This window comes from Balaenoptera physalus, assembly GCF_965194825.1.
Source record: "Balaenoptera physalus genome assembly, chromosome: 14".
Classification (NCBI taxonomy): domain Eukaryota; kingdom Metazoa; phylum Chordata; class Mammalia; order Artiodactyla; family Balaenopteridae; genus Balaenoptera; species Balaenoptera physalus.
The window spans coordinates 16,839,693-16,909,243 of record NC_138893.1 but is presented as its reverse complement, the minus strand read 5'-3'; positions in this window follow the sequence as shown (position 1 = coordinate 16,909,243).

Here is a 69,551-nt window from a genome sequence, read left to right as displayed (position 1 = left end):
CGTCAGCCGGGCCTACGGTGCAGTCTGGGTGTAGGCCAGCCACCCCGGGAGCGGCTGGTTTATGGTTATCTACCAGGGCCGCCTTCTGGCCGCATGTCCAACCAGACCGACGGGGTGCGCCCCCTCCAGAGCACGCTGTGTTGGGAGGGGCCTGAGGAGGTGAGGCCTGCAGCGGTGCCAGGCGGAGGTGATGGCGGCCTCGGCCGTGGGCGACTAAAGGAGAATTTATAGAGGGAGGCAAAAATGCATACAGAACCCGGTATTCCAATGTGGTCTCCCATCCAAGTACTAACCAGGCCCGACCCTGCTTAGCTTCCAGGATCAGACGAGATGGGGCGCGTTCAGGGTGGTATGGCCGTAGAAGGCAGTGGGAGCCACGGGGCACCTCTTGAGGCTCAGCTTCGCTGGTGCTGCCGACATACCGCCAGCCCGGCAGCCAACCATCTCCAGCACGGCCCTGCCGTCTGCCAAGGCAGGCGACAGGAGGCCTCGGGGACCCTGGGTTGGCGGACACATGGGTGACCTCCCAGCTCAGGTGAGGCGGGACCCTCCAGGCCCGTAGGCGCTTGGCCCTCCACCCCAGATCCCTCTTGACGCTCACAAGGACGTGGCCTTGGAGGCTTAAGGGCACGTGGCCCGCGGTTCCTTGGGCATTCACCACTCTGTCTGCCCACACAGCTCTAGGCAAAGGCCAGCCGCCGCCTGGCCGGCCCTACTGCCTGACGGCAGTTGGCCCGAAGCCACTGGGAGACACCATTGAGTCGGCACGACCCCTTAGACCCAGCAAGGCCACCCTTGCCCCCACGCCAACTGCCGAAGAAAGTTCCCTGTGCCTGGTGACCGGCTGGGCCAGAGGACCGGTCCCGGCCCAAGAACCCACTCCCGCCCACGGCCGTGGCGAAACGGCGGAGGGTGGGCTTTTTCCGGAGGGAGCTGTGGAGAGACACACAGGCAGACAGGTGGCGGCAGCGCGGATGGGCGCTGGTGCTGTCGGCCAGGTGCAGGTCGAAGGCCTTGCGGGCCTCCCGATCATCAGCTGGGCCTGCGGCAGAGTCTGGGTCAGAGCCAGCCACCCCGGGTGCGGCTGGGGTGCGGCTGCCTCCCAGGGCCGCCTTCTGGCGGCAGGTCCAGCAGGACCGGCGGGAAGCGCCCCCTCCGGCGCACGCTGTGTTGGGAGAGGCTTGAGGAGATGAGGCCTGCAGCAGTGCCCGGATGGGGCAGAGGAATCCTCGGGCACCGGCGACTAAAGGAAAAGGCGGATTGGGAGGACAAAAATACTACAGCACCCGGTTTTCCCAGGTGGTCTCCCATCCAGGTACTAAACAGACCCGACCCTGCTTAGCTTCAGGGATCAGACGAGATGGGGTGCGTTTAGGGTGGTATGGCTGCAGAAGGCAATGGGCGCCACGGGGTGCCTCTTGAGCCTCAGCTTAGCTGGTGCTGGCGAATTACCGCCAGTCTGGTGACCAGCCCTCGGCAGCACGGCCCTGCCGCCCACCCAGGCAGGCGACAGCAGGCCTCGGGGTCCAGGGGGTGGTGGATTCTTGGGCGACCTCGCAACTCCGTTCAGGCGGCAACATCCAGGCTTGTAGGTGTTTGACGCTCTGCCCCAGATCCCACTTGACGCTCACAAGGTCTGGGACTCAGAGGCTTAAGGGCCAGTGGCCTGCTGTCCCTTGGGCATTTCCCACCGTGTCCACCCACGCAGTGCTTGGCGCAGCCCAGCCATGGCCGCGCCGGCCCTCCTGCCCGACGGCGGTTGGCCCAAAGCCACTGGGAGCCACCATTGGGCCGGCACGGCCCCTTAGCCCCAGCAAAGCCACCCTTGTACCCACGCCACCCAAAAAGCACAGTTCTCGGCTTTGGAGGTCAGGCGACCTGGAGAACCGGTCATGGCCCACGACCCCACTCCTGCCTCCAGCTGTGGCGAAACAGCAGAGGGTGGGCTTTTTCCGGAGGTAGCTGTATAGAGACACACGGGCAGATAGGTGGCTGGGGCGTGCATGTGCGCAGGTGGGGGCGGCCAGGTGTAGGTCGAAGGCCTCGTGGGCCTATCGGCCGTCAGCCAGGCCTACGGTGCAGTCTGGGTGTAGGCCAGCCACCCCGGGAGCGGCTGGTTTATGGTTATCTACCAGGGCCGCCTTCTGGCCGCATGTCCAACCAGGCCGGCAGGGTGCGCCCCCTCCAGAGCACGCTGTGTTGGGAGGGGCCTGAGGAGGTGAGGCCTGCAGCGGTGCCAGGCGGAGGTGATGGCGGCCTCGGCCGTGGGCGACTAAAGGAGAATTTATAGTGGGAGGCAAAAATGCATACAGAACCCGGTATTCCAATGTGGTCTCCCATCCAAGTACTAACCAGGCCCGACCCTGCTTAGCTTCCAGGATCAGACGAGATGGGGCGCGTTCAGGGTGGTATGGCCGTAGAAGGCAGTGGGAGCCACGGGGCACCTCTTGAGGCTCAGCTTCGCTGGTGCTGCCGACATACCGCCAGCCCGGCAGCCAACCATCTCCAGCACGGCCCTGCCGTCTGCCAAGGCAGGCGACAGGAGGCCTCGGGGACCCTGGGTTGGCGGACACATGGGTGACCTCCCAGCTCAGGTCAGGCGGGACCCTCCAGGCCCGTAGGCGCTTGGCCCTCCACCCCAGATCCCTCTTGACGCTCACAAGGACGTGGCCTTGGAGGCTTAAGGGCACGTGGCCCGCGGTTCCTTGGGCATTCACCACTCTGTCTGCCCACACAGCTCTAGGCAAAGGCCAGCCGCCGCCTGGCCGGCCCTACTGCCTGACGGCAGTTGGCCCGAAGCCACTGGGAGACACCATTGAGTCGGCATGACCCCTTAGACCCAGCAAGGCCACCCTTGCCCCAACGCCAACTGCCGAAGAAAGTTCCCTGTGCCTGGTGACCGGCTGGGCCAGAGGACCGGTCCCGGCCCAAGAACCCACTCCCGCCCACGGCCGTGGCGAAACGGCGGAGGGTGGGCTTTTTCCGGAGGGAGCTGTGGAGAGACACACAGGCAGACAGGTGGCGGCAGCGCGGATGGGCGCTGGTGCTGTCGGCCAGGTGCAGGTCGAAGGCCTTGCGGGCCTCCCGATCATCAGCCGGGCCTGCGGCAGAGTCTGGGTCAGAGCCAGCCACCCCGGGAGCGGCTGGGGTGCGGCTGCCTCCCAGGGCCGCCTTCTGGCGGCATGTCCAGCAGGACCGGCGGGAAGCGCCCCCTCCGGCGCACGCTGTGTTGGGAGAGGCTTGAGGAGATGAGGCCTGCAGCAGTGCCCGGATGGGGCAGAGGAATCCTCGGGCACAGGCGACTAAAGGAAAAGGCGGATTGGGAGGACAAAAATACTACAGCACCCGGTTTTCCCAGGTGGTCTCCCATCCAGGTACTAAACAGACCCGACCCTGCTTAGCTTCAGGGATCAGACGAGATGGGGTGCGTTTAGGGTGGTATGGCTGCAGAAGGCAATGGGCGCCACGGGGTGCCTCTTGAGCCTCAGCTTAGCTGGTGCTGGCGAATTACCGCCAGTCTGGTGACCAGCCCTCGGCAGCACGGCCCTGCCGCCCACCCAGGCAGGCGACAGCAGGCCTCGGGGTCCAGGGGGTGGTGGATTCTTGGGCGACCTCGCAACTCCGTTCAGGCGGCAACATCCAGGCTTGTAGGTGTTTGACGCTCTGCCCCAGATCCCACTTGACGCTCACAAGGTCTGGGACTCAGAGGCTTAAGGGCCAGTGGCCTGCTGTCCCTTGGGCATTTCCCACCGTGTCCACCCACGCAGTGCTTGGCGCAGCCCAGCCATGGCCGCGCCGGCCCTCCTGCCCGACGGCGGTTGGCCCAAAGCCACTGGGAGCCACCATTGGGCCGGCACGGCCCCTTAGCCCCAGCAAAGCCACCCTTGTACCCACGCCACCCAAAAAGCACAGTTCTCGGCTTTGGAGGTCAGGCGACCTGGAGAACCGGTCATGGCCCACGACCCCACTCCTGCCTCCAGCTGTGGCGAAACAGCAGAGGGTGGGCTTTTTCCGGAGGTAGCAGTATAGAGACACGCGGGCAGATAAGTGGCTGGGGCGTGCATGTGCGCTGGTGGGGGCGGCCAGGTGTAGGTCGAAGGCCTCGTGGGCTTATCGGCCGTCAGCCGGGCCTACGGTGCAGTCTGGGTGTAGGCCAGCCACCCCGGGAGCGGCTGGTTTATGGTTATCTACCAGGGCCGCCTTCTGGCCGCATGTCCAACCAGACCGACGGGGTGCGCCCCCTCCAGAGCACGCTGTGTTGGGAGGGGCCTGAGGAGGTGAGGCCTGCAGCGGTGCCAGGCGGAGGTGATGGCGGCCTCGGCCGTGGGCGACTAAAGGAGAATTTATAGAGGGAGGCAAAAATGCATACAGAACCCGGTATTCCAATGTGGTCTCCCATCCAAGTACTAACCAGGCCCGACCCTGCTTAGCTTCCAGGATCAGACGAGATGGGGCGCGTTCAGGGTGGTATGGCCGTAGAAGGCAGTGGGAGCCACGGGGCACCTCTTGAGGCTCAGCTTCGCTGGTGCTGCCGACATACCGCCAGCCCGGCAGCCAACCATCTCCAGCACGGCCCTGCCGTCTGCCAAGGCAGGCGACAGGAGGCCTCGGGGACCCTGGGTTGGCGGACACATGGGTGACCTCCCAGCTCAGGTGAGGCGGGACCCTCCAGGCCCGTAGGCGCTTGGCCCTCCACCCCAGATCCCTCTTGACGCTCACAAGGACGTGGCCTTGGAGGCTTAAGGGCACGTGGCCCGCGGTTCCTTGGGCATTCACCACTCTGTCTGCCCACACAGCTCTAGGCAAAGGCCAGCCGCCGCCTGGCCGGCCCTACTGCCTGACGGCAGTTGGCCCGAAGCCACTGGGAGACACCATTGAGTCGGCACGACCCCTTAGACCCAGCAAGGCCACCCTTGCCCCCACGCCAACTGCCGAAGAAAGTTCCCTGTGCCTGGTGACCGGCTGGGCCAGAGGACCGGTCCCGGCCCAAGAACCCACTCCCGCCCACGGCCGTGGCGAAACGGCGGAGAGTGGGCTTTTTCCGGAGGGAGCTGTGGAGAGACACACAGGCAGACAGGTGGCGGCAGCGCGGATGGGCGCTGGTGCTGTCGGCCAGGTGCAGGTCGAAGGCCTTGCGGGCCTCCCGATCATCAGCTGGGCCTGCGGCAGAGTCTGGGTCAGAGCCAGCCACCCCGGGTGCGGCTGGGGTGCGGCTGCCTCCCAGGGCCGCCTTCTGGCGGCAGGTCCAGCAGGACCGGCGGGAAGCGCCCCCTCCGGCGCACGCTGTGTTGGGAGAGGCTTGAGGAGATGAGGCCTGCAGCAGTGCCCGGATGGGGCAGAGGAATCCTCGGGCACCGGCGACTAAAGGAAAAGGCGGATTGGGAGGACAAAAATACTACAGCACCCGGTTTTCCCAGGTGGTCTCCCATCCAGGTACTAAACAGACCCGACCCTGCTTAGCTTCAGGGATCAGACGAGATGGGGTGCGTTTAGGGTGGTATGGCTGCAGAAGGCAATGGGCGCCACGGGGTGCCTCTTGAGCCTCAGCTTAGCTGGTGCTGGCGAATTACCGCCAGTCTGGTGACCAGCCCTCGGCAGCACGGCCCTGCCGCCCACCCAGGCAGGCGACAGCAGGCCTCGGGGTCCAGGGGGTGGTGGATTCTTGGGCGACCTCGCAACTCCGTTCAGGCGGCAACATCCAGGCTTGTAGGTGTTTGACGCTCTGCCCCAGATCCCACTTGACGCTCACAAGGTCTGGGACTCAGAGGCTTAAGGGCCAGTGGCCTGCTGTCCCTTGGGCATTTCCCACCGTGTCCACCCACGCAGTGCTTGGCGCAGCCCAGCCATGGCCGCGCCGGCCCTCCTGCCCGACGGCGGTTGGCCCAAAGCCACTGGGAGCCACCATTGGGCCGGCACGGCCCCTTAGCCCCAGCAAAGCCACCCTTGTACCCACGCCACCCAAAAAGCACAGTTCTCGGCTTTGGAGGTCAGGCGACCTGGAGAACCGGTCATGGCCCACGACCCCACTCCTGCCTCCAGCTGTGGCGAAACAGCAGAGGGTGGGCTTTTTCCGGAGGTAGCTGTATAGAGACACACGGGCAGATAGGTGGCTGGGGCGAGCATGTGCGCTGGTGGGGGCGGCCAGGTGTAGGTCGAAGGCCTCGTGGGCTTATCGGCCGTCAGCCGGGCCTACGGTGCAGTCTGGGTGTAGGCCAGCCACCCCGGGAGCGGCTGGTTTATGGTTATCTACCAGGGCCGCCTTCTGGCCGCATGTCCAACCAGACCGGCGGGGTGCGCCCCCTCCAGAGCACGCTGTGTTGGGAGGGGCCTGAGGAGGTGAGGCCTGCAGCGGTGCCAGGCGGAGGTGATGGCGGCCTCGGCCGTGGGCGACTAAAGGAGAATTTATAGTGGGAGGCAAAAATGCATACAGAACCCTGTATTCCAATGTGGTCTCCCATCCAAGTACTAACCAGGCCCGACCCTGCTTAGCTTCCAGGATCAGACGAGATGGGGCGCGTTCAGGGTGGTATGGCCGTAGAAGGCAGTGGGAGCCACGGGGCACCTCTTGAGGCTCAGCTTCGCTGGTGCTGCCGACATACCGCCAGCCCGGCAGCCAACCATCTCCAGCACGGCCCTGCCGTCTGCCAAGGCAGGCGACAGGAGGCCTCGGGGACCCTGGGTTGGCGGACACATGGGTGACCTCCCAGCTCAGGTGAGGCGGGACCCTCCAGGCCCGTAGGCGCTTGGCCCTCCACCCCAGATCCCTCTTGATGCTCACAAGGACGTGGCCTTGGAGGCTTAAGGGCACGTGGCCCGCGGTTCCTTGGGCATTCACCACTCTGTCTGCCCACACAGCTCTAGGCAAAGGCCAGCCGCCGCCTGGCCGGCCCTACTGCCTGACGGCAGTTGGCCCGAAGCCACTGGGAGACACCATTGAGTCGGCACGACCCCTTAGACCCAGCAAGGCCACCCTTGCCCCCACGCCAACTGCCGAAGAAAGTTCCCTGTGCCTGGTGACCGGCCGGGCCAGAGGACCGGTCCCGGCCCAAGAACCCACTCCCGCCCACGACCGTGGCGAAACGGCGGAGGGTGGGCTTTTTCCGGAGGGAGCTGTGGAGAGACACACAGGCAGACAGGTGGCGGCAGCGCGGATGGGCGCTGGTGCTGTCTGCCAGGTGCAGGTCGAAGGCCTTGCGGGCCTCCCGATCATCAGCCGGGCCTGCGGCAGAGTCTGGGTCAGAGCCAGCCACCCCGGGAGCGGCTGGGGTGCGGCTGCCTCCCTTCCGCCTTCTGGCGGCATGTCCAGCAGGACCGGCGGGAAGCGCCCCCTCCGGCGCACGCTGTGTTGGGAGAGGCTTGAGGAGATGAGGCCTGCAGCAGTGCCCGGATGGGGCAGAGGAATCCTCGGGCACCGGCGACTAAAGGAAAAGGCGGATTGGGAGGCCAAAAATACTACAGCACCCGGTTTTCCCAGGTGGTCTCCCATCCAGGTACTAAACAGACCCGACCCTGCTTAGCTTCAGGGATCAGACGAGATGGGGTGCGTTTAGGGTGGTATGGCTGCAGAAGGCAACGGGCGCCACGGGGTGCCTCTTGAGCCTCAGCTTAGCTGGTGCTGGCGAATTACCGCCAGTCTGGTGACCAGCCCTCGGCAGCACGGCCCTGCCGCCCACCCAGGCAGGCGACAGCAGGCCACGGGGTCCAGGGGGTGGTGGATTCTTGGGCGACCTCGCAACTCCGTTCAGGCGGCAACATCCAGGCTTGTAGGTGTTTGACGCTCTGCCCCAGATCCCACTTGACGCTCACAAGGTCTGGGACTCAGAGGCTTAAGGGCCAGTGGCCTGCTGTCCCTTGGGCATTTCCCACCGTGTCCACCCACGCAGTGCTTGGCGCAGCCCAGCCATGGCCGCGCCGGCCCTCCTGCTCGACGGCGGTTGGCCCAAAGCCACTGGGAGCCACCATTGGGCCGGCACAGCCCCTTAGCCCCAGCAAAGCCACCCTTGTACCCACGCCACCCAAAAAGCACAGTTCTCGGCTTTGGAGGTCAGGCGACCTGGAGAACCGGTCATGGCCCACGACCCCACTCCTGCCTCCAGCTGTGGCGAAACAGCAGAGGGTGGGCTTTTTCCGGAGGTAGCTGTATAGAGACACACGGGCAGATAGGTGGCTGGGGCGTGCATGTGCGCTGGTGGGGGCGGCCAGGTGTAGCTCGAAGGCCTCGTGGGCCTATCGGCCGTCAGCCGGGCCTACGGTGCAGTCTGGGTGTAGGCCAGCCACCCCGGGAGCGGCTGGTTTATGGTTATCTACCAGGGCCGCCTTCTGGCCGCATGTCCAACCAGACCGGCGGGGTGCGCCCCCTCCAGAGCACGCTGTGTTGGGAGGGGCCTGAGGAGGTGAGGCCTGCAGCGGTGCCAGGCGGAGGTGATGGCGGCCTCGGCCGTGGGCGACTAAAGGAGAATTTATAGTGGGAGGCAAAAATGCATACAGAACCCGGTATTCCAATGTGGTCTCCCATCCAAGTACTAACCAGGCCCGACCCTGCTTAGCTTCCAGGATCAGACGAGATGGGGCGCGTTCAGGGTGGTATGGCCGTAGAAGGCAGTGGGAGCCACGGGGCACCTCTTGAGGCTCAGCTTCGCTGGTGCTGCCGACATACCGCCAGCCCGGCAGCCAACCATCTCCAGCACGGCCCTGCCGTCTGCCAAGGCAGGCGACAGGAGGCCTCGGGGACCCTGGGTTGGCGGACACATGGGTGACCTCCCAGCTCAGGTGAGGCGGGACCCTCCAGGCCCGTAGGCGCTTGGCCCTCCACCCCAGATCCCTCTTGACGCTCACAAGGACGTGGCCTTGGAGGCTTAAGGGCACGTGGCCCGCGGTTCCTTGGGCATTCACCACTCTGTCTGCCCACACAGCTCTAGGCAAAGGCCAGCCGCCGCCTGGCCGGCCCTACTGCCTGACGGCAGTTGGCCCGAAGCCACTGGGAGACACCATTGAGTCGGCACGACCCCTTAGACCCAGCAAGGCCACCCTTGCCCCCACGCCAACTGCCGAAGAAAGTTCCCTGTGCCTGGTGACCGGCTGGGCCAGAGGACCGGTCCCGGCCCAAGAACCCACTCCCGCCCACGGCCGTGGCGAAACGGCGGAGGGTGGGCTTTTTCCGGAGGGAGCTGTGGAGAGACACACAGGCAGACAGGTGGCGGCAGCGCGGATGGGCGCTGGTGCTGTCGGCCAGGTGCAGGTCGAAGGCCTTGCGGGCCTCCCGATCATCAGCCGGGCCTGCGGCAGAGTCTGGGTCAGAGCCAGCCACCCCGGGAGCGGCTGGGGTGCGGCTGCCTCCCAGGGCCGCCTTCTGGCGGCATGTCCAGCAGGACCGGCGGGAAGCGCCCCCTCCGGCGCACGCTGTGTTGGGAGAGGCTTGAGGAGATGAGGCCTGCAGCAGTGCCCGGATGGGGCAGAGGAATCCTCGGGCACCGGCGACTAAAGGAAAAGGCGGATTGGGAGGCCAAAAATACTACAGCACCCGGTTTTCCCAGGTGGTCTCCCATCCAGGTACTAAAGAGACCCGACCCTGCTTAGCTTCAGGGATCAGACGAGATGGGGTGCGTTTAGGGTGGTATGGCTGCAGAAGGCAATGGGCGCCACGGGGTGCCTCTTGAGCCTCAGCTTAGCTGGTGCTGGCGAATTACCGCCAGTCTGGTGACCAGCCCTCGGCAGCACGGCCCTGCCGCCCACCCAGGCAGGCGACAGCAGGCCTCGGGGTCCAGGGGGTGGTGGATTCTTGGGCGACCTCGCAACTCCGTTCAGGCGGCAACATCCAGGCTTGTAGGTGTTTGACGCTCTGCCCCAGATCCCACTTGACGCTCACAAGGTCTGGGACTCAGAGGCTTAAGGGCCAGTGGCCTGCTGTCCCTTGGGCATTTCCCACCGTGTCCACCCACGCAGTGCTTGGCGCAGCCCAGCCATGGCCGCGCCGGCCCTCCTGCCCGACGGCGGTTGGCCCAAAGCCACTGGGAGCCACCATTGGGCCGGCACGGCCCCTTAGCCCCAGCAAAGCCACCCTTGTACCCACGCCACCCAAAAAGCACAGTTCTCGGCTTTGGAGTTCAGGCGACCTGGAGAACCGGTCATGGCCCACGACCCCACTCCTGCCTCCAGCTGTGGCGAAACAGCAGAGGGTGGGCTTTTTCCGGAGGTAGCAGTATAGAGACACGCGGGCAGATAAGTGGCTGGGGCGTGCATGTGCGCTGGTGGGGGCGGCCAGGTGTAGGTCGAAGGCCTCGTGGGCTTATCGGCCGTCAGCCGGGCCTACGGTGCAGTCTGGGTGTAGGCCAGCCACCCCGGGAGCGGCTGGTTTATGGTTATCTACCAGGGCCGCCTTCTGGCCGCATGTCCAACCAGACCGACGGGGTGCGCCCCCTCCAGAGCACGCTGTGTTGGGAGGGGCCTGAGGAGGTGAGGCCTGCAGCGGTGCCAGGCGGAGGTGATGGCGGCCTCGGCCGTGGGCGACTAAAGGAGAATTTATAGAGGGAGGCAAAAATGCATACAGAACCCGGTATTCCAATGTGGTCTCCCATCCAAGTACTAACCAGGCCCGACCCTGCTTAGCTTCCAGGATCAGACGAGATGGGGCGCGTTCAGGGTGGTATGGCCGTAGAAGGCAGTGGGAGCCACGGGGCACCTCTTGAGGCTCAGCTTCGCTGGTGCTGCCGACATACCGCCAGCCCGGCAGCCAACCATCTCCAGCACGGCCCTGCCGTCTGCCAAGGCAGGCGACAGGAGGCCTCGGGGACCCTGGGTTGGCGGACACATGGGTGACCTCCCAGCTCAGGTGAGGCGGGACCCTCCAGGCCCGTAGGCGCTTGGCCCTCCACCCCAGATCCCTCTTGACGCTCACAAGGACGTGGCCTTGGAGGCTTAAGGGCACGTGGCCCGCGGTTCCTTGGGCATTCACCACTCTGTCTGCCCACACAGCTCTAGGCAAAGGCCAGCCGCCGCCTGGCCGGCCCTACTGCCTGACGGCAGTTGGCCCGAAGCCACTGGGAGACACCATTGAGTCGGCACGACCCCTTAGACCCAGCAAGGCCACCCTTGCCCCCACGCCAACTGCCGAAGAAAGTTCCCTGTGCCTGGTGACCGGCTGGGCCAGAGGACCGGTCCCGGCCCAAGAACCCACTCCCGCCCACGGCCGTGGCGAAACGGCGGAGGGTGGGCTTTTTCCGGAGGGAGCTGTGGAGAGACACACAGGCAGACAGGTGGCGGCAGCGCGGATGGGCGCTGGTGCTGTCGGCCAGGTGCAGGTCGAAGGCCTTGCGGGCCTCCCGATCATCAGCTGGGCCTGCGGCAGAGTCTGGGTCAGAGCCAGCCACCCCGGGTGCGGCTGGGGTGCGGCTGCCTCCCAGGGCCGCCTTCTGGCGGCAGGTCCAGCAGGACCGGCGGGAAGCGCCCCCTCCGGCGCACGCTGTGTTGGGAGAGGCTTGAGGAGATGAGGCCTGCAGCAGTGCCCGGATGGGGCAGAGGAATCCTCGGGCACCGGCGACTAAAGGAAAAGGCGGATTGGGAGGACAAAAATACTACAGCACCCGGTTTTCCCAGGTGGTCTCCCATCCAGGTACTAAACAGACCCGACCCTGCTTAGCTTCAGGGATCAGACGAGATGGGGTGCGTTTAGGGTGGTATGGCTGCAGAAGGCAATGGGCGCCACGGGGTGCCTCTTGAGCCTCAGCTTAGCTGGTGCTGGCGAATTACCGCCAGTCTGGTGACCAGCCCTCGGCAGCACGGCCCTGCCGCCCACCCAGGCAGGCGACAGCAGGCCTCGGGGTCCAGGGGGTGGTGGATTCTTGGGCGACCTCGCAACTCCGTTCAGGCGGCAACATCCAGGCTTGTAGGTGTTTGACGCTCTGCCCCAGATCCCACTTGACGCTCACAAGGTCTGGGACTCAGAGGCTTAAGGGCCAGTGGCCTGCTGTCCCTTGGGCATTTCCCACCGTGTCCACCCACGCAGTGCTTGGCGCAGCCCAGCCATGGCCGCGCCGGCCCTCCTGCCCGACGGCGGTTGGCCCAAAGCCACTGGGAGCCACCATTGGGCCGGCACGGCCCCTTAGCCCCAGCAAAGCCACCCTTGTACCCACGCCACCCAAAAAGCACAGTTCTCGGCTTTGGAGGTCAGGCGACCTGGAGAACCGGTCATGGCCCACGACCCCACTCCTGCCTCCAGCTGTGGCGAAACAGCAGAGGGTGGGCTTTTTCCGGAGGTAGCTGTATAGAGACACACGGGCAGATAGGTGGCTGGGGCGAGCATGTGCGCTGGTGGGGGCGGCCAGGTGTAGGTCGAAGGCCTCGTGGGCCTATCGGCCGTCAGCCGGGCCTACTGTGCAGTCTGGGTGTAGGCCAGCCACCCCGGGAGCGGCTGGTTTATGGTTATCTACCAGGGCCGCCTTCTGGCCGCATGTCCAACCAGACCGGCGGGGTGCGCCCCCTCCAGAGCACGCTGTGTTGGGAGGGGCCTGAGGAGGTGAGGCCTGCAGCGGTGCCAGGCGGAGGTGATGGCGGCCTCGGCCGTGGGCGACTAAAGGAGAATTTATAGTGGGAGGCAAAAATGCATACAGAACCCTGTATTCCAATGTGGTCTCCCATCCAAGTACTAACCAGGCCCGACCCTGCTTAGCTTCCAGGATCAGACGAGATGGGGCGCGTTCAGGGTGGTATGGCCGTAGAAGGCAGTGGGAGCCACGGGGCACCTCTTGAGGCTCAGCTTCGCTGGTGCTGCCGACATACCGCCAGCCCGGCAGCCAACCATCTCCAGCACGGCCCTGCCGTCTGCCAAGGCAGGCGACAGGAGGCCTCGGGGACCCTGGGTTGGCGGACACATGGGTGACCTCCCAGCTCAGGTGAGGCGGGACCCTCCAGGCCCGTAGGCGCTTGGCCCTCCACCCCAGATCCCTCTTGATGCTCACAAGGACGTGGCCTTGGAGGCTTAAGGGCACGTGGCCCGCGGTTCCTTGGGCATTCACCACTCTGTCTGCCCACACAGCTCTAGGCAAAGGCCAGCCGCCGCCTGGCCGGCCCTACTGCCTGACGGCAGTTGGCCCGAAGCCACTGGGAGACACCATTGAGTCGGCACGACCCCTTAGACCCAGCAAGGCCACCCTTGCCCCCACGCCAACTGCCGAAGAAAGTTCCCTGTGCCTGGTGACCGGCTGGGCCAGAGGACCGGTCCCGGCCCAAGAACCCACTCCCGCCCACGACCGTGGCGAAACGGCGGAGGGTGGGCTTTTTCCGGAGGGAGCTGTGGAGAGACACACAGGCAGACAGGTGGCGGCAGCGCGGATGGGCGCTGGTGCTGTCTGCCAGGTGCAGGTCGAAGGCCTTGCGGGCCTCCCGATCATCAGCCGGGCCTGCGGCAGAGTCTGGGTCAGAGCCAGCCACCCCGGGAGCGGCTGGGGTGCGGCTGCCTCCCTTCCGCCTTCTGGCGGCATGTCCAGCAGGACCGGCGGGAAGCGCCCCCTCCGGCGCACGCTGTATTGGGAGAGGCTTGAGGAGATGAGGCCTGCAGCAGTGCCCGGATGGGGCAGAGGAATCCTCGGGCACCGGCGACTAAAGGAAAAGGCGGATTGGGAGGCCAAAAATACTACAGCACCCGGTTTTCCCAGGTGGTCTCCCATCCAGGTACTAAACAGACCCGACCCTGCTTAGCTTCAGGGATCAGACGAGATGGGGTGCGTTTAGGGTGGTATGGCTGCAGAAGGCAACGGGCGCCACGGGGTGCCTCTTGAGCCTCAGCTTAGCTGGTGCTGGCGAATTACCGCCAGTCTGGTGACCAGCCCTCGGCAGCACGGCCCTGCCGCCCACCCAGGCAGGCGACAGCAGGCCACGGGGTCCAGGGGGTGGTGGATTCTTGGGCGACCTCGCAACTCCGTTCAGGCGGCAACATCCAGGCTTGTAGGTGTTTGACGCTCTGCCCCAGATCCCACTTGACGCTCACAAGGTCTGGGACTCAGAGGCTTAAGGGCCAGTGGCCTGCTGTCCCTTGGGCATTTCCCACCGTGTCCACCCACGCAGTGCTTGGCGCAGCCCAGCCATGGCCGCGCCGGCCCTCCTGCCCGACGGCGGTTGGCCCAAAGCCACTGGGAGCCACCATTGGGCCGGCACGGCCCCTTAGCCCCAGCAAAGCCACCCTTGTACCCACGCCACCCAAAAAGCACAGTTCTCGGCTTTGGAGGTCAGGCGACCTGGAGAACCGGTCATGGCCCACGACCCCACTCCTGCCTCCAGCTGTGGCGAAACAGCAGAGGGTGGGCTTTTTCCGGAGGTAGCTGTATAGAGACACACGGGCAGATAGGTGGCTGGGGCGAGCATGTGCGCTGGTGGGGGCGGCCAGGTGTAGGTCGAAGGCCTCGTGGGCCTATCGGCCGTCAGCCGGGCCTACGGTGCAGTCTGGGTGTAGGCCAGCCACCCCGGGAGCGGCTGGTTTATGGTTATCTACCAGGGCCGCCTTCTGGCCGCATGTCCAACCAGACCGGCGGGGTGCGCCCCCTCCAGAGCACGCTGTGTTGGGAGGGGCCTGAGGAGGTGAGGCCTGCAGCGGTGCCAGGCGGAGGTGATGGCGGCCTCGGCCGTGGGCGACTAAAGGAGAATTTATAGTGGGAGGCAAAAATGCATACAGAACCCTGTATTCCAATGTGGTCTCCCATCCAAGTACTAACCAGGCCCGACCCTGCTTAGCTTCCAGGATCAGACGAGATGGGGCGCGTTCAGGGTGGTATGGCCGTAGAAGGCAGTGGGAGCCACGGGGCACCTCTTGAGGCTCAGCTTCGCTGGTGCTGCCGACATACCGCCAGCCCGGCAGCCAACCATCTCCAGCACGGCCCTGCCGTCTGCCAAGGCAGGCGACAGGAGGCCTCGGGGACCCTGGGTTGGCGGACACATGGGTGACCTCCCAGCTCAGGTGAGGCGGGACCCTCCAGGCCCGTAGGCGCTTGGCCCTCCACCCCAGATCCCTCTTGATGCTCACAAGGACGTGGCCTTGGAGGCTTAAGGGCACGTGGCCCGCGGTTCCTTGGGCATTCACCACTCTGTCTGCCCACACAGCTCTAGGCAAAGGCCAGCCGCCGCCTGGCCGGCCCTACTGCCTGACGGCAGTTGGCCCGAAGCCACTGGGAGACACCATTGAGTCGGCACGACCCCTTAGACCCAGCAAGGCCACCCTTGCCCCCACGCCAACTGCCGAAGAAAGTTCCCTGTGCCTGGTGACCGGCTGGGCCAGAGGACCGGTCCCGGCCCAAGAACCCACTCCCGCCCACGACCGTGGCGAAACGGCGGAGGGTGGGCTTTTTCCGGAGGGAGCTGTGGAGAGACACACAGGCAGACAGGTGGCGGCAGCGCGGATGGGCGCTGGTGCTGTCTGCCAGGTGCAGGTCGAAGGCCTTGCGGGCCTCCCGATCATCAGCCGGGCCTGCGGCAGAGTCTGGGTCAGAGCCAGCCACCCCGGGAGCGGCTGGGGTGCGGCTGCCTCCCTTCCGCCTTCTGGCGGCATGTCCAGCAGGACCGGCGGGAAGCGCCCCCTCCGGCGCACGCTGTATTGGGAGAGGCTTGAGGAGATGAGGCCTGCAGCAGTGCCCGGATGGGGCAGAGGAATCCTCGGGCACCGGCGACTAAAGGAAAAGGCGGATTGGGAGGCCAAAAATACTACAGCACCCGGTTTTCCCAGGTGGTCTCCCATCCAGGTACTAAACAGACCCGACCCTGCTTAGCTTCAGGGATCAGACGAGATGGGGTGCGTTTAGGGTGGTATGGCTGCAGAAGGCAACGGGCGCCACGGGGTGCCTCTTGAGCCTCAGCTTAGCTGGTGCTGGCGAATTACCGCCAGTCTGGTGACCAGCCCTCGGCAGCACGGCCCTGCCGCCCACCCAGGCAGGCGACAGCAGGCCACGGGGTCCAGGGGGTGGTGGATTCTTGGGCGACCTCGCAACTCCGTTCAGGCGGCAACATCCAGGCTTGTAGGTGTTTGACGCTCTGCCCCAGATCCCACTTGACGCTCACAAGGTCTGGGACTCAGAGGCTTAAGGGCCAGTGGCCTGCTGTCCCTTGGGCATTTCCCACCGTGTCCACCCACGCAGTGCTTGGCGCAGCCCAGCCATGGCCGCGCCGGCCCTCCTGCCCGACGGCGGTTGGCCCAAAGCCACTGGGAGCCACCATTGGGCCGGCACGGCCCCTTAGCCCCAGCAAAGCCACCCTTGTACCCACGCCACCCAAAAAGCACAGTTCTCGGCTTTGGAGGTCAGGCGACCTGGAGAACCGGTCATGGCCCACGACCCCACTCCTGCCTCCAGCTGTGGCGAAACAGCAGAGGGTGGGCTTTTTCCGGAGGTAGCAGTATAGAGACACTCGGGCAGATAAGTGGCTGGGGCGTGCATGTGCGCTGGTGGGGGCGGCCAGGTGTAGGTCGAAGGCCTCGTGGGCTTATCGGCCGTCAGCCGGGCCTACGGTGCAGTCTGGGTGTAGGCCAGCCACCCCGGGAGCGGCTGGTTTATGGTTATCTACCAGGGCCGCCTTCTGACCGCATGTCCAACCAGGCCGGCGGGGTGCGCCCCCTCCAGAGCACGCTGTGTTGGGAGGGGCCTGAGGAGGTGAGGCCTGCAGCGGTGCCAGGCGGAGGTGATGGCGGCCTCGGCCGTGGGCGACTAAAGGAGAATTTATAGTGGGAGGCAAAAATGCATACAGAACCCGGTATTCCAATGTGGTCTCCCATCCAAGTACTAACCAGGCCCGACCCTGCTTAGCTTCCAGGATCAGACGAGATGGGGCGCGTTCAGGGTGGTATGGCCGTAGAAGGCAGTGGGAGCCACGGGGCACCTCTTGAGGCTCAGCTTCGCTGGTGCTGCCGACATACCGCCAGCCCGGCAGCCAACCATCTCCAGCACGGCCCTGCCGTCTGCCAAGGCAGGCGACAGGAGGCCTCGGGGACCCTGGGTTGGTGGACACATGGGTGACCTCCCAGCTCAGGTGAGGCGGGACCATCCAGGCCCGTAGGCGCTTGGCCCTCCACCCCAGATCCCTCTTGACGCTCACAAGGACGTGGCCTTGGAGGCTTAAGGGCACGTGGCCCGCGGTTCCTTGGGCATTCACCACTCTGTCTGCCCACACAGCTCTAGGCAAAGGCCAGCCGCCGCCTGGCCGGCCCTACTGCCTGACGGCAGTTGGCCCGAAGCCACTGGGAGACACCATTGAGTCGGCATGACCCCTTAGACCCAGCAAGGCCACCCTTGCCCCCACGCCAACTGCCGAAGAAAGTTCCCTGTGCCTGGTGACCGGCTGGGCCAGAGGACCGGTCCCGGCCCAAGAACCCACTCCCGCCCACGGCCGTGGCGAAACGGCGGAGGGTGGGCTTTTTCCGGAGGGAGCTGTGGAGAGACACACAGGCAGACAGGTGGCGGCAGCGCGGATGGGCGCTGGTGCTGTCTGCCAGGTGCAGGTCGAAGGCCTTGCGGGCCTCCCGATCATCAGCCGGGCCTGCGGCAGAGTCTGGGTCAGAGCCAGCCACCCCGGGAGCGGCTGGGGTGCGGCTGCCTCCCTTCCGCCTTCTGGCGGCATGTCCAGCAGGACCGGCGGGAAGCGCCCCCTCCGGCGCACGCTGTATTGGGAGAGGCTTGAGGAGATGAGGCCTGCAGCAGTGCCCGGATGGGGCAGAGGAATCCTCGGGCACCGGCGACTAAAGGAAAAGGCGGATTGGGAGGCCAAAAATACTACAGCACCCGGTTTTCCCAGGTGGTCTCCCATCCAGGTACTAAACAGACCCGACCCTGCTTAGCTTCAGGGATCAGACGAGATGGGGTGCGTTTAGGGTGGTATGGCTGCAGAAGGCAACGGGCGCCACGGGGTGCCTCTTGAGCCTCAGCTTAGCTGGTGCTGGCGAATTACCGCCAGTCTGGTGACCAGCCCTCGGCAGCACGGCCCTGCCGCCCACCCAGGCAGGCGACAGCAGGCCTCGGGGTCCAGGGGGTGGTGGATTCTTGGGCGACCTCGCAACTCCGTTCAGGCGGCAACATCCAGGCTTGTAGGTGTTTGACGCTCTGCCCCAGATCCCACTTGACGCTCACAAGGTCTGGGACTCAGAGGCTTAAGGGCCAGTGGCCTGCTGTCCCTTGGGCATTTCCCACCGTGTCCACCCACGCAGTGCTTGGCGCAGCCCAGCCATGGCCGCGCCGGCCCTCCTGCCCGACGGCGGTTGGCCCAAAGCCACTGGGAGCCACCATTGGGCCGGCACGGCCCCTTAGCCCCAGCAAAGCCACCCTTGTACCCACGCCACCCAAAAAGCACAGTTCTCGGCTTTGGAGGTCAGGCGACCTGGAGAACCGGTCATGGCCCACGACCCCACTCCTGCCTCCAGCTGTGGCGAAACAGCAGAGGGTGGGCTTTTTCCGGAGGTAGCTGTATAGAGACACACGGGCAGATAGGTGGCTGGGGCGAGCATGTGCGCTGGTGGGGGCGGCCAGGTGTAGGTCGAAGGCCTCGTGGGCCTATCGGCCGTCAGCCGGGCCTACGGTGCAGTCTGGGTGTAGGCCAGCCACCCCGGGAGCGGCTGGTTTATGGTTATCTACCAGGGCCGCCTTCTGGCCGCATGTCCAACCAGACCGGCGGGGTGCGCCCCCTCCAGAGCACGCTGTGTTGGGAGGGGCCTGAGGAGGTGAGGCCTGCAGCGGTGCCAGGCAGAGGTGATGGCGGCCTCGGCCGTGGGCGACTAAAGGAGAATTTATAGTGGGAGGCAAAAATGCATACAGAACCCGGTATTCCAATGTGGTCTCCCATCCAAGTACTAACCAGGCCCGACCCTGCTTAGCTTCCAGGATCAGACGAGATGGGGCGCGTTCAGGGTGGTATGGCCGTAGAAGGCAGTGGGAGCCACGGGGCACCTCTTGAGGCTCAGCTTCGCTGGTGCTGCCGACATACCGCCAGCCCGGCAGCCAACCATCTCCAGCACGGCCCTGCCGTCTGCCAAGGCAGGCGACAGGAGGCCTCGGGGACCCTGGGTTGGCGGACACATGGGTGACCTCCCAGCTCAGGTGAGGCGGGACCCTCCAGGCCCGTAGGCGCTTGGCCCTCCACCCCAGATCCCTCTTGACGCTCACAAGGACGTGGCCTTGGAGGCTTAAGGGCACGTGGCCCGCGGTTCCTTGGGCATTCACCACTCTGTCTGCCCACACAGCTCTAGGCAAAGGCCAGCCGCCGCCTGGCCGGCCCTACTGCCTGACGGCAGTTGGCCCGAAGCCACTGGGAGACACCATTGAGTCGGCACGACCCCTTAGACCCAGCAAGGCCACCCTTGCCCCCACGCCAACTGCCGAAGAAAGTTCCCTGTGCCTGGTGACCGGCTGGGCCAGAGGACCGGTCCCGGCCCAAGAACCCACTCCCGCCCACGGCCGTGGCGAAACGGCGGAGGGTGGGCTTTTTCCGGAGGGAGCTGTGGAGAGACACACAGGCAGACAGGTGGCGGCAGCGCGGATGGGCGCTGGTGCTGTCGGCCAGGTGCAGGTCGAAGGCCTTGCGGGCCTCCCGATCATCAGCCGGGCCTGCGGCAGAGTCTGGGTCAGAGCCAGCCACCCCGGGAGCGGCTGGGGTGCGGCTGCCTCCCAGGGCCGCCTTCTGGCGGCATGTCCAGCAGGACCGGCGGGAAGCGCCCCCTCCGGCGCACGCTGTGTTGGGAGAGGCTTGAGGAGATGAGGCCTGCAGCAGTGCCCGGATGGGGCAGAGGAATCCTCGGGCACCGGCGACTAAAGGAAAAGGCGGATTGGGAGGACAAAAATACTACAGCACCCGGTTTTCCCAGGTGGTCTCCCATCCAGGTACTAAAGAGACCCGACCCTGCTTAGCTTCAGGGATCAGACGAGATGGGGTGCGTTTAGGGTGGTATGGCTGCAGAAGGCAATGGGCGCCACGGGGTGCCTCTTGAGCCTCAGCTTAGCTGGTGCTGGCGAATTACCGCCAGTCTGGTGACCAGCCCTCGGCAGCACGGCCCTGCCGCCCACCCAGGCAGGCGACAGCAGGCCTCGGGGTCCAGGGGGTGGTGGATTCTTGGGCGACCTCGCAACTCCGTTCAGGCGGCAACATCCAGGCTTGTAGGTGTTTGACGCTCTGCCCCAGATCCCACTTGACGCTCACAAGGTCTGGGACTCAGAGGCTTAAGGGCCAGTGGCCTGCTGTCCCTTGGGCATTTCCCACCGTGTCCACCCACGCAGTGCTTGGCGCAGCCCAGCCATGGCCGCGCCGGCCCTCCTGCCCGACGGCGGTTGGCCCAAAGCCACTGGGAGCCACCATTGGGCCGGCACGGCCCCTTACCCCAGCAAAGCCACCCTTGTACCCACGCCACCCAAAAAGCACAGTTCTCGGCTTTGGAGGTCAGGCGACCTGGAGAACCGGTCATGGCCCACGACCCCACTCCTGCCTCCAGCTGTGGCGAAACAGCAGAGGGTGGGCTTTTTCCGGAGGTAGCAGTATAGAGACACTCGGGCAGATAAGTGGCTGGGGCGTGCATGTGCGCTGGTGGGGGCGGCCAGGTGTAGGTCGAAGGCCTCGTGGGCTTATCGGCCGTCAGCCGGGCCTACGGTGCAGTCTGGGTGTAGGCCAGCCACCCCGGGAGCGGCTGGTTTATGGTTATCTACCAGGGCCGCCTTCTGGCCGCATGTCCAACCAGACCGACGGGGTGCGCCCCCTCCAGAGCACGCTGTGTTGGGAGGGGCCTGAGGAGGTGAGGCCTGCAGCGGTGCCAGGCGGAGGTGATGGCGGCCTCGGCCGTTGGCGACTAAAGGAGAATTTATAGAGGGAGGCAAAAATGCATACAGAACCCGGTATTCCAATGTGGTCTCCCATCCAAGTACTAACCAGGCCCGACCCTGCTTAGCTTCCAGGATCAGACGAGATGGGGCGCGTTCAGGGTGGTATGGCCGTAGAAGGCAGTGGGAGCCACGGGGCACCTCTTGAGGCTCAGCTTCGCTGGTGCTGCCGACATACCGCCAGCCCGGCAGCCAACCATCTCCAGCACGGCCCTGCCGTCTGTCAAGGCAGGCGACAGGAGGCCTCGGGGACCCTGGGTTGGCGGACACATGGGTGACCTCCCAGCTCAGGTGAGGCGGGACCCTCCAGGCCCGTAGGCGCTTGGCCCTCCACCCCAGATCCCTCTTGACGCTCACAAGGACGTGGCCTTGGAGGCTTAAGGGCACGTGGCCCGCGGTTCCTTGGGCATTCACCACTCTGTCTGCCCACACAGCTCTAGGCAAAGGCCAGCCGCCGCCTGGCCGGCCCTACTGCCTGACGGCAGTTGGCCCGAAGCCACTGGGAGACACCATTGAGTCGGCACGACCCCTTAGACCCAGCAAGGCCACCCTTGCCCCCACGCCAACTGCCGAAGAAAGTTCCCTGTGCCTGGTGACCGGCTGGGCCAGAGGACCGGTCCCGGCCCAAGAACCCACTCCCGCCCACGGCCGTGGCGAAACGGCGGAGGGTGGGCTTTTTCCGGAGGGAGCTGTGGAGAGACACACAGGCAGACAGGTGGCGGCAGCGCGGATGGGCGCTGGTGCTGTCGGCCAGGTGCAGGTCGAAGGCCTTGCGGGCCTCCCGATCATCAGCCGGGCCTGCGGCAGAGTCTGGGTCAGAGCCAGCCACCCCGGGAGCGGCTGGGGTGCGGCTGCCTCACAGGGCCGCCTTCTGGCGGCATGTCCAGCAGGACCGGCGGGAAGCGCCCCCTCCGGCGCACGCTGTGTTGGGAGAGGCTTGAGGAGATGAGGCCTGCAGCAGTGCCCGGATGGGGCAGAGGAATCCTCGGGCACCGGCGACTAAAGGAAAAGGCGGATTGGGAGGACAAAAATACTACAGCACCCGGTTTTCCCAGGTGGTCTCCCATCCAGGTACTAAAGAGACCCGACCCTGCTTAGCTTCAGGGATCAGACGAGATGGGGTGCGTTTAGGGTGGTATGGCTGCAGAAGGCAATGGGCGCCACGGGGTGCCTCTTGAGCCTCAGCTTAGCTGGTGCTGGCGAATTACCGCCAGTCTGGTGACCAGCCCTCGGCAGCACGGCCCTGCCGCCCACCCAGGCAGGCGACAGCAGGCCTCGGGGTCCAGGGGGTGGTGGATTCTTGGGCGACCTCGCAACTCCGTTCAGGCGGCAACATCCAGGCTTGTAGGTGTTTGACGCTCTGCCCCAGATCCCACTTGACGCTCACAAGGTCTGGGACTCAGAGGCTTAAGGGCCAGTGGCCTGCTGTCCCTTGGGCATTTCCCACCGTGTCCACCCACGCAGTGCTTGGCGCAGCCCAGCCATGGCCGCGCCGGCCCTCCTGCCCGACGGCGGTTGGCCCAAAGCCACTGGGAGCCACCATTGGGCCGGCACGGCCCCTTACCCCAGCAAAGCCACCCTTGTACCCACGCCACCCAAAAAGCACAGTTCTCGGCTTTGGAGGTCAGGCGACCTGGAGAACCGGTCATGGCCCACGACCCCACTCCTGCCTCCAGCTGTGGCGAAACAGCAGAGGGTGGGCTTTTTCCGGAGGTAGCAGTATAGAGACACTCGGGCAGATAAGTGGCTGGGGCGTGCATGTGCGCTGGTGGGGGCGGCCAGGTGTAGGTCGAAGGCCTCGTGGGCTTATCGGCCGTCAGCCGGGCCTACGGTGCAGTCTGGGTGTAGGCCAGCCACCCCGGGAGCGGCTGGTTTATGGTTATCTACCAGGGCCGCCTTCTGGCCGCATGTCCAACCAGACCGACGGGGTGCGCCCCCTCCAGAGCACGCTGTGTTGGGAGGGGCCTGAGGAGGTGAGGCCTGCAGCGGTGCCAGGCGGAGGTGATGGCGGCCTCGGCCGTTGGCGACTAAAGGAGAATTTATAGAGGGAGGCAAAAATGCATACAGAACCCGGTATTCCAATGTGGTCTCCCATCCAAGTACTAACCAGGCCCGACCCTGCTTAGCTTCCAGGATCAGACGAGATGGGGCGCGTTCAGGGTGGTATGGCCGTAGAAGGCAGTGGGAGCCACGGGGCACCTCTTGAGGCTCAGCTTCGCTGGTGCTGCCGACATACCGCCAGCCCGGCAGCCAACCATCTCCAGCACGGCCCTGCCGTCTGTCAAGGCAGGCGACAGGAGGCCTCGGGGACCCTGGGTTGGCGGACACATGGGTGACCTCCCAGCTCAGGTGAGGCGGGACCCTCCAGGCCCGTAGGCGCTTGGCCCTCCACCCCAGATCCCTCTTGACGCTCACAAGGACGTGGCCTTGGAGGCTTAAGGGCACGTGGCCCGCGGTTCCTTGGGCATTCACCACTCTGTCTGCCCACACAGCTCTAGGCAAAGGCCAGCCGCCGCCTGGCCGGCCCTACTGCCTGACGGCAGTTGGCCCGAAGCCACTGGGAGACACCATTGAGTCGGCACGACCCCTTAGACCCAGCAAGGCCACCCTTGCCCCCACGCCAACTGCCGAAGAAAGTTCCCTGTGCCTGGTGACCGGCTGGGCCAGAGGACCGGTCCCGGCCCAAGAACCCACTCCCGCCCACGGCCGTGGCGAAACGGCGGAGGGTGGGCTTTTTCCGGAGGGAGCTGTGGAGAGACACACAGGCAGACAGGTGGCGGTAGCGCGGATGGGCGCTGGTGCTGTCGGCCAGGTGCAGGTCGAAGGCCTTGCGGGCCTCCCGATCATCAGCTGGGCCTGCGGCAGAGTCTGGGTCAGAGCCAGCCACCCCGGGTGCGGCTGGGGTGCGGCTGCCTCCCAGGGCCGCCTTCTGGCGGCAGGTCCAGCAGGACCGGCGGGAAGCGCCCCCTCCGGCGCACGCTGTGTTGGGAGAGGCTTGAGGAGATGAGGCCTGCAGCAGTGCCCGGATGGGGCAGAGGAATCCTCGGGCACCGGCGACTAAAGGAAAAGGCGGATTGGGAGGACAAAAATACTACAGCACCCGGTTTTCCCAGGTGGTCTCCCATCCAGGTACTAAACAGACCCGACCCTGCTTAGCTTCAGGGATCAGACGAGATGGGGTGCGTTTAGGGTGGTATGGCTGCAGAAGGCAATGGGCGCCACGGGGTGCCTCTTGAGCCTCAGCTTAGCTGGTGCTGGCGAATTACCGCCAGTCTGGTGACCAGCCCTCGGCAGCACGGCCCTGCCGCCCACCCAGGCAGGCGACAGCAGGCCTCGGGGTCCAGGGGGTGGTGGATTCTTGGGCGACCTCGCAACTCCGTTCAGGCGGCAACATCCAGGCTTGTAGGTGTTTGACGCTCTGCCCCAGATCCCACTTGACGCTCACAAGGTCTGGGACTCAGAGGCTTAAGGGCCAGTGGCCTGCTGTCCCTTGGGCATTTCCCACCGTGTCCACCCACGCAGTGCTTGGCGCAGCCCAGCCATGGCCGCGCCGGCCCTCCTGCCCGACGGCGGTTGGCCCAAAGCCACTGGGAGCCACCATTGGGCCGGCACGGCCCCTTAGCCCCAGCAAAGCCACCCTTGTACCCACGCCACCCAAAAAGCACAGTTCTCGGCTTTGGAGGTCAGGCGACCTGGAGAACCGGTCATGGCCCACGACCCCACTCCTGCCTCCAGCTGTGGCGAAACAGCAGAGGGTGGGCTTTTTCCGGAGGTAGCTGTATAGAGACACACGGGCAGATAGGTGGCTGGGGCGTGCATGTGCGCAGGTGGGGGCGGCCAGGTGTAGGTCGAAGGCCTCGTGGGCCTATCGGCCGTCAGCCAGGCCTACGGTGCAGTCTGGGTGTAGGCCAGCCACCCCGGGAGCGGCTGGTTTATGGTTATCTACCAGGGCCGCCTTCTGGCCGCATGTCCAACCAGGCCGGCAGGGTGCGCCCCCTCCAGAGCACGCTGTGTTGGGAGGGGCCTGAGGAGGTGAGGCCTGCAGCGGTGCCAGGCGGAGGTGATGGCGGCCTCGGCCGTGGGCGACTAAAGGAGAATTTATAGTGGGAGGCAAAAATGCATACAGAACCCGGTATTCCAATGTGGTCTCCCATCCAAGTACTAACCAGGCCCGACCCTGCTTAGCTTCCAGGATCAGACGAGATGGGGCGCGTTCAGGGTGGTATGGCCGTAGAAGGCAGTGGGAGCCACGGGGCACCTCTTGAGGCTCAGCTTCGCTGGTGCTGCCGACTTACCGCCAGCCCGGCAGCCAACCATCTCCAGCACGGCCCTGCCGTCTGCCAAGGCAGGCGACAGGAGGCCTCGGGGACCCTGGGTTGGCGGACACATGGGTGACCTCCCAGCTCAGGTCAGGCGGGACCCTCCAGGCCCGTAGGCGCTTGGCCCTCCACCCCAGATCCCTCTTGACGCTCACAAGGACGTGGCCTTGGAGGCTTAAGGGCACGTGGCCCGCGGTTCCTTGGGCATTCACCACTCTGTCTGCCCACACAGCTCTAGGCAAAGGCCAGCCGCCGCCTGGCCGGCCCTACTGCCTGACGGCAGTTGGCCCGAAGCCACTGGGAGACACCATTGAGTCGGCATGACCCCTTAGACCCAGCAAGGCCACCCTTGCCCCAACGCCAACTGCCGAAGAAAGTTCCCTGTGCCTGGTGACCGGCTGGGCCAGAGGACCGGTCCCGGCCCAAGAACCCACTCCCGCCCACGACCGTGGCGAAACGGCGGAGGGTGGGCTTTTTCCGGAGGGAGCTGTGGAGAGACACACAGGCAGACAGGTGGCGGCAGCGCGGATGGGCGCTGGTGCTGTCTGCCAGGTGCAGGTCGAAGGCCTTGCGGGCCTCCCGATCATCAGCCGGGCCTGCGGCAGAGTCTGGGTCAGAGCCAGCCACCCCGGGAGCGGCTGGGGTGCGGCTGCCTCCCTTCCGCCTTCTGGCGGCATGTCCAGCAGGACCGGCGGGAAGCGCCCCCTCCGGCGTACGCTGTATTGGGAGAGGCTTGAGGAGATGAGGCCTGCAGCAGTGCCCGGATGGGGCAGAGGAATCCTCGGGCACCGGCGACTAAAGGAAAAGGCGGATTGGGAGGCCAAAAATACTACAGCACCCGGTTTTCCCAGGTGGTCTCCCATCCAGGTACTAAACAGACCCGACCCTGCTTAGCTTCAGGGATCAGACGAGATGGGGTGCGTTTAGGGTGGTATGGCTGCAGAAGGCAACGGGCGCCACGGGGTGCCTCTTGAGCCTCAGCTTAGCTGGTGCTGGCGAATTACCGCCAGTCTGGTGACCAGCCCTCGGCAGCACGGCCCTGCCGCCCACCCAGGCAGGCGACAGCAGGCCTCGGGGTCCAGGGGGTGGTGGATTCTTGGGCGACCTCGCAACTCCGTTCAGGCGGCAACATCCAGGCTTGTAGGTGTTTGAAGCTCTGCCCCAGATCCCACTTGACGCTCACAAGGTCTGGGACTCAGAGGCTTAAGGGCCAGTGGCCTGCTGTCCCTTGGGCATTTCCCACCGTGTCCACCCACGCAGTGCTTGGCGCAGCCCAGCCATGGCCGCGCCGGCCCTCCTGCCCGACGGCGGTTGGCCCAAAGCCACTGGGAGCCACCATTGGGCCGGCACGGCCCCTTAGCCCCAGCAAAGCCACCCTTGTACCCACGCCACCCAAAAAGCACAGTTCTCGGCTTTGGAGGTCAGGCGACCTGGAGAACCGGTCATGGCCCACGACCCCACTCCTGCCTCCAGCTGTGGCGAAACAGCAGAGGGTGGGCTTTATCCGGAGGTAGCTGTATAGAGACACACGGGCAGATAGGTGGCTGGGGCGAGCATGTGCGCTGGTGGGGGCGGCCAGGTGTAGGTCGAAGGCCTCGTGGGCCTATCGGCCGTCAGCCGGGCCTACGGTGCAGTCTGGGTGTAGGCCAGCCACCCCGGGAGCGGCTGGTTTATGGTTATCTACCAGGGCCGCCTTCTGGCCGCATGTCCAACCAGACCGGCGGGGTGCGCCCCCTCCAGAGCACGCTGTGTTGGGAGGGGCCTGAGGAGGTGAGGCCTGCAGCGGTGCCAGGCGGAGGTGATGGCGGCCTCGGCCGTGGGCGACTAAAGGAGAATTTATAGTGGGAGGCAAAAATGCATACAGAACCCTGTATTCCAATGTGGTCTCCCATCCAAGTACTAACCAGGCCCGACCCTGCTTAGCTTCCAGGATCAGACGAGATGGGGCGCGTTCAGGGTGGTATGGCCGTAGAAGGCAGTGGGAGCCACGGGGCACCTCTTGAGGCTCAGCTTCGCTGGTGCTGCCGACATACCGCCAGCCCGGCAGCCAACCATCTCCAGCACGGCCCTGCCGTCTGCCAAGGCAGGCGACAGGAGGCCTCGGGGACCCTGGGTTGGCGGACACATGGGTGACCTCCCAGCTCAGGTGAGGCGGGACCCTCCAGGCCCGTAGGCGCTTGGCCCTCCACCCCAGATCCCTCTTGATGCTCACAAGGACGTGGCCTTGGAGGCTTAAGGGCACGTGGCCCGCGGTTCCTTGGGCATTCACCACTCTGTCTGCCCACACAGCTCTAGGCAAAGGCCAGCCGCCGCCTGGCCGGCCCTACTGCCTGACGGCAGTTGGCCCGAAGCCACTGGGAGACACCATTGAGTCGGCACGACCCCTTAGACCCAGCAAGGCCACCCTTGCCCCCACGCCAACTGCCGAAGAAAGTTCCCTGTGCCTGGTGACCGGCTGGGCCAGAGGACCGGTCCCGGCCCAAGAACCCACTCCCGCCCACGACCGTGGCGAAACGGCGGAGGGTGGGCTTTTTCCGGAGGGAGCTGTGGAGAGACACACAGGCAGACAGGTGGCGGCAGCGCGGATGGGCGCTGGTGCTGTCTGCCAGGTGCAGGTCGAAGGCCTTGCGGGCCTCCCGATCATCAGCCGGGCCTGCGGCAGAGTCTGGGTCAGAGCCAGCCACCCCGGGAGCGGCTGGGGTGCGGCTGCCTCCCTTCCGCCTTCTGGCGGCATGTCCAGCAGGACCGGCGGGAAGCGCCCCCTCCGGCGCACGCTGTATTGGGAGAGGCTTGAGGAGATGAGGCCTGCAGCAGTGCCCGGATGGGGCAGAGGAATCCTCGGGCACCGGCGACTAAAGGAAAAGGCGGATTGGGAGGCCAAAAATACTACAGCACCCGGTTTTCCCAGGTGGTCTCCCATCCAGGTACTAAACAGACCCGACCCTGCTTAGCTTCAGGGATCAGACGAGATGGGGTGCGTTTAGGGTGGTATGGCTGCAGAAGGCAACGGGCGCCACGGGGTGCCTCTTGAGCCTCAGCTTAGCTGGTGCTGGCGAATTACCGCCAGTCTGGTGACCAGCCCTCGGCAGCACGGCCCTGCCGCCCACCCAGGCAGGCGACAGCAGGCCTCGGGGTCCAGGGGGTGGTGGATTCTTGGGCGACCTCGCAACTCCGTTCAGGCGGCAACATCCAGGCTTGTAGGTGTTTGACGCTCTGCCCCAGATCCCACTTGACGCTCACAAGGTCTGGGACTCAGAGGCTTAAGGGCCAGTGGCCTGCTGTCCCTTGGGCATTTCCCACCGTGTCCACCCACGCAGTGCTTGGCGCAGCCCAGCCATGGCCGCGCCGGCCCTCCTGCCCGACGGCGGTTGGCCCAAAGCCACTGGGAGCCACCATTGGGCCGGCACGGCCCCTTAGCCCCAGCAAAGCCACCCTTGTACCCACGCCACCCAAAAAGCACAGTTCTCGGCTTTGGAGGTCAGGCGACCTGGAGAACCGGTCATGGCCCACGACCCCACTCCTGCCTCCAGCTGTGGCGAAACAGCAGAGGGTGGGCTTTTTCCGGAGGTAGCTGTATAGAGACACACGGGCAGATAGGTGGCTGGGGCGTGCATGTGCGCAGGTGGGGGCGGCCAGGTGTAGGTCGAAGGCCTCGTGGGCCTATCGGCCGTCAGCCAGGCCTACGGTGCAGTCTGGGTGTAGGCCAGCCACCCCGGGAGCGGCTGGTTTATGGTTATCTACCAGGGCCGCCTTCTGGCCGCATGTCCAACCAGGCCGGCAGGGTGCGCCCCCTCCAGAGCACGCTGTGTTGGGAGGGGCCTGAGGAGGTGAGGCCTGCAGCGGTGCCAGGCGGAGGTGATGGCGGCCTCGGCCGTGGGCGACTAAAGGAGAATTTATAGTGGGAGGCAAAAATGCATACAGAACCCGGTATTCCAATGTGGTCTCCCATCCAAGTACTAACCAGGCCCGACCCTGCTTAGCTTCCAGGATCAGACGAGATGGGGCGCGTTCAGGGTGGTATGGCCGTAGAAGGCAGTGGGAGCCACGGGGCACCTCTTGAGGCTCAGCTTCGCTGGTGCTGCCGACATACCGCCAGCCCGGCAGCCAACCATCTCCAGCACGGCCCTGCCGTCTGCCAAGGCAGGCGACAGGAGGCCTCGGGGACCCTGGGTTGGCGGACACATGGGTGACCTCCCAGCTCAGGTCAGGCGGGACCCTCCAGGCCCGTAGGCGCTTGGCCCTCCACCCCAGATCCCTCTTGACGCTCACAAGGACGTGGCCTTGGAGGCTTAAGGGCACGTGGCCCGCGGTTCCTTGGGCATTCACCACTCTGTCTGCCCACACAGCTCTAGGCAAAGGCCAGCCGCCGCCTGGCCGGCCCTACTGCCTGACGGCAGTTGGCCCGAAGCCACTGGGAGACACCATTGAGTCGGCATGACCCCTTAGACCCAGCAAGGCCACCCTTGCCCCAACGCCAACTGCCGAAGAAAGTTCCCTGTGCCTGGTGACCGGCTGGGCCAGAGGACCGGTCCCGGCCCAAGAACCCACTCCCGCCCACGACCGTGGCGAAACGGCGGAGGGTGGGCTTTTTCCGGAGGGAGCTGTGGAGAGACACACAGGCAGACAGGTGGCGGCAGCGCGGATGGGCGCTGGTGCTGTCTGCCAGGTGCAGGTCGAAGGCCTTGCGGGCCTCCCGATCATCAGCCGGGCCTGCGGCAGAGTCTGGGTCAGAGCCAGCCACCCCGGGAGCGGCTGGGGTGCGGCTGCCTCCCTTCCGCCTTCTGGCGGCATGTCCAGCAGGACCGGCGGGAAGCGCCCCCTCCGGCGCACGCTGTATTGGGAGAGGCTTGAGGAGATGAGGCCTGCAGCAGTGCCCGGATGGGGCAGAGGAATCCTCGGGCACCGGCGACTAAAGGAAAAGGCGGATTGGGAGGCCAAAAATACTACAGCACCCGGTTTTCCCAGGTGGTCTCCCATCCAGGTACTAAACAGACCCGACCCTGCTTAGCTTCAGGGATCAGACGAGATGGGGTGCGTTTAGGGTGGTATGGCTGCAGAAGGCAACGGGCGCCACGGGGTGCCTCTTGAGCCTCAGCTTAGCTGGTGCTGGCGAATTACCGCCAGTCTGGTGACCAGCCCTCGGCAGCACGGCCCTGCCGCCCACCCAGGCAGGCGACAGCAGGCCTCGGGGTCCAGGGGGTGGTGGATTCTTGGGCGACCTCGCAACTCCGTTCAGGCGGCAACATCCAGGCTTGTAGGTGTTTGAAGCTCTGCCCCAGATCCCACTTGACGCTCACAAGGTCTGGGACTCAGAGGCTTAAGGGCCAGTGGCCTGCTGTCCCTTGGGCATTTCCCACCGTGTCCACCCACGCAGTGCTTGGCGCAGCCCAGCCATGGCCGCGCCGGCCCTCCTGCCCGACGGCGGTTGGCCCAAAGCCACTGGGAGCCACCATTGGGCCGGCACGGCCCCTTAGCCCCAGCAAAGCCACCCTTGTACCCACGCCACCCAAAAAGCACAGTTCTCGGCTATGGAGGTCAGGCGACCTGGAGAACCGGTCATGGCCCACGACCCCACTCCTGCGTCCAGCTGTGGCGAAACAGCAGAGGGTGGGCTTTTTCCGGAGGTAGCTGTATAGAGACACACGGGCAGATAGGTGGCTGGGGCGAGCATGTGCGCTGGTGGGGGCGGCCAGGTGTAGGTCGAAAGCCTCGTGGGCCTATCGGCCGTCAGCCGGGCCTACGGTGCAGTCTGGGTGTAGGCCAGCCACCCCGGGAGCGGCTGGTTTATGGTTATCTACCAGGGCCGCCTTCTGGCCGCATGTCCAACCAGACCGGCGGGGTGCGCCCCCTCCAGAGCACGCTGTGTTGGGAGGGGCCTGAGGAGGTGAGGCCTGCAGCGGTGCCAGGCGGAGGTGATGGCGGCCTCGGCCGTGGGCGACTAAAGGAGAATTTATAGTGGGAGGCAAAAATGCATACAGAACCCGGTATTCCAATGTGGTCTCCCATCCAAGTACTAACCAGGCCCGACCCTGCTTAGCTTCCAGGATCAGACGAGATGGGGCGCGTTCAGGGTGGTATGGCCGTAGAAGGCAGCGGGAGCCACGGGGCACCTCTTGAGGCTCAGCTTCGCTGGTGCTGCCGACATACCGCCAGCCCGGCAGCCAACCATCTCCAGCACGGCCCTGCCGTCTGCCAAGGCAGGCGACAGGAGGCCTCGGGGACCCTGGGTTGGCGGACACATGGGTGACCTCCCAGCTCAGGTGAGGCGGGACCCTCCAGGCCCGTAGGCGCTTGGCCCTCCACCCCAGATCCCTCTTGACGCTCACAAGGACGTGGCCTTGGAGGCTTAAGGGCACGTGGCCCGCGGTTCCTTGGGCATTCACCACTCTGTCTGCCCACACAGCTCTAGGCAAAGGCCAGCCGCCGCCTGGCCGGCCCTACTGCCTGACGGCAGTTGGCCCGAAGCCACTGGGAGACACCATTGAGTCGGCACGACCCCTTAGACCCAGCAAGGCCACCCTTGCCCCCACGCCAACTGCCGAAGAAAGTTCCCTGTGCCTGGTGACCGGCTGGGCCAGAGGACCGGTCCCGGCCCAAGAACCCACTCCCGCCCACGACCGTGGCGAAACGGCGGAGGGTGGGCTTTTTCCGGAGGGAGCTGTGGAGAGACACACAGGCAGACAGGTGGCGGCAGCGCGGATGGGCGCTGGTGCTGTCGGCCAGGTGCAGGTCGAAGGCCTTGCGGGCCTCCCGATCATCAGCCGGGCCTGCGGCAGAGTCTGGGTCAGAGCCAGCCACCCCGGGAGCGGCTGGGGTGCGGCTGCCTCCCTTCCGCCTTCTGGCGGCATGTCCAGCAGGACCGGCGGGAAGCGCCCCCTCCGGCGCACGCTGTATTGGGAGAGGCTTGAGGAGATGAGGCCTGCAGCAGTGCCCGGATGGGGCAGAGGAATCCTCGGGCACCGGCGACTAAAGGAAAAGGCGGATTGGGAGGCCAAAAATACTACAGCACCCGGTTTTCCCAGGTGGTCTCCCATCCAGGTACTAAACAGACCCGACCCTGCTTAGCTTCAGGGATCAGACGAGATGGGGTGCGTTTAGGGTGGTATGGCTGCAGAAGGCAACGGGCGCCACGGGGTGCCTCTTGAGCCTCAGCTTAGCTGGTGCTGGCGAATTACCGCCAGTCTGGTGACCAGCCCTCGGCAGCACGGCCCTGCCGCCCACCCAGGCAGGCGACAGCAGGCCTCGGGGTCCAGGGGGTGGTGGATTCTTGGGCGACCTCGCAACTCCGTTCAGGCGGCAACATCCAGGCTTGTAGGTGTTTGACGCTCTGCCCCAGATCCCACTTGACGCTCACAAGGTCTGGGACTCAGAGGCTTAAGGGCCAGTGGCCTGCTGTCCCTTGGGCATTTCCCACCATGTCCACCCACGCAGTGCTTGGCGCAGCCCAGCCATGGCCGCGCCGGCCCTCCTGCCCGACGGCGGTTGGCCCAAAGCCACTGGGAGCCACCATTGGGCCGGCACGGCCCCTTAGCCCCAGCAAAGCCACCCTTGTACCCACGCCACCCAAAAAGCACAGTTCTCGGCTTTGGAGGTCAGGCGACCTGGAGAACCGGTCATGGCCCACGACCCCACTCCTGCCTCCAGCTGTGGCGAAACAGCAGAGGGTGGGCTTTTTCCGGAGGTAGCTGTATAGAGACACACGGGCAGATAGGTGGCTGGGGCGTGCATGTGCGCAGGTGGGGGCGGCCAGGTGTAGGTCGAAGGCCTCGTGGGCCTATCGGCCGTCAGCCAGGCCTACGGTGCAGTCTGGGTGTAGGCCAGCCACCCCGGGAGCGGCTGGTTTATGGTTATCTACCAGGGCCGCCTTCTGACCGCATGTCCAACCAGGCCGGCGGGGTGCGCCCCCTCCAGAGCACGCTGTGTTAGGAGGGGCCTGAGGAGGTGAGGCCTGCAGCGGTGCCAGGCGGAGGTGATGGCGGCCTCGGCCGTGGGCGACTAAAGGAGAATTTATAGTGGGAGGCAAAAATGCATACAGAACCCGGTATTCCAATGTGGTCTCCCATCCAAGTACTAACCAGGCCCGACCCTGCTTAGCTTCCAGGATCAGACGAGATGGGGCGCATTCAGGGTGGTATGGCCGTAGAAGGCAGTGGGAGCCACGGGGCACCTCTTGAGGCTCAGCTTCGCTGGTGCTGCCGACATACCGCCAGCCCGGCAGCCAACCATCTCCAGCACGGCCCTGCCGTTTGCCAAGGCAGGCGACAGGAGGCCTCGGGGACCCTGGGTTGGTGGACACATGGGTGACCTCCCAGCTCAGGTGAGGCGGGACCCTCCAGGCCCGTAGGCGCTTGGCCCTCCACCCCAGATCCCTCTTGACGCTCACAAGGACGTGGCCTTGGAGGCTTAAGGGCACGTGGCCCGCGGTTCCTTGGGCATTCACCACTCTGTCTGCCCACACAGCTCTAGGCAAAGGCCAGCCGCCGCCTGGCCGGCCCTACTGCCTGACGGCAGTTGGCCCGAAGCCACTGGGAGACACCATTGAGTCGGCATGACCCCTTAGACCCAGCAAGGCCACCCTTGCCCCCACGCCAACTGCCGAAGAAAGTTCCCTGTGCCTGGTGACCGGCTGGGCCAGAGGACCGGTCCCGGCCCAAGAACCCACTCCCGCCCACGGCCGTGGCGAAACGGCGGAGGGTGGGCTTTTTCCGGAGGGAGCTGTGGAGAGACACACAGGCAGACAGGTGGCGGCAGCGCGGATGGGCGCTGGTGCTGTCTGCCAGGTGCAGGTCGAAGGCCTTGCGGGCCTCCCGATCATCAGCCGGGCCTGCGGCAGAGTCTGGGTCAGAGCCAGCCACCCCGGGAGCGGCTGGGGTGCGGCTGCCTCCCTTCCGCCTTCTGGCGGCATGTCCAGCAGGACCGGCGGGAAGCGCCCCCTCCGGCGCACGCTGTATTGGGAGAGGCTTGAGGAGATGAGGCCTGCAGCAGTGTCCGGATGGGGCAGAGGAATCCTCGGGCACCGGCGACTAAAGGAAAAGGCGGATTGGGAGGCCAAAAATACTACAGCACCCGGTTTTCCCAGGTGGTCTCCCATCCAGGTACTAAACAGACCCGACCCTGCTTAGCTTCAGGGATCAGACGAGATGGGGTGCGTTTAGGGTGGTATGGCTGCAGAAGGCAACGGGCGCCACGGGGTGCCTCTTGAGCCTCAGCTTAGCTGGTGCTGGCGAATTACCGCCAGTCTGGTGACCAGCCCTCGGCAGCACGGCCCTGCCGCCCACCCAGGCAGGCGACAGCAGGCCTCGGGGTCCAGGGGGTGGTGGATTCTTGGGCGACCTCGCAACTCCGTTCAGGCGGCAACATCCAGGCTTGTAGGTGTTTGACGCTCTGCCCCAGATCCCACTTGACGCTCACAAGGTCTGGGACTCAGAGGCTTAAGGGCCAGTGGCCTGCTGTCCCTTGGGCATTTCCCACCGTGTCCACCCCCGCAGTGCTTGGCGCAGCCCAGCCATGGCCGCGCCGGCCCTCCTGCCCGACGGCGGTTGGCCCAAAGCCACTGGGAGCCACCATTGGGCCGGCACGGCCCCTTAGCCCCAGCAAAGCCACCCTTGTACCCACGCCACCCAAAAAGCACAGTTCTCGGCTTTGGAGGTCAGGCGACCTGGAGAACCGGTCATGGCCCACGACCCCACTCCTGCCTCCAGCTGTGGCGAAACAGCAGAGGGTGGGCTTTTTCCGGAGGTAGCTGTATAGAGACACACGGGCAGATAGGTGGCTGGGGCGAGCATGTGCGCTGGTGGGGGCGGCCAGGTGTAGGTCGAAGGCCTCGTGGGCCTATCGGCCGTCAGCCGGGCCTACGGTGCAGTCTGGGTGTAGGCCAGCCACCCCGGGAGCGGCTGGTTTATGGTTATCTACCAGGGCCGCCTTCTGGCCGCATGTCCAACCAGACCGGCGGGGTGCGCCCCCTCCAGAGCACGCTGTGTTGGGAGGGGCCTGAGGAGGTGAGGCCTGCAGCGGTGCCAGGCAGAGGTGATGGCGGCCTCGGCCGTGGGCGACTAAAGGAGAATTTATAGTGGGAGGCAAAAATGCATACAGAACCCGGTATTCCAATGTGGTCTCCCATCCAAGTACTAACCAGGCCCGACCCTGCTTAGCTTCCAGGATCAGACGAGATGGGGCGCGTTCAGGGTGGTATGGCCGTAGAAGGCAGTGGGAGCCACGGGGCACCTCTTGAGGCTCAGCTTCGCTGGTGCTGCCGACATACCGCCAGCCCGGCAGCCAACCATCTCCAGCACGGCCCTGCCGTCTGCCAAGGCAGGCGACAGGAGGCCTCGGGGACCCTGGGTTGGCGGACACATGGGTGACCTCCCAGCTCAGGTGAGGCGGGACCCTCCAGGCCCGTAGGCGCTTGGCCCTCCACCCCAGATCCCTCTTGACGCTCACAAGGACGTGGCCTTGGAGGCTTAAGGGCACGTGGCCCGCGGTTCCTTGGGCATTCACCACTCTGTCTGCCCACACAGCTCTAGGCAAAGGCCAGCCGCCGCCTGGCCGGCCCTACTGCCTGACGGCAGTTGGCCCGAAGCCACTGGGAGACACCATTGAGTCGGCACGACCCCTTAGACCCAGCAAGGCCACCCTTGCCCCCACGCCAACTGCCGAAGAAAGTTCCCTGTGCCTGGTGACCGGCTGGGCCAGAGGACCGGTCCCGGCCCAAGAACCCACTCCCGCCCACGGCCGTGGCGAAACGGCGGAGGGTGGGCTTTTTCCGGAGGGAGCTGTGGAGAGACACACAGGCAGACAGGTGGCGGCAGCGCGGATGGGCGCTGGTGCTGTCGGCCAGGTGCAGGTCGAAGGCCTTGCGGGCCTCCCGATCATCAGCCGGGCCTGCGGCAGAGTCTGGGTCAGAGCCAGCCACCCCGGGTGCGGCTGGGGTGCGGCTGCCTCCCAGGGCCGCCTTCTGGCGGCAGGTCCAGCAGGACCGGCGGGAAGCGCCCCCTCCGGCGCACGCTGTGTTGGGAGAGGCTTGAGGAGATGAGGCCTGCAGCAGTGCCCGGATGGGGCAGAGGAATCCTCGGGCACCGGCGACTAAAGGAAAAGGCGGATTGGGAGGACAAAAATACTACAGCACCCGGTTTTCCCAGGTGGTCTCCCATCCAGGTACTAAAGAGACCCGACCCTGCTTAGCTTCAGGGATCAGACGAGATGGGGTGCGTTTAGGGTGGTATGGCTGCAGAAGGCAATGGGCGCCACGGGGTGCCTCTTGAGCCTCAGCTTAGCTGGTGCTGGCGAATTACCGCCAGTCTGGTGACCAGCCCTCGGCAGCACGGCCCTGCCGCCCACCCAGGCAGGCGACAGCAGGCCTCGGGGTCCAGGGGGTGGTGGATTCTTGGGCGACCTCGCAACTCCGTTCAGGCGGCAACATCCAGGCTTGTAGGTGTTTGACGCTCTGCCCCAGATCCCACTTGACGCTCACAAGGTCTGGGACTCAGAGGCTTAAGGGCCAGTGGCCTGCTGTCCCTTGGGCATTTCCCACCGTGTCCACCCACGCAGTGCTTGGCGCAGCCCAGCCATGGCCGCGCCGGCCCTCCTGCCCGACGGCGGTTGGCCCAAAGCCACTGGGAGCCACCATTGGGCCGGCACGGCCCCTTACCCCAGCAAAGCCACCCTTGTACCCACGCCACCCAAAAAGCACAGTTCTCGGCTTTGGAGGTCAGGCGACCTGGAGAACCGGTCATGGCCCACGACCCCACTCCTGCCTCCAGCTGTGGCGAAACAGCAGAGGGTGGGCTTTTTCCGGAGGTAGCAGTATAGAGACACTCGGGCAGATAAGTGGCTGGGGCGTGCATGTGCGCTGGTGGGGGCGGCCAGGTGTAGGTCGAAGGCCTCGTGGGCTTATCGGCCGTCAGCCGGGCCTACGGTGCAGTCTGGGTGTAGGCCAGCCACCCCGGGAGCGGCTGGTTTATGGTTATCTACCAGGGCCGCCTTCTGGCCGCATGTCCAACCAGACCGACGGGGTGCGCCCCCTCCAGAGCACGCTGTGTTGGGAGGGGCCTGAGGAGGTGAGGCCTGCAGCGGTGCCAGGCGGAGGTGATGGCGGCCTCGGCCGTTGGCGACTAAAGGAGAATTTATAGAGGGAGGCAAAAATGCATACAGAACCCGGTATTCCAATGTGGTCTCCCATCCAAGTACTAACCAGGCCCGACCCTGCTTAGCTTCCAGGATCAGACGAGATGGGGCGCGTTCAGGGTGGTATGGCCGTAGAAGGCAGTGGGAGCCACGGGGCACCTCTTGAGGCTCAGCTTCGCTGGTGCTGCCGACATACCGCCAGCCCGGCAGCCAACCATCTCCAGCACGGCCCTGCCGTCTGTCAAGGCAGGCGACAGGAGGCCTCGGGGACCCTGGGTTGGCGGACACATGGGTGACCTCCCAGCTCAGGTGAGGCGGGACCCTCCAGGCCCGTAGGCGCTTGGCCCTCCACCCCAGATCCCTCTTGACGCTCACAAGGACGTGGCCTTGGAGGCTTAAGGGCACGTGGCCCGCGGTTCCTTGGGCATTCACCACTCTGTCTGCCCACACAGCTCTAGGCAAAGGCCAGCCGCCGCCTGGCCGGCCCTACTGCCTGACGGCAGTTGGCCCGAAGCCACTGGGAGACACCATTGAGTCGGCACGACCCCTTAGACCCAGCAAGGCCACCCTTGCCCCCACGCCAACTGCCGAAGAAAGTTCCCTGTGCCTGGTGACCGGCTGGGCCAGAGGACCGGTCCCGGCCCAAGAACCCACTCCCGCCCACGGCCGTGGCGAAACGGCGGAGGGTGGGCTTTTTCCGGAGGGAGCTGTGGAGAGACACACAGGCAGACAGGTGGCGGCAGCGCGGATGGGCGCTGGTGCTGTCGGCCAGGTGCAGGTCGAAGGCCTTGCGGGCCTCCCGATCATCAGCCGGGCCTGCGGCAGAGTCTGGGTCAGAGCCAGCCACCCCGGGAGCGGCTGGGGTGCGGCTGCCTCACAGGGCCGCCTTCTGGCGGCATGTCCAGCAGGACCGGCGGGAAGCGCCCCCTCCGGCGCACGCTGTGTTGGGAGAGGCTTGAGGAGATGAGGCCTGCAGCAGTGCCCGGATGGGGCAGAGGAATCCTCGGGCACCGGCGACTAAAGGAAAAGGCGGATTGGGAGGACAAAAATACTACAGCACCCGGTTTTCCCAGGTGGTCTCCCATCCAGGTACTAAAGAGACCCGACCCTGCTTAGCTTCAGGGATCAGACGAGATGGGGTGCGTTTAGGGTGGTATGGCTGCAGAAGGCAATGGGCGCCACGGGGTGCCTCTTGAGCCTCAGCTTAGCTGGTGCTGGCGAATTACCGCCAGTCTGGTGACCAGCCCTCGGCAGCACGGCCCTGCCGCCCACCCAGGCAGGCGACAGCAGGCCTCGGGGTCCAGGGGGTGGTGGATTCTTGGGCGACCTCGCAACTCCGTTCAGGCGGCAACATCCAGGCTTGTAGGTGTTTGACGCTCTGCCCCAGATCCCACTTGACGCTCACAAGGTCTGGGACTCAGAGGCTTAAGGGCCAGTGGCCTGCTGTCCCTTGGGCATTTCCCACCGTGTCCACCCACGCAGTGCTTGGCGCAGCCCAGCCATGGCCGCGCCGGCCCTCCTGCCCGACGGCGGTTGGCCCAAAGCCACTGGGAGCCACCATTGGGCCGGCACGGCCCCTTACCCCAGCAAAGCCACCCTTGTACCCACGCCACCCAAAAAGCACAGTTCTCGGCTTTGGAGGTCAGGCGACCTGGAGAACCGGTCATGGCCCACGACCCCACTCCTGCCTCCAGCTGTGGCGAAACAGCAGAGGGTGGGCTTTTTCCGGAGGTAGCAGTATAGAGACACTCGGGCAGATAAGTGGCTGGGGCGTGCATGTGCGCTGGTGGGGGCGGCCAGGTGTAGGTCGAAGGCCTCGTGGGCTTATCGGCCGTCAGCCGGGCCTACGGTGCAGTCTGGGTGTAGGCCAGCCACCCCGGGAGCGGCTGGTTTATGGTTATCTACCAGGGCCGCCTTCTGGCCGCATGTCCAACCAGACCGACGGGGTGCGCCCCCTCCAGAGCACGCTGTGTTGGGAGGGGCCTGAGGAGGTGAGGCCTGCAGCGGTGCCAGGCGGAGGTGATGGCGGCCTCGGCCGTTGGCGACTAAAGGAGAATTTATAGAGGGAGGCAAAAATGCATACAGAACCCGGTATTCCAATGTGGTCTCCCATCCAAGTACTAACCAGGCCCGACCCTGCTTAGCTTCCAGGATCAGACGAGATGGGGCGCGTTCAGGGTGGTATGGCCGTAGAAGGCAGTGGGAGCCACGGGGCACCTCTTGAGGCTCAGCTTCGCTGGTGCTGCCGACATACCGCCAGCCCGGCAGCCAACCATCTCCAGCACGGCCCTGCCGTCTGTCAAGGCAGGCGACAGGAGGCCTCGGGGACCCTGGGTTGGCGGACACATGGGTGACCTCCCAGCTCAGGTGAGGCGGGACCCTCCAGGCCCGTAGGCGCTTGGCCCTCCACCCCAGATCCCTCTTGACGCTCACAAGGACGTGGCCTTGGAGGCTTAAGGGCACGTGGCCCGCGGTTCCTTGGGCATTCACCACTCTGTCTGCCCACACAGCTCTAGGCAAAGGCCAGCCGCCGCCTGGCCGGCCCTACTGCCTGACGGCAGTTGGCCCGAAGCCACTGGGAGACACCATTGAGTCGGCACGACCCCTTAGACCCAGCAAGGCCACCCTTGCCCCCACGCCAACTGCCGAAGAAAGTTCCCTGTGCCTGGTGACCGGCTGGGCCAGAGGACCGGTCCCGGCCCAAGAACCCACTCCCGCCCACGGCCGTGGCGAAACGGCGGAGGGTGGGCTTTTTCCGGAGGGAGCTGTGGAGAGACACACAGGCAGACAGGTGGCGGTAGCGCGGATGGGCGCTGGTGCTGTCGGCCAGGTGCAGGTCGAAGGCCTTGCCGGCCTCCCGATCATCAGCTGGGCCTGCGGCAGAGTCTGGGTCAGAGCCAGCCACCCCGGGTGCGGCTGGGGTGCGGCTGCCTCCCAGGGCCGCCTTCTGGCGGCAGGTCCAGCAGGACCGGCGGGAAGCGCCCCCTCCGGCGCACGCTGTGTTGGGAGAGGCTTGAGGAGATGAGGCCTGCAGCAGTGCCCGGATGGGGCAGAGGAATCCTCGGGCACCGGCGACTAAAGGAAAAGGCGGATTGGGAGGACAAAAATACTACAGCACCCGGTTTTCCCAGGTGGTCTCCCATCCAGGTACTAAACAGACCCGACCCTGCTTAGCTTCAGGGATCAGACGAGATGGGGTGCGTTTAGGGTGGTATGGCTGCAGAAGGCAATGGGCGCCACGGGGTGCCTCTTGAGCCTCAGCTTAGCTGGTGCTGGCGAATTACCGCCAGTCTGGTGACCAGCCCTCGGCAGCACGGCCCTGCCGCCCACCCAGGCAGGCGACAGCAGGCCTCGGGGTCCAGGGGGTGGTGGATTCTTGGGCGACCTCGCAACTCCGTTCAGGCGGCAACATCCAGGCTTGTAGGTGTTTGACGCTCTGCCCCAGATCCCACTTGACGCTCACAAGGTCTGGGACTCAGAGGCTTAAGGGCCAGTGGCCTGCTGTCCCTTGGGCATTTCCCACCGTGTCCACCCACGCAGTGCTTGGCGCAGCCCAGCCATGGCCGCGCCGGCCCTCCTGCCCGACGGCGGTTGGCCCAAAGCCACTGGGAGCCACCATTGGGCCGGCACGGCCCCTTAGCCCCAGCAAAGCCACCCTTGTACCCACGCCACCCAAAAAGCACAGTTCTCGGCTTTGGAGGTCAGGCGACCTGGAGAACCGGTCATGGCCCACGACCCCACTCCTGCCTCCAGCTGTGGCGAAACAGCAGAGGGTGGGCTTTTTCCGGAGGTAGCTGTATAGAGACACACGGGCAGATAGGTGGCTGGGGCGTGCATGTGCGCAGGTGGGGGCGGCCAGGTGTAGGTCGAAGGCCTCGTGGGCCTATCGGCCGTCAGCCAGGCCTACGGTGCAGTCTGGGTGTAGGCCAGCCACCCCGGGAGCGGCTGGTTTATGGTTATCTACCAGGGCCGCCTTCTGGCCGCATGTCCAACCAGGCCGGCAGGGTGCGCCCCCTCCAGAGCACGCTGTGTTGGGAGGGGCCTGAGGAGGTGAGGCCTGCAGCGGTGCCAGGCGGAGGTGATGGCGGCCTCGGCCGTGGGCGACTAAAGGAGAATTTATAGTGGGAGGCAAAAATGCATACAGAACCCGGTATTCCAATGTGGTCTCCCATCCAAGTACTAACCAGGCCCGACCCTGCTTAGCTTCCAGGATCAGACGAGATGGGGCGCGTTCAGGGTGGTATGGCCGTAGAAGGCAGTGGGAGCCACGGGGCACCTCTTGAGGCTCAGCTTCGCTGGTGCTGCCGACTTACCGCCAGCCCGGCAGCCAACCATCTCCAGCACGGCCCTGCCGTCTGCCAAGGCAGGCGACAGGAGGCCTCGGGGACCCTGGGTTGGCGGACACATGGGTGACCTCCCAGCTCAGGTCAGGCGGGACCCTCCAGGCCCGTAGGCGCTTGGCCCTCCACCCCAGATCCCTCTTGACGCTCACAAGGACGTGGCCTTGGAGGCTTAAGGGCACGTGGCCCGCGGTTCCTTGGGCATTCACCACTCTGTCTGCCCACACAGCTCTAGGCAAAGGCCAGCCGCCGCCTGGCCGGCCCTACTGCCTGACGGCAGTTGGCCCGAAGCCACTGGGAGACACCATTGAGTCGGCATGACCCCTTAGACCCAGCAAGGCCACCCTTGCCCCAACGCCAACTGCCGAAGAAAGTTCCCTGTGCCTGGTGACCGGCTGGGCCAGAGGACCGGTCCCGGCCCAAGAACCCACTCCCGCCCACGACCGTGGCGAAACGGCGGAGGGTGGGCTTTTTCCGGAGGGAGCTGTGGAGAGACACACAGGCAGACAGGTGGCGGCAGCGCGGATGGGCGCTGGTGCTGTCTGCCAGGTGCAGGTCGAAGGCCTTGCGGGCCTCCCGATCATCAGCCGGGCCTGCGGCAGAGTCTGGGTCAGAGCCAGCCACCCCGGGAGCGGCTGGGGTGCGGCTGCCTCCCTTCCGCCTTCTGGCGGCATGTCCAGCAGGACCGGCGGGAAGCGCCCCCTCCGGCGTACGCTGTATTGGGAGAGGCTTGAGGAGATGAGGCCTGCAGCAGTGCCCGGATGGGGCAGAGGAATCCTCGGGCACCGGCGACTAAAGGAAAAGGCGGATTGGGAGGCCAAAAATACTACAGCACCCGGTTTTCCCAGGTGGTCTCCCATCCAGGTACTAAACAGACCCGACCCTGCTTAGCTTCAGGGATCAGACGAGATGGGGTGCGTTTAGGGTGGTATGGCTGCAGAAGGCAACGGGCGCCACGGGGTGCCTCTTGAGCCTCAGCTTAGCTGGTGCTGGCGAATTACCGCCAGTCTGGTGACCAGCCCTCGGCAGCACGGCCCTGCCGCCCACCCAGGCAGGCGACAGCAGGCCTCGGGGTCCAGGGGGTGGTGGATTCTTGGGCGACCTCGCAACTCCGTTCAGGCGGCAACATCCAGGCTTGTAGGTGTTTGAAGCTCTGCCCCAGATCCCACTTGACGCTCACAAGGTCTGGGACTCAGAGGCTTAAGGGCCAGTGGCCTGCTGTCCCTTGGGCATTTCCCACCGTGTCCACCCACGCAGTGCTTGGCGCAGCCCAGCCATGGCCGCGCCGGCCCTCCTGCCCGACGGCGGTTGGCCCAAAGCCACTGGGAGCCACCATTGGGCCGGCACGGCCCCTTAGCCCCAGCAAAGCCACCCTTGTACCCACGCCACCCAAAAAGCACAGTTCTCGGCTTTGGAGGTCAGGCGACCTGGAGAACCGGTCATGGCCCACGACCCCACTCCTGCCTCCAGCTGTGGCGAAACAGCAGAGGGTGGGCTTTTTCCGGAGGTAGCTGTATAGAGACACACGGGCAGATAGGTGGCTGGGGCGAGCATGTGCGCTGGTGGGGGCGGCCAGGTGTAGGTCGAAGGCCTCGTGGGCCTATCGGCCGTCAGCCGGGCCTACGGTGCAGTCTGGGTGTAGGCCAGCCACCCCGGGAGCGGCTGGTTTATGGTTATCTACCAGGGCCGCCTTCTGGCCGCATGTCCAACCAGACCGGCGGGGTGCGCCCCCTCCAGAGCACGCTGTGTTGGGAGGGGCCTGAGTAGGTGAGGCCTGCAGCGGTGCCAGGCGGAGGTGATGGCGGCCTCGGCCGTGGGCGACTAAAGGAGAATTTATAGTGGGAGGCAAAAATGCATACAGAACCCTGTATTCCAATGTGGTCTCCCATCCAAGTACTAACCAGGCCCGACCCTGCTTAGCTTCCAGGATCAGACGAGATGGGGCGCGTTCAGGGTGGTATGGCCGTAGAAGGCAGTGGGAGCCACGGGGCACCTCTTGAGGCTCAGCTTCGCTGGTGCTGCCGACATACCGCCAGCCCGGCAGCCAACCATCTCCAGCACGGCCCTGCCGTCTGCCAAGGCAGGCGACAGGAGGCCTCGGGGACCCTGGGTTGGCGGACACATGGGTGACCTCCCAGCTCAGGTGAGGCGGGACCCTCCAGGCCCGTAGGCGCTTGGCCCTCCACCCCAGATCCCTCTTGATGCTCACAAGGACGTGGCCTTGGAGGCTTAAGGGCACGTGGCCCGCGGTTCCTTGGGCATTCACCACTCTGTCTGCCCACACAGCTCTAGGCAAAGGCCAGCCGCCGCCTGGCCGGCCCTACTGCCTGACGGCAGTTGGCCCGAAGCCACTGGGAGACACCATTGAGTCGGCACGACCCCTTAGACCCAGCAAGGCCACCCTTGCCCCCACGCCAACTGCCGAAGAAAGTTCCCTGTGCCTGGTGACCGGCTGGGCCAGAGGACCGGTCCCGGCCCAAGAACCCACTCCCGCCCACGACCGTGGCGAAACGGCGGAGGGTGGGCTTTTTCCGGAGGGAGCTGTGGAGAGACACACAGGCAGACAGGTGGCGGCAGCGCGGATGGGCGCTGGTGCTGTCTGCCAGGTGCAGGTCGAAGGCCTTGCGGGCCTCCCGATCATCAGCCGGGCCTGCGGCAGAGTCTGGGTCAGAGCCAGCCACCCCGGGAGCGGCTGGGGTGCGGCTGCCTCCCTTCCGCCTTCTGGCGGCATGTCCAGCAGGACCGGCGGGAAGCGCCCCCTCCGGCGCACGCTGTATTGGGAGAGGCTTGAGGAGATGAGGCCTGCAGCAGTGCCCGGATGGGGCAGAGGAATCCTCGGGCACCGGCGACTAAAGGAAAAGGCGGATTGGGAGGCCAAAAATACTACAGCACCCGGTTTTCCCAGGTGGTCTCCCATCCAGGTACTAAACAGACCCGACCCTGCTTAGCTTCAGGGATCAGACGAGATGGGGTGCGTTTAGGGTGGTATGGCTGCAGAAGGCAACGGGCGCCACGGGGTGCCTCTTGAGCCTCAGCTTAGCTGGTGCTGGCGAATTACCGCCAGTCTGGTGACCAGCCCTCGGCAGCACGGCCCTGCCGCCCACCCAGGCAGGCGACAGCAGGCCTCGGGGTCCAGGGGGTGGTGGATTCTTGGGCGACCTCGCAACTCCGTTCAGGCGGCAACATCCAGGCTTGTAGGTGTTTGACGCTCTGCCCCAGATCCCACTTGACGCTCACAAGGTCTGGGACTCAGAGGCTTAAGGGCCAGTGGCCTGCTGTCCCTTGGGCATTTCCCACCGTGTCCACCCACGCAGTGCTTGGCGCAGCCCAGCCATGGCCGCGCCGGCCCTCCTGCCCGACGGCGGTTGGCCCAAAGCCACTGGGAGCCACCATTGGGCCGGCACGGCCCCTTAGCCCCAGCAAAGCCACCCTTGTACCCACGCCACCCAAAAAGCACAGTTCTCGGCTTTGGAGGTCAGGCGACCTGGAGAACCGGTCATGGCCCACGACCCCACTCCTGCCTCCAGCTGTGGCGAAACAGCAGAGGGTGGGCTTTTTCCGGAGGTAGCTGTATAGAGACACACGGGCAGATAGGTGGCTGGGGCGTGCATGTGCGCAGGTGGGGGCGGCCAGGTGTAGGTCGAAGGCCTCGTGGGCCTATCGGCCGTCAGCCAGGCCTACGGTGCAGTCTGGGTGTAGGCCAGCCACCCCGGGAGCGGCTGGTTTATGGTTATCTACCAGGGCCGCCTTCTGGCCGCATGTCCAACCAGGCCGGCAGGGTGCGCCCCCTCCAGAGCACGCTGTGTTGGGAGGGGCCTGAGGAGGTGAGGCCTGCAGCGGTGCCAGGCGGAGGTGATGGCGGCCTCGGCCGTGGGCGACTAAAGGAGAATTTATAGTGGGAGGCAAAAATGCATACAGAACCCGGTATTCCAATGTGGTCTCCCATCCAAGTACTAACCAGGCCCGACCCTGCTTAGCTTCCAGGATCAGACGAGATGGGGCGCGTTCAGGGTGGTATGGCCGTAGAAGGCAGTGGGAGCCACGGGGCACCTCTTGAGGCTCAGCTTCGCTGGTGCTGCCGACATACCGCCAGCCCGGCAGCCAACCATCTCCAGCACGGCCCTGCCGTCTGCCAAGGCAGGCGACAGGAGGCCTCGGGGACCCTGGGTTGGCGGACACATGGGTGACCTCCCAGCTCAGGTCAGGCGGGACCCTCCAGGCCCGTAGGCGCTTGGCCCTCCACCCCAGATCCCTCTTGACGCTCACAAGGACGTGGCCTTGGAGGCTTAAGGGCACGTGGCCCGCGGTTCCTTGGGCATTCACCACTCTGTCTGCCCACACAGCTCTAGGCAAAGGCCAGCCGCCGCCTGGCCGGCCCTACTGCCTGACGGCAGTTGGCCCGAAGCCACTGGGAGACACCATTGAGTCGGCATGACCCCTTAGACCCAGCAAGGCCACCCTTGCCCCAACGCCAACTGCCGAAGAAAGTTCCCTGTGCCTGGTGACCGGCTGGGCCAGAGGACCGGTCCCGGCCCAAGAACCCACTCCCGCCCACGACCGTGGCGAAACGGCGGAGGGTGGGCTTTTTCCGGAGGGAGCTGTGGAGAGACACACAGGCAGACAGGTGGCGGCAGCGCGGATGGGCGCTGGTGCTGTCTGCCAGGTGCAGGTCGAAGGCCTTGCGGGCCTCCCGATCATCAGCCGGGCCTGCGGCAGAGTCTGGGTCAGAGCCAGCCACCCCGGGAGCGGCTGGGGTGCGGCTGCCTCCCTTCCGCCTTCTGGCGGCATGTCCAGCAGGACCGGCGGGAAGCGCCCCCTCCGGCGCACGCTGTATTGGGAGAGGCTTGAGGAGATGAGGCCTGCAGCAGTGCCCGGATGGGGCAGAGGAATCCTCGGGCACCGGCGACTAAAGGAAAAGGCGGATTGGGAGGCCAAAAATACTACAGCACCCGGTTTTCCCAGGTGGTCTCCCATCCAGGTACTAAACAGACCCGACCCTGCTTAGCTTCAGGGATCAGACGAGATGGGGTGCGTTTAGGGTGGTATGGCTGCAGAAGGCAACGGGCGCCACGGGGTGCCTCTTGAGCCTCAGCTTAGCTGGTGCTGGCGAATTACCGCCAGTCTGGTGACCAGCCCTCGGCAGCACGGCCCTGCCGCCCACCCAGGCAGGCGACAGCAGGCCTCGGGGTCCAGGGGGTGGTGGATTCTTGGGCGACCTCGCAACTCCGTTCAGGCGGCAACATCCAGGCTTGTAGGTGTTTGAAGCTCTGCCCCAGATCCCACTTGACGCTCACAAGGTCTGGGACTCAGAGGCTTAAGGGCCAGTGGCCTGCTGTCCCTTGGGCATTTCCCACCGTGTCCACCCACGCAGTGCTTGGCGCAGCCCAGCCATGGCCGCGCCGGCCCTCCTGCCCGACGGCGGTTGGCCCAAAGCCACTGGGAGCCACCATTGGGCCGGCACGGCCCCTTAGCCCCAGCAAAGCCACCCTTGTACCCACGCCACCCAAAAAGCACAGTTCTCGGCTATGGAGGTCAGGCGACCTGGAGAACCGGTCATGGCCCACGACCCCACTCCTGCGTCCAGCTGTGGCGAAACAGCAGAGGGTGGGCTTTTTCCGGAGGTAGCTGTATAGAGACACACGGGCAGATAGGTGGCTGGGGCGAGCATGTGCGCTGGTGGGGGCGGCCAGGTGTAGGTCGAAAGCCTCGTGGGCCTATCGGCCGTCAGCCGGGCCTACGGTGCAGTCTGGGTGTAGGCCAGCCACCCCGGGAGCGGCTGGTTTATGGTTATCTACCAGGGCCGCCTTCTGGCCGCATGTCCAACCAGACCGGCGGGGTGCGCCCCCTCCAGAGCACGCTGTGTTGGGAGGGGCCTGAGGAGGTGAGGCCTGCAGCGGTGCCAGGCGGAGGTGATGGCGGCCTCGGCCGTGGGCGACTAAAGGAGAATTTATAGTGGGAGGCAAAAATGCATACAGAACCCGGTATTCCAATGTGGTCTCCCATCCAAGTACTAACCAGGCCCGACCCTGCTTAGCTTCCAGGATCAGACGAGATGGGGCGCGTTCAGGGTGGTATGGCCGTAGAAGGCAGCGGGAGCCACGGGGCACCTCTTGAGGCTCAGCTTCGCTGGTGCTGCCGACATACCGCCAGCCCGGCAGCCAACCATCTCCAGCACGGCCCTGCCGTCTGCCAAGGCAGGCGACAGGAGGCCTCGGGGACCCTGGGTTGGCGGACACATGGGTGACCTCCCAGCTCAGGTGAGGCGGGACCCTCCAGGCCCGTAGGCGCTTGGCCCTCCACCCCAGATCCCTCTTGACGCTCACAAGGACGTGGCCTTGGAGGCTTAAGGGCACGTGGCCCGCGGTTCCTTGGGCATTCACCACTCTGTCTGCCCACACAGCTCTAGGCAAAGGCCAGCCGCCGCCTGGCCGGCCCTACTGCCTGACGGCAGTTGGCCCGAAGCCACTGGGAGACACCATTGAGTCGGCACGACCCCTTAGACCCAGCAAGGCCACCCTTGCCCCCACGCCAACTGCCGAAGAAAGTTCCCTGTGCCTGGTGACCGGCTGGGCCAGAGGACCGGTCCCGGCCCAAGAACCCACTCCCGCCCACGACCGTGGCGAAACGGCGGAGGGTGGGCTTTTTCCGGAGGGAGCTGTGGAGAGACACACAGGCAGACAGGTGGCGGCAGCGCGGATGGGCGCTGGTGCTGTCGGCCAGGTGCAGGTCGAAGGCCTTGCGGGCCTCCCGATCATCAGCCGGGCCTGCGGCAGAGTCTGGGTCAGAGCCAGCCACCCCGGGAGCGGCTGGGGTGCGGCTGCCTCCCTTCCGCCTTCTGGCGGCATGTCCAGCAGGACCGGCGGGAAGCGCCCCCTCCGGCGCACGCTGTATTGGGAGAGGCTTGAGGAGATGAGGCCTGCAGCAGTGCCCGGATGGGGCAGAGGAATCCTCGGGCACCGGCGACTAAAGGAAAAGGCGGATTGGGAGGCCAAAAATACTACAGCACCCGGTTTTCCCAGGTGGTCTCCCATCCAGGTACTAAACAGACCCGACCCTGCTTAGCTTCAGGGATCAGACGAGATGGGGTGCGTTTAGGGTGGTATGGCTGCAGAAGGCAACGGGCGCCACGGGGTGCCTCTTGAGCCTCAGCTTAGCTGGTGCTGGCGAATTACCGCCAGTCTGGTGACCAGCCCTCGGCAGCACGGCCCTGCCGCCCACCCAGGCAGGCGACAGCAGGCCTCGGGGTCCAGGGGGTGGTGGATTCTTGGGCGACCTCGCAACTCCGTTCAGGCGGCAACATCCAGGCTTGTAGGTGTTTGACGCTCTGCCCCAGATCCCACTTGACGCTCACAAGGTCTGGGACTCAGAGGCTTAAGGGCCAGTGGCCTGCTGTCCCTTGGGCATTTCCCACCATGTCCACCCACGCAGTGCTTGGCGCAGCCCAGCCATGGCCGCGCCGGCCCTCCTGCCCGACGGCGGTTGGCCCAAAGCCACTGGGAGCCACCATTGGGCCGGCACGGCCCCTTAGCCCCAGCAAAGCCACCCTTGTACCCACGCCACCCAAAAAGCACAGTTCTCGGCTTTGGAGGTCAGGCGACCTGGAGAACCGGTCATGGCCCACGACCCCACTCCTGCCTCCAGCTGTGGCGAAACAGCAGAGGGTGGGCTTTTTCCGGAGGTAGCTGTATAGAGACACACGGGCAGATAGGTGGCTGGGGCGTGCATGTGCGCAGGTGGGGGCGGCCAGGTGTAGGTCGAAGGCCTCGTGGGCCTATCGGCCGTCAGCCAGGCCTACGGTGCAGTCTGGGTGTAGGCCAGCCACCCCGGGAGCGGCTGGTTTATGGTTATCTACCAGGGCCGCCTTCTGACCGCATGTCCAACCAGGCCGGCGGGGTGCGCCCCCTCCAGAGCACGCTGTGTTGGGAGGGGCCTGAGGAGGTGAGGCCTGCAGCGGTGCCAGGCGGAGGTGATGGCGGCCTCGGCCGTGGGCGACTAAAGGAGAATTTATAGTGGGAGGCAAAAATGCATACAGAACCCGGTATTCCAATGTGGTCTCCCATCCAAGTACTAACCAGGCCCGACCCTGCTTAGCTTCCAGGATCAGACGAGATGGGGCGCGTTCAGGGTGGTATGGCCGTAGAAGGCAGCGGGAGCCACGGGGCACCTCTTGAGGCTGAGCTTCGCTGGTGCTGCCGACATACCGCCAGCCCGGCAGCCAACCATCTCCAGCACGGCCCTGCCGTCTGCCAAGGCAGGCGACAGGAGGCCTCGGGGACCCTGGGTTGGCGGACACATGGGTGACCTCCCAGCTCAGGTGAGGCGGGACCCTCCAGGCCCGTAGGCGCTTGGCCCTCCACCCCAGATCCCTCTTGACGCTCACAAGGACGTGGCCTTGGAGGCTTAAGGGCACGTGGCCCGCGGTTCCTTGGGCATTCACCACTCTGTCTGCCCACACAGCTCTAGGCAAAGGCCAGCCGCCGCCTGGCCGGCCCTACTGCCTGACGGCAGTTGGCCCGAAGCCACTGGGAGACACCATTGAGTCGGCACGACCCCTTAGACCCAGCAAGGCCACCCTTGCCCCCACGCCAACTGCCGAAGAAAGTTCCCTGTGCCTGGTGACCGGCTGGGCCAGAGGACCGGTCCCGGCCCAAGAACCCACTCCCGCCCACGACCGTGGCGAAACGGCGGAGGGTGGGCTTTTTCCGGAGGGAGCTGTGGAGAGACACACAGGCAGACAGGTGGCGGCAGCGCGGATGGGCGCTGGTGCTGTCGGCCAGGTGCAGGTCGAAGGCCTTGCGGGCCTCCCGATCATCAGCCGGGCCTGCGGCAGAGTCTGGGTCAGAGCCAGCCACCCCGGGAGCGGCTGGGGTGCGGCTGCCTCCCAGGGCCGCCTTCTGGCGGCATGTCCAGCAGGACCGGCGGGAAGCGCCCCCTCCGGCGCACGCTGTATTGGGAGAGGCTTGAGGAGATGAGGCCTGCAGCAGTGCCCGGATGGGGCAGAGGAATCCTCGGGCACCGGCGACTAAAGGAAAAGGCGGATTGGGAGGCCAAAAATACTACAGCACCCGGTTTTCCCAGGTGGTCTCCCATCCAGGTACTAAACAGACCCGACCCTGCTTAGCTTCAGGGATCAGACGAGATGGGGTGCGTTTAGGGTGGTATGGCTGCAGAAGGCAATGGGCGCCACGGGGTGCCTCTTGAGCCTCAGCTTAGCTGGTGCTGGCGAATTACCGCCAGTCTGGTGACCAGCCCTCGGCAGCACGGCCCTGCCGCCCACCCAGGCAGGCGACAGCAGGCCTCGGGGTCCAGGGGGTGGTGGATTCTTGGGCGACCTCGCAACTCCGTTCAGGCGGCAACATCCAGGCTTGTAGGTGTTTGACGCTCTGCCCCAGATCCCACTTGACGCTCACAAGGTCTGGGACTCAGAGGCTTAAGGGCCAGTGGCCTGCTGTCCCTTGGGCATTTCCCACCGTGTCCACCCACGCAGTGCTTGGCGCAGCCCAGCCATGGCCGCGCCGGCCCTCCTGCCCGACGGCGGTTGGCCCAAAGCCACTGGGAGCCACCATTGGGCCGGCACGGCCCCTTAGCCCCAGCAAAGCCACCCTTGTACCCACGCCACCCAAAAAGCACAGTTCTCGGCTTTGGAGGTCAGGCGACCTGGAGAACCGGTCATGGCCCACGACCCCACTCCTGCCTCCAGCTGTGGCGAAACAGCAGAGGGTGGGCTTTTTCCGGAGGTAGCAGTATAGAGACACTCGGGCAGATAAGTGGCTGGGGCGTGCATGTGCGCTGGTGGGGGCGGCCAGGTGTAGGTCGAAGGCCTCGTGGGCTTATCGGCCGTCAGCCGGGCCTACGGTGCAGTCTGGGTGTAGGCCAGCCACCCCGGGAGCGGCTGGTTTATGGTTATCTACCAGGGCCGCCTTCTGACCGCATGTCCAACCAGGCCGGCGGGGTGCGCCCCCTCCAGAGCACGCTGTGTTGGGAGGGGCCTGAGGAGGTGAGGCCTGCAGCGGTGCCAGGCGGAGGTGATGGCGGCCTCGGCCGTGGGCGACTAAAGGAGAATTTATAGTGGGAGGCAAAAATGCATACAGAACCCGGTATTCCAATGTGGTCTCCCATCCAAGTACTAACCAGGCCCGACCCTGCTTAGCTTCCAGGATCAGACGAGATGGGGCGCATTCAGGGTGGTATGGCCGTAGAAGGCAGTGGGAGCCACGGGGCACCTCTTGAGGCTCAGCTTCGCTGGTGCTGCCGACATACCGCCAGCCCGGCAGCCAACCATCTCCAGCACGGCCCTGCCGTCTGCCAAGGCAGGCGACAGGAGGCCTCGGGGACCCTGGGTTGGTGGACACATGGGTGACCTCCCAGCTCAGGTGAGGCGGGACCCTCCAGGCCCGTAGGCGCTTGGCCCTCCACCCCAGATCCCTCTTGACGCTCACAAGGACGTGGCCTTGGAGGCTTAAGGGCACGTGGCCCGCGGTTCCTTGGGCATTCACCACTCTGTCTGCCCACACAGCTCTAGGCAAAGGCCAGCCGCCGCCTGGCCGGCCCTACTGCCTGACGGCAGTTGGCCCGAAGCCACTGGGAGACACCATTGAGTCGGCATGACCCCTTAGACCCAGCAAGGCCACCCTTGCCCCCACGCCAACTGCCGAAGAAAGTTCCCTGTGCCTGGTGACCGGCTGGGCCAGAGGACCGGTCCCGGCCCAAGAACCCACTCCCGCCCACGGCCGTGGCGAAACGGCGGAGGGTGGGCTTTTTCCGGAGGGAGCTGTGGAGAGACACACAGGCAGACAGGTGGCGGCAGCGCGGATGGGCGCTGGTGCTGTCTGCCAGGTGCAGGTCGAAGGCCTTGCGGGCCTCCCGATCATCAGCCGGGCCTGCGGCAGAGTCTGGGTCAGAGCCAGCCACCCCGGGAGCGGCTGGGGTGCGGCTGCCTCCCTTCCGCCTTCTGGCGGCATGTCCAGCAGGACCGGCGGGAAGCGCCCCCTCCGGCGCACGCTGTATTGGGAGAGGCTTGAGGAGATGAGGCCTGCAGCAGTGTCCGGATGGGGCAGAGGAATCCTCGGGCACCGGCGACTAAAGGAAAAGGCGGATTGGGAGGCCAAAAATACTACAGCACCCGGTTTTCCCAGGTGGTCTCCCATCCAGGTACTAAACAGACCCGACCCTGCTTAGCTTCAGGGATCAGACGAGATGGGGTGCGTTTAGGGTGGTATGGCTGCAGAAGGCAACGGGCGCCACGGGGTGCCTCTTGAGCCTCAGCTTAGCTGGTGCTGGCGAATTACCGCCAGTCTGGTGACCAGCCCTCGGCAGCACGGCCCTGCCGCCCACCCAGGCAGGCGACAGCAGGCCTCGGGGTCCAGGGGGTGGTGGATTCTTGGGCGACCTCGCAACTCCGTTCAGGCGGCAACATCCAGGCTTGTAGGTGTTTGACGCTCTGCCCCAGATCCCACTTGACGCTCACAAGGTCTGGGACTCAGAGGCTTAAGGGCCAGTGGCCTGCTGTCCCTTGGGCATTTCCCACCGTGTCCACCCACGCAGTGCTTGGCGCAGCCCAGCCATGGCCGCGCCGGCCCTCCTGCCCGACGGCGGTTGGCCCAAAGCCACTGGGAGCCACCATTGGGCCGGCACGGCCCCTTAGCCCCAGCAAAGCCACCCTTGTACCCACGCCACCCAAAAAGCACAGTTCTCGGCTTTGGAGGTCAGGCGACCTGGAGAACCGGTCATGGCCCACGACCCCACTCCTGCCTCCAGCTGTGGCGAAACAGCAGAGGGTGGGCTTTTTCCGGAGGTAGCTGTATAGAGACACACGGGCAGATAGGTGGCTGGGGCGAGCATGTGCGCTGGTGGGGGCGGCCAGGTGTAGGTCGAAGGCCTCGTGGGCCTATCGGCCGTCAGCCGGGCCTACGGTGCAGTCTGGGTGTAGGCCAGCCACCCCGGGAGCGGCTGGTTTATGGTTATCTACCAGGGCCGCCTTCTGGCCGCATGTCCAACCAGACCGGCGGGGTGCGCCCCCTCCAGAGCACGCTGTGTTGGGAGGGGCCTGAGGAGGTGAGGCCTGCAGCGGTGCCAGGCAGAGGTGATGGCGGCCTCGGCCGTGGGCGACTAAAGGAGAATTTATAGTGGGAGGCAAAAATGCATACAGAACCCGGTATTCCAATGTGGTCTCCCATCCAAGTACTAACCAGGCCCGACCCTGCTTAGCTTCCAGGATCAGACGAGATGGGGCGCGTTCAGGGTGGTATGGCCGTAGAAGGCAGTGGGAGCCACGGGGCACCTCTTGAGGCTCAGCTTCGCTGGTGCTGCCGACATACCGCCAGCCCGGCAGCCAACCATCTCCAGCACGGCCCTGCCGTCTGCCAAGGCAGGCGACAGGAGGCCTCGGGGACCCTGGGTTGGCGGACACATGGGTGACCTCCCAGCTCAGGTGAGGCGGGACCCTCCAGGCCCGTAGGCGCTTGGCCCTCCACCCCAGATCCCTCTTGACGCTCACAAGGACGTGGCCTTGGAGGCTTAAGGGCACGTGGCCCGCGGTTCCTTGGGCATTCACCACTCTGTCTGCCCACACAGCTCTAGGCAAAGGCCAGCCGCCGCCTGGCCGGCCCTACTGCCTGACGGCAGTTGGCCCGAAGCCACTGGGAGACACCATTGAGTCGGCACGACCCCTTAGACCCAGCAAGGCCACCCTTGCCCCCACGCCAACTGCCGAAGAAAGTTCCCTGTGCCTGGTGACCGGCTGGGCCAGAGGACCGGTCCCGGCCCAAGAACCCACTCCCGCCCACGGCCGTGGCGAAACGGCGGAGGGTGGGCTTTTTCCGGAGGGAGCTGTGGAGAGACACACAGGCAGACAGGTGGCGGCAGCGCGGATGGGCGCTGGTGCTGTCGGCCAGGTGCAGGTCGAAGGCCTTGCGGGCCTCCCGATCATCAGCCGGGCCTGCGGCAGAGTCTGGGTCAGAGCCAGCCACCCCGGGAGCGGCTGGGGTGCGGCTGCCTCACAGGGCCGCCTTCTGGCGGCATGTCCAGCAGGACCGGCGGGAAGCGCCCCCTCCGGCGCACGCTGTGTTGGGAGAGGCTTGAGGAGATGAGGCCTGCAGCAGTGCCCGGATGGGGCAGAGGAATCCTCGGGCACCGGCGACTAAAGGAAAAGGCGGATTGGGAGGACAAAAATACTACAGCACCCGGTTTTCCCAGGTGGTCTCCCATCCAGGTACTAAAGAGACCCGACCCTGCTTAGCTTCAGGGATCAGACGAGATGGGGTGCGTTTAGGGTGGTATGGCTGCAGAAGGCAATGGGCGCCACGGGGTGCCTCTTGAGCCTCAGCTTAGCTGGTGCTGGCGAATTACCGCCAGTCTGGTGACCAGCCCTCGGCAGCACGGCCCTGCCGCCCACCCAGGCAGGCGACAGCAGGCCTCGGGGTCCAGGGGGTGGTGGATTCTTGGGCGACCTCGCAACTCCGTTCAGGCGGCAACATCCAGGCTTGTAGGTGTTTGACGCTCTGCCCCAGATCCCACTTGACGCTCACAAGGTCTGGGACTCAGAGGCTTAAGGGCCAGTGGCCTGCTGTCCCTTGGGCATTTCCCACCGTGTCCACCCACGCAGTGCTTGGCGCAGCCCAGCCATGGCCGCGCCGGCCCTCCTGCCCGACGGCGGTTGGCCCAAAGCCACTGGGAGCCACCATTGGGCCGGCACGGCCCCTTACCCCAGCAAAGCCACCCTTGTACCCACGCCACCCAAAAAGCACAGTTCTCGGCTTTGGAGGTCAGGCGACCTGGAGAACCGGTCATGGCCCACGACCCCACTCCTGCCTCCAGCTGTGGCGAAACAGCAGAGGGTGGGCTTTTTCCGGAGGTAGCAGTATAGAGACACTCGGGCAGATAAGTGGCTGGGGCGTGCATGTGCGCTGGTGGGGGCGGCCAGGTGTAGGTCGAAGGCCTCGTGGGCTTATCGGCCGTCAGCCGGGCCTACGGTGCAGTCTGGGTGTAGGCCAGCCACCCCGGGAGCGGCTGGTTTATGGTTATCTACCAGGGCCGCCTTCTGGCCGCATGTCCAACCAGACCGACGGGGTGCGCCCCCTCCAGAGCACGCTGTGTTGGGAGGGGCCTGAGGAGGTGAGGCCTGCAGCGGTGCCAGGCGGAGGTGATGGCGGCCTCGGCCGTTGGCGACTAAAGGAGAATTTATAGAGGGAGGCAAAAATGCATACAGAACCCGGTATTCCAATGTGGTCTCCCATCCAAGTACTAACCAGGCCCGACCCTGCTTAGCTTCCAGGATCAGACGAGATGGGGCGCGTTCAGGGTGGTATGGCCGTAGAAGGCAGTGGGAGCCACGGGGCACCTCTTGAGGCTCAGCTTCGCTGGTGCTGCCGACATACCGCCAGCCCGGCAGCCAACCATCTCCAGCACGGCCCTGCCGTCTGTCAAGGCAGGCGACAGGAGGCCTCGGGGACCCTGGGTTGGCGGACACATGGGTGACCTCCCAGCTCAGGTGAGGCGGGACCCTCCAGGCCCGTAGGCGCTTGGCCCTCCACCCCAGATCCCTCTTGACGCTCACAAGGACGTGGCCTTGGAGGCTTAAGGGCACGTGGCCCGCGGTTCCTTGGGCATTCACCACTCTGTCTGCCCACACAGCTCTAGGCAAAGGCCAGCCGCCGCCTGGCCGGCCCTACTGCCTGACGGCAGTTGGCCCGAAGCCACTGGGAGACACCATTGAGTCGGCACGACCCCTTAGACCCAGCAAGGCCACCCTTGCCCCCACGCCAACTGCCGAAGAAAGTTCCCTGTGCCTGGTGACCGGCTGGGCCAGAGGACCGGTCCCGGCCCAAGAACCCACTCCCGCCCACGGCCGTGGCGAAACGGCGGAGGGTGGGCTTTTTCCGGAGGGAGCTGTGGAGAGACACACAGGCAGACAGGTGGCGGCAGCGCGGATGGGCGCTGGTGCTGTCGGCCAGGTGCAGGTCGAAGGCCTTGCGGGCCTCCCGATCATCAGCCGGGCCTGCGGCAGAGTCTGGGTCAGAGCCAGCCACCCCGGGAGCGGCTGGGGTGCGGCTGCCTCACAGGGCCGCCTTCTGGCGGCATGTCCAGCAGGACCGGCGGGAAGCGCCCCCTCCGGCGCACGCTGTGTTGGGAGAGGCTTGAGGAGATGAGGCCTGCAGCAGTGCCCGGATGGGGCAGAGGAATCCTCGGGCACCGGCGACTAAAGGAAAAGGCGGATTGGGAGGACAAAAATACTACAGCACCCGGTTTTCCCAGGTGGTCTCCCATCCAGGTACTAAAGAGACCCGACCCTGCTTAGCTTCAGGGATCAGACGAGATGGGGTGCGTTTAGGGTGGTATGGCTGCAGAAGGCAATGGGCGCCACGGGGTGCCTCTTGAGCCTCAGCTTAGCTGGTGCTGGCGAATTACCGCCAGTCTGGTGACCAGCCCTCGGCAGCACGGCCCTGCCGCCCACCCAGGCAGGCGACAGCAGGCCTCGGGGTCCAGGGGGTGGTGGATTCTTGGGCGACCTCGCAACTCCGTTCAGGCGGCAACATCCAGGCTTGTAGGTGTTTGACGCTCTGCCCCAGATCCCACTTGACGCTCACAAGGTCTGGGACTCAGAGGCTTAAGGGCCAGTGGCCTGCTGTCCCTTGGGCATTTCCCACCGTGTCCACCCACGCAGTGCTTGGCGCAGCCCAGCCATGGCCGCGCCGGCCCTCCTGCCCGACGGCGGTTGGCCCAAAGCCACTGGGAGCCACCATTGGGCCGGCACGGCCCCTTACCCCAGCAAAGCCACCCTTGTACCCACGCCACCCAAAAAGCACAGTTCTCGGCTTTGGAGGTCAGGCGACCTGGAGAACCGGTCATGGCCCACGACCCCACTCCTGCCTCCAGCTGTGGCGAAACAGCAGAGGGTGGGCTTTTTCCGGAGGTAGCAGTATAGAGACACTCGGGCAGATAAGTGGCTGGGGCGTGCATGTGCGCTGGTGGGGGCGGCCAGGTGTAGGTCGAAGGCCTCGTGGGCTTATCGGCCGTCAGCCGGGCCTACGGTGCAGTCTGGGTGTAGGCCAGCCACCCCGGGAGCGGCTGGTTTATGGTTATCTACCAGGGCCGCCTTCTGGCCGCATGTCCAACCAGACCGACGGGGTGCGCCCCCTCCAGAGCACGCTGTGTTGGGAGGGGCCTGAGGAGGTGAGGCCTGCAGTGGTGCCAGGCGGAGGTGATGGCGGCCTCGGCCGTTGGCGACTAAAGGAGAATTTATAGAGGGAGGCAAAAATGCATACAGAACCCGGTATTCCAATGTGGTCTCCCATCCAAGTACTAACCAGGCCCGACCCTGCTTAGCTTCCAGGATCAGACGAGATGGGGCGCGTTCAGGGTGGTATGGCCGTAGAAGGCAGTGGGAGCCACGGGGCACCTCTTGAGGCTCAGCTTCGCTGGTGCTGCCGACATACCGCCAGCCCGGCAGCCAACCATCTCCAGCACGGCCCTGCCGTCTGTCAAGGCAGGCGACAGGAGGCCTCGGGGACCCTGGGTTGGCGGACACATGGGTGACCTCCCAGCTCAGGTGAGGCGGGACCCTCCAGGCCCGTAGGCGCTTGGCCCTCCACCCCAGATCCCTCTTGACGCTCACAAGGACGTGGCCTTGGAGGCTTAAGGGCACGTGGCCCGCGGTTCCTTGGGCATTCACCACTCTGTCTGCCCACACAGCTCTAGGCAAAGGCCAGCCGCCGCCTGGCCGGCCCTACTGCCTGACGGCAGTTGGCCCGAAGCCACTGGGAGACACCATTGAGTCGGCACGACCCCTTAGACCCAGCAAGGCCACCCTTGCCCCCACGCCAACTGCCGAAGAAAGTTCCCTGTGCCTGGTGACCGGCTGGGCCAGAGGACCGGTCCCGGCCCAAGAACCCACTCCCGCCCACGGCCGTGGCGAAACGGCGGAGGGTGGGCTTTTTCCGGAGGGAGCTGTGGAGAGACACACAGGCAGACAGGTGGCGGTAGCGCGGATGGGCGCTGGTGCTGTCGGCCAGGTGCAGGTCGAAGGCCTTGCGGGCCTCCCGATCATCAGCTGGGCCTGCGGCAGAGTCTGGGTCAGAGCCAGCCACCCCGGGTGCGGCTGGGGTGCGGCTGCCTCCCAGGGCCGCCTTCTGGCGGCAGGTCCAGCAGGACCGGCGGGAAGCGCCCCCTCCGGCGCACGCTGTGTTGGGAGAGGCTTGAGGAGATGAGGCCTGCAGCAGTGCCCGGATGGGGCAGAGGAATCCTCGGGCACCGGCGACTAAAGGAAAAGGCGGATTGGGAGGACAAAAATACTACAGCACCCGGTTTTCCCAGGTGGTCTCCCATCCAGGTACTAAACAGACCCGACCCTGCTTAGCTTCAGGGATCAGACGAGATGGGGTGCGTTTAGGGTGGTATGGCTGCAGAAGGCAATGGGCGCCACGGGGTGCCTCTTGAGCCTCAGCTTAGCTGGTGCTGGCGAATTACCGCCAGTCTGGTGACCAGCCCTCGGCAGCACGGCCCTGCCGCCCACCCAGGCAGGCGACAGCAGGCCTCGGGGTCCAGGGGGTGGTGGATTCTTGGGCGACCTCGCAACTCCGTTCAGGCGGCAACATCCAGGCTTGTAGGTGTTTGACGCTCTGCCCCAGATCCCACTTGACGCTCACAAGGTCTGGGACTCAGAGGCTTAAGGGCCAGTGGCCTGCTGTCCCTTGGGCATTTCCCACCGTGTCCACCCACGCAGTGCTTGGCGCAGCCCAGCCATGGCCGCGCCGGCCCTCCTGCCCGACGGCGGTTGGCCCAAAGCCACTGGGAGCCACCATTGGGCCGGCACGGCCCCTTAGCCCCAGCAAAGCCACCCTTGTACCCACGCCACCCAAAAAGCACAGTTCTCGGCTTTGGAGGTCAGGCGACCTGGAGAACCGGTCATGGCCCACGACCCCACTCCTGCCTCCAGCTGTGGCGAAACAGCAGAGGGTGGGCTTTTTCCGGAGGTAGCTGTATAGAGACACACGGGCAGATAGGTGGCTGGGGCGTGCATGTGCGCAGGTGGGGGCGGCCAGGTGTAGGTCGAAGGCCTCGTGGGCCTATCGGCCGTCAGCCAGGCCTACGGTGCAGTCTGGGTGTAGGCCAGCCACCCCGGGAGCGGCTGGTTTATGGTTATCTACCAGGGCCGCCTTCTGGCCGCATGTCAAACCAGGCCGGCAGGGTGCGCCCCCTCCAGAGCACGCTGTGTTGGGAGGGGCCTGAGGAGGTGAGGCCTGCAGCGGTGCCAGGCGGAGGTGATGGCGGCCTCGGCCGTGGGCGACTAAAGGAGAATTTATAGTGGGAGGCAAAAATGCATACAGAACCCGGTATTCCAATGTGGTCTCCCATCCAAGTACTAACCAGGCCCGACCCTGCTTAGCTTCCAGGATCAGACGAGATGGGGCGCGTTCAGGGTGGTATGGCCGTAGAAGGCAGTGGGAGCCACGGGGCACCTCTTGAGGCTCAGCTTCGCTGGTGCTGCCGACATACCGCCAGCCCGGCAGCCAACCATCTCCAGCACGGCCCTGCCGTCTGCCAAGGCAGGCGACAGGAGGCCTCGGGGACCCTGGGTTGGCGGACACATGGGTGACCTCCCAGCTCAGGTCAGGCGGGACCCTCCAGGCCCGTAGGCGCTTGGCCCTCCACCCCAGATCCCTCTTGACGCTCACAAGGACGTGGCCTTGGAGGCTTAAGGGCACGTGGCCCGCGGTTCCTTGGGCATTCACCACTCTGTCTGCCCACACAGCTCTAGGCAAAGGCCAGCCGCCGCCTGGCCGGCCCTACTGCCTGACGGCAGTTGGCCCGAAGCCACTGGGAGACACCATTGAGTCGGCATGACCCCTTAGACCCAGCAAGGCCACCCTTGCCCCAACGCCAACTGCCGAAGAAAGTTCCCTGTGCCTGGTGACCGGCTGGGCCAGAGGACCGGTCCCGGCCCAAGAACCCACTCCCGCCCACGACCGTGGCGAAACGGCGGAGGGTGGGCTTTTTCCGGAGGGAGCTGTGGAGAGACACACAGGCAGACAGGTGGCGGCAGCGCGGATGGGCGCTGGTGCTGTCTGCCAGGTGCAGGTCGAAGGCCTTGCGGGCCTCCCGATCATCAGCCGGGCCTGCGGCAGAGTCTGGGTCAGAGCCAGCCACCCCGGGAGCGGCTGGGGTGCGGCTGCCTCCCTTCCGCCTTCTGGCGGCATGTCCAGCAGGACCGGCGGGAAGCGCCCCCTCCGGCGTACGCTGTATTGGGAGAGGCTTGAGGAGATGAGGCCTGCAGCAGTGCCCGGATGGGGCAGAGGAATCCTCGGGCACCGGCGACTAAAGGAAAAGGCGGATTGGGAGGCCAAAAATACTACAGCACCCGGTTTTCCCAGGTGGTCTCCCATCCAGGTACTAAACAGACCCGACCCTGCTTAGCTTCAGGGATCAGACGAGATGGGGTGCGTTTAGGGTGGTATGGCTGCAGAAGGCAACGGGCGCCACGGGGTGCCTCTTGAGCCTCAGCTTAGCTGGTGCTGGCGAATTACCGCCAGTCTGGTGACCAGCCCTCGGCAGCACGGCCCTGCCGCCCACCCAGGCAGGCGACAGCAGGCCTCGGGGTCCAGGGGGTGGTGGATTCTTGGGCGACCTCGCAACTCCGTTCAGGCGGCAACATCCAGGCTTGTAGGTGTTTGAAGCTCTGCCCCAGATCCCACTTGACGCTCACAAGGTCTGGGACTCAGAGGCTTAAGGGCCAGTGGCCTGCTGTCCCTTGGGCATTTCCCACCGTGTCCACCCACGCAGTGCTTGGCGCAGCCCAGCCATGGCCGCGCCGGCCCTCCTGCCCGACGGCGGTTGGCCCAAAGCCACTGGGAGCCACCATTGGGCCGGCACGGCCCCTTAGCCCCAGCAAAGCCACCCTTGTACCCACGCCACCCAAAAAGCACAGTTCTCGGCTTTGGAGGTCAGGCGACCTGGAGAACCGGTCATGGCCCACGACCCCACTCCTGCCTCCAGCTGTGGCGAAACAGCAGAGGGTGGGCTTTTTCCGGAGGTAGCTGTATAGAGACACACGGGCAGATAGGTGGCTGGGGCGAGCATGTGCGCTGGTGGGGGCGGCCAGGTGTAGGTCGAAGGCCTCGTGGGCCTATCGGCCGTCAGCCGGGCCTACGGTGCAGTCTGGGTGTAGGCCAGCCACCCCGGGAGCGGCTGGTTTATGGTTATCTACCAGGGCCGCCTTCTGGCCGCATGTCCAACCAGACCGGCGGGGTGCGCCCCCTCCAGAGCACGCTGTGTTGGGAGGGGCCTGAGGAGGTGAGGCCTGCAGCGGTGCCAGGCGGAGGTGATGGCGGCCTCGGCCGTGGGCGACTAAAGGAGAATTTATAGTGGGAGGCAAAAATGCATACAGAACCCTGTATTCCAATGTGGTCTCCCATCCAAGTACTAACCAGGCCCGACCCTGCTTAGCTTCCAGGATCAGACGAGATGGGGCGCGTTCAGGGTGGTATGGCCGTAGAAGGCAGTGGGAGCCACGGGGCACCTCTTGAGGCTCAGCTTCGCTGGTGCTGCCGACATACCGCCAGCCCGGCAGCCAACCATCTCCAGCACGGCCCTGCCGTCTGCCAAGGCAGGCGACAGGAGGCCTCGGGGACCCTGGGTTGGCGGACACATGGGTGACCTCCCAGCTCAGGTGAGGCGGGACCCTCCAGGCCCGTAGGCGCTTGGCCCTCCACCCCAGATCCCTCTTGATGCTCACAAGGACGTGGCCTTGGAGGCTTAAGGGCACGTGGCCCGCGGTTCCTTGGGCATTCACCACTCTGTCTGCCCACACAGCTCTAGGCAAAGGCCAGCCGCCGCCTGGCCGGCCCTACTGCCTGACGGCAGTTGGCCCGAAGCCACTGGGAGACACCATTGAGTCGGCACGACCCCTTAGACCCAGCAAGGCCACCCTTGCCCCCACGCCAACTGCCGAAGAAAGTTCCCTGTGCCTGGTGACCGGCTGGGCCAGAGGACCGGTCCCGGCCCAAGAACCCACTCCCGCCCACGACCGTGGCGAAACGGCGGAGGGTGGGCTTTTTCCGGAGGGAGCTGTGGAGAGACACACAGGCAGACAGGTGGCGGCAGCGCGGATGGGCGCTGGTGCTGTCTGCCAGGTGCAGGTCGAAGGCCTTGCGGGCCTCCCGATCATCAGCCGGGCCTGCGGCAGAGTCTGGGTCAGAGCCAGCCACCCCGGGAGCGGCTGGGGTGCGGCTGCCTCCCTTCCGCCTTCTGGCGGCATGTCCAGCAGGACCGGCGGGAAGCGCCCCCTCCGGCGCACGCTGTATTGGGAGAGGCTTGAGGAGATGAGGCCTGCAGCAGTGCCCGGATGGGGCAGAGGAATCCTCGGGCACCGGCGACTAAAGGAAAAGGCGGATTGGGAGGCCAAAAATACTACAGCACCCGGTTTTCCCAGGTGGTCTCCCATCCAGGTACTAAACAGACCCGACCCTGCTTAGCTTCAGGGATCAGACGAGATGGGGTGCGTTTAGGGTGGTATGGCTGCAGAAGGCAACGGGCGCCACGGGGTGCCTCTTGAGCCTCAGCTTAGCTGGTGCTGGCGAATTACCGCCAGTCTGGTGACCAGCCCTCGGCAGCACGGCCCTGCCGCCCACCCAGGCAGGCGACAGCAGGCCTCGGGGTCCAGGGGGTGGTGGATTCTTGGGCGACCTCGCAACTCCGTTCAGGCGGCAACATCCAGGCTTGTAGGTGTTTGACGCTCTGCCCCAGATCCCACTTGACGCTCACAAGGTCTGGGACTCAGAGGCTTAAGGGCCAGTGGCCTGCTGTCCCTTGGGCATTTCCCACCGTGTCCACCCACGCAGTGCTTGGCGCAGCCCAGCCATGGCCGCGCCGGCCCTCCTGCCCGACGGCGGTTGGCCCAAAGCCACTGGGAGCCACCATTGGGCCGGCACGGCCCCTTAGCCCCAGCAAAGCCACCCTTGTACCCACGCCACCCAAAAAGCACAGTTCTCGGCTTTGGAGGTCAGGCGACCTGGAGAACCGGTCATGGCCCACGACCCCACTCCTGCCTCCAGCTGTGGCGAAACAGCAGAGGGTGGGCTTTTTCCGGAGGTAGCTGTATAGAGACACACGGGCAGATAGGTGGCTGGGGCGTGCATGTGCGCAGGTGGGGGCGGCCAGGTGTAGGTCGAAGGCCTCGTGGGCCTATCGGCCGTCAGCCAGGCCTACGGTGCAGTCTGGGTGTAGGCCAGCCACCCCGGGAGCGGCTGGTTTATGGTTATCTACCAGGGCCGCCTTCTGGCCGCATGTCCAACCAGGCCGGCAGGGTGCGCCCCCTCCAGAGCACGCTGTGTTGGGAGGGGCCTGAGGAGGTGAGGCCTGCAGCGGTGCCAGGCGGAGGTGATGGCGGCCTCGGCCGTGGGCGACTAAAGGAGAATTTATAGTGGGAGGCAAAAATGCATACAGAACCCGGTATTCCAATGTGGTCTCCCATCCAAGTACTAACCAGGCCCGACCCTGCTTAGCTTCCAGGATCAGACGAGATGGGGCGCGTTCAGGGTGGTATGGCCGTAGAAGGCAGTGGGAGCCACGGGGCACCTCTTGAGGCTCAGCTTCGCTGGTGCTGCCGACATACCGCCAGCCCGGCAGCCAACCATCTCCAGCACGGCCCTGCCGTCTGCCAAGGCAGGCGACAGGAGGCCTCGGGGACCCTGGGTTGGCGGACACATGGGTGACCTCCCAGCTCAGGTCAGGCGGGACCCTCCAGGCCCGTAGGCGCTTGGCCCTCCACCCCAGATCCCTCTTGACGCTCACAAGGACGTGGCCTTGGAGGCTTAAGGGCACGTGGCCCGCGGTTCCTTGGGCATTCACCACTCTGTCTGCCCACACAGCTCTAGGCAAAGGCCAGCCGCCGCCTGGCCGGCCCTACTGCCTGACGGCAGTTGGCCCGAAGCCACTGGGAGACACCATTGAGTCGGCATGACCCCTTAGACCCAGCAAGGCCACCCTTGCCCCAACGCCAACTGCCGAAGAAAGTTCCCTGTGCCTGGTGACCGGCTGGGCCAGAGGACCGGTCCCGGCCCAAGAACCCACTCCCGCCCACGACCGTGGCGAAACGGCGGAGGGTGGGCTTTTTCCGGAGGGAGCTGTGGAGAGACACACAGGCAGACAGGTGGCGGCAGCGCGGATGGGCGCTGGTGCTGTCTGCCAGGTGCAGGTCGAAGGCCTTGCGGGCCTCCCGATCATCAGCCGGGCCTGCGGCAGAGTCTGGGTCAGAGCCAGCCACCCCGGGAGCGGCTGGGGTGCGGCTGCCTCCCTTCCGCCTTCTGGCGGCATGTCCAGCAGGACCGGCGGGAAGCGCCCCCTCCGGCGCACGCTGTATTGGGAGAGGCTTGAGGAGATGAGGCCTGCAGCAGTGCCCGGATGGGGCAGAGGAATCCTCGGGCACCGGCGACTAAAGGAAAAGGCGGATTGGGAGGCCAAAAATACTACAGCACCCGGTTTTCCCAGGTGGTCTCCCATCCAGGTACTAAACAGACCCGACCCTGCTTAGCTTCAGGGATCAGACGAGATGGGGTGCGTTTAGGGTGGTATGGCTGCAGAAGGCAACGGGCGCCACGGGGTGCCTCTTGAGCCTCAGCTTAGCTGGTGCTGGCGAATTACCGCCAGTCTGGTGACCAGCCCTCGGCAGCACGGCCCTGCCGCCCACCCAGGCAGGCGACAGCAGGCCTCGGGGTCCAGGGGGTGGTGGATTCTTGGGCGACCTCGCAACTCCGTTCAGGCGGCAACATCCAGGCTTGTAGGTGTTTGAAGCTCTGCCCCAGATCCCACTTGACGCTCACAAGGTCTGGGACTCAGAGGCTTAAGGGCCAGTGGCCTGCTGTCCCTTGGGCATTTCCCACCGTGTCCACCCACGCAGTGCTTGGCGCAGCCCAGCCATGGCCGCGCCGGCCCTCCTGCCCGACGGCGGTTGGCCCAAAGCCACTGGGAGCCACCATTGGGCCGGCACGGCCCCTTAGCCCCAGCAAAGCCACCCTTGTACCCACGCCACCCAAAAAGCACAGTTCTCGGCTATGGAGGTCAGGCGACCTGGAGAACCGGTCATGGCCCACGACCCCACTCCTGCGTCCAGCTGTGGCGAAACAGCAGAGGGTGGGCTTTTTCCGGAGGTAGCTGTATAGAGACACACGGGCAGATAGGTGGCTGGGGCGAGCATGTGCGCTGGTGGGGGCGGCCAGGTGTAGGTCGAAAGCCTCGTGGGCCTATCGGCCGTCAGCCGGGCCTACGGTGCAGTCTGGGTGTAGGCCAGCCACCCCGGGAGCGGCTGGTTTATGGTTATCTACCAGGGCCGCCTTCTGGCCGCATGTCCAACCAGACCGGCGGGGTGCGCCCCCTCCAGAGCACGCTGTGTTGGGAGGGGCCTGAGGAGGTGAGGCCTGCAGCGGTGCCAGGCGGAGGTGATGGCGGCCTCGGCCGTGGGCGACTAAAGGAGAATTTATAGTGGGAGGCAAAAATGCATACAGAACCCGGTATTCCAATGTGGTCTCCCATCCAAGTACTAACCAGGCCCGACCCTGCTTAGCTTCCAGGATCAGACGAGATGGGGCGCGTTCAGGGTGGTATGGCCGTAGAAGGCAGCGGGAGCCACGGGGCACCTCTTGAGGCTCAGCTTCGCTGGTGCTGCCGACATACCGCCAGCCCGGCAGCCAACCATCTCCAGCACGGCCCTGCCGTCTGCCAAGGCAGGCGACAGGAGGCCTCGGGGACCCTGGGTTGGCGGACACATGGGTGACCTCCCAGCTCAGGTGAGGCGGGACCCTCCAGGCCCGTAGGCGCTTGGCCCTCCACCCCAGATCCCTCTTGACGCTCACAAGGACGTGGCCTTGGAGGCTTAAGGGCACGTGGCCCGCGGTTCCTTGGGCATTCACCACTCTGTCTGCCCACACAGCTCTAGGCAAAGGCCAGCCGCCGCCTGGCCGGCCCTACTGCCTGACGGCAGTTGGCCCGAAGCCACTGGGAGACACCATTGAGTCGGCACGACCCCTTAGACCCAGCAAGGCCACCCTTGCCCCCACGCCAACTGCCGAAGAAAGTTCCCTGTGCCTGGTGACCGGCTGGGCCAGAGGACCGGTCCCGGCCCAAGAACCCACTCCCGCCCACGACCGTGGCGAAACGGCGGAGGGTGGGCTTTTTCCGGAGGGAGCTGTGGAGAGACACACAGGCAGACAGGTGGCGGCAGCGCGGATGGGCGCTGGTGCTGTCGGCCAGGTGCAGGTCGAAGGCCTTGCGGGCCTCCCGATCATCAGCCGGGCCTGTGGCAGAGTCTGGGTCAGAGCCAGCCACCCCGGGAGCGGCTGGGGTGCGGCTGCCTCCCTTCCGCCTTCTGGCGGCATGTCCAGCAGGACCGGCGGGAAGCGCCCCCTCCGGCGCACGCTGTATTGGGAGAGGCTTGAGGAGATGAGGCCTGCAGCAGTGCCCGGATGGGGCAGAGGAATCCTCGGGCACCGGCGACTAAAGGAAAAGGCGGATTGGGAGGCCAAAAATACTACAGCACCCGGTTTTCCCAGGTGGTCTCCCATCCAGGTACTAAACAGACCCGACCCTGCTTAGCTTCAGGGATCAGACGAGATGGGGTGCGTTTAGGGTGGTATGGCTGCAGAAGGCAACGGGCGCCACGGGGTGCCTCTTGAGCCTCAGCTTAGCTGGTGCTGGCGAATTACCGCCAGTCTGGTGACCAGCCCTCGGCAGCACGGCCCTGCCGCCCACCCAGGCAGGCGACAGCAGGCCTCGGGGTCCAGGGGGTGGTGGATTCTTGGGCGACCTCGCAACTCCGTTCAGGCGGCAACATCCAGGCTTGTAGGTGTTTGACGCTCTGCCCCAGATCCCACTTGACGCTCACAAGGTCTGGGACTCAGAGGCTTAAGGGCCAGTGGCCTGCTGTCCCTTGGGCATTTCCCACCGTGTCCACCCACGCAGTGCTTGGCGCAGCCCAGCCATGGCCGCGCCGGCCCTCCTGCCCGACGGCGGTTGGCCCAAAGCCACTGGGAGCCACCATTGGGCCGGCACGGCCCCTTAGCCCCAGCAAAGCCACCCTTGTACCCACGCCACCCAAAAAGCACAGTTCTCGGCTTTGGAGGTCAGGCGACCTGGAGAACCGGTCATGGCCCACGACCCCACTCCTGCCTCCAGCTGTGGCGAAACAGCAGAGGGTGGGCTTTTTCCGGAGGTAGCTGTATAGAGACACACGGGCAGATAGGTGGCTGGGGCGTGCATGTGCGCAGGTGGGGGCGGCCAGGTGTAGGTCGAAGGCCTCGTGGGCCTATCGGCCGTCAGCCAGGCCTACGGTGCAGTCTGGGTGTAGGCCAGCCACCCCGGGAGCGGCTGGTTTATGGTTATCTACCAGGGCCGCCTTCTGACCGCATGTCCAACCAGGCCGGCGGGGTGCGCCCCCTCCAGAGCACGCTGTGTTGGGAGGGGCCTGAGGAGGTGAGGCCTGCAGCGGTGCCAGGCGGAGGTGATGGCGGCCTCGGCCGTGGGCGACTAAAGGAGAATTTATAGTGGGAGGCAAAAATGCATACAGAACCCGGTATTCCAATGTGGTCTCCCATCCAAGTACTAACCAGGCCCGACCCTGCTTAGCTTCCAGGATCAGACGAGATGGGGCGCGTTCAGGGTGGTATGGCCGTAGAAGGCAGCGGGAGCCACGGGGCACCTCTTGAGGCTGAGCTTCGCTGGTGCTGCCGACATACCGCCAGCCCGGCAGCCAACCATCTCCAGCACGGCCCTGCCGTCTGCCAAGGCAGGCGACAGGAGGCCTCGGGGACCCTGGGTTGGCGGACACATGGGTGACCTCCCAGCTCAGGTGAGGCGGGACCCTCCAGGCCCGTAGGCGCTTGGCCCTCCACCCCAGATCCCTCTTGACGCTCACAAGGACGTGGCCTTGGAGGCTTAAGGGCACGTGGCCCGCGGTTCCTTGGGCATTCACCACTCTGTCTGCCCACACAGCTCTAGGCAAAGGCCAGCCGCCGCCTGGCCGGCCCTACTGCCTGACGGCAGTTGGCCCGAAGCCACTGGGAGACACCATTGAGTCGGCACGACCCCTTAGACCCAGCAAGGCCACCCTTGCCCCCACGCCAACTGCCGAAGAAAGTTCCCTGTGCCTGGTGACCGGCTGGGCCAGAGGACCGGTCCCGGCCCAAGAACCCACTCCCGCCCACGACCGTGGCGAAACGGCGGAGGGTGGGCTTTTTCCGGAGGGAGCTGTGGAGAGACACACAGGCAGACAGGTGGCGGCAGCGCGGATGGGCGCTGGTGCTGTCGGCCAGGTGCAGGTCGAAGGCCTTGCGGGCCTCCCGATCATCAGCCGGGCCTGCGGCAGAGTCTGGGTCAGAGCCAGCCACCCCGGGAGCGGCTGGGGTGCGGCTGCCTCCCAGGGCCGCCTTCTGGCGGCATGTCCAGCAGGACCGGCGGGAAGCGCCCCCTCCGGCGCACGCTGTATTGGGAGAGGCTTGAGGAGATGAGGCCTGCAGCAGTGCCCGGATGGGGCAGAGGAATCCTCGGGCACCGGCGACTAAAGGAAAAGGCGGATTGGGAGGCCAAAAATACTACAGCACCCGGTTTTCCCAGGTGGTCTCCCATCCAGGTACTAAACAGACCCGACCCTGCTTAGCTTCAGGGATCAGACGAGATGGGGTGCGTTTAGGGTGGTATGGCTGCAGAAGGCAACGGGCGCCACGGGGTGCCTCTTGAGCCTCAGCTTAGCTGGTGCTGGCGAATTACCGCCAGTCTGGTGACCAGCCCTCGGCAGCACGGCCCTGCCGCCCACCCAGGCAGGCGACAGCAGGCCTCGGGGTCCAGGGGGTGGTGGATTCTTGGGCGACCTCGCAACTCCGTTCAGGCGGCAACATCCAGGCTTGTAGGTGTTTGACGCTCTGCCCCAGATCCCACTTGACGCTCACAAGGTCTGGGACTCA